Source organism: Electrophorus electricus, chromosome 3 (assembly GCF_013358815.1).
Source record: "Electrophorus electricus isolate fEleEle1 chromosome 3, fEleEle1.pri, whole genome shotgun sequence".
Taxonomy (NCBI): Eukaryota; Metazoa; Chordata; class Actinopteri; order Gymnotiformes; family Gymnotidae; genus Electrophorus; species Electrophorus electricus.
The window spans coordinates 13802327-13872660 of NC_049537.1; the positions used below are offsets into that span (position 1 = coordinate 13802327).

Genomic DNA, 70334 nt, shown 5'->3' on the forward strand with positions numbered 1-70334 from the left:
TAAATAACTGCATTACTTTATGTATTTTTACAAGTGCTTCTAGAGTTCTAAAACATGCTGTCCCATAGAGTTGTAATATGCAAAATGATTGACCACAAATAGAATCTTGCATACGGTCTTTGTTGTGAATGATCTGGAAGTTTTTGACGGAGGCCTGCGTGACTCTGCCATTGAAGTTGAGCACATGGGACGATGTCTCCTCATTCCACACCGGCGTCTTGTTGCGCAGTTCAATCAAGTTCTCCATGTTCCTGTTCTGGCATCGGATCAGGAGGCCATCATTATCCTGCCGGAAGTGAAACAGCTGTTATACCTTTGGTCGTTGCAGCTAGGCCACATTTTCAAGGAACACAGGTTTGTAGTTTCCAGAGATGTCCCTTACTTTTTAAAAATGTGTCTGGATAAAATATGCATAACTTGTCATGACAAAGACAAATTCACTCTCACCTTACATACAGGAAAAACATTAAAAAGGCTTTGGCTTACATCCAAAGGCCATCATAACTTTGGTTATAGAGTGAGCGTCACACCTTTTTCTTGAGAAGCCATTTTTCATTGTTCAGTTCCACCTGATCTGTGGTTGGTTGAAGCTCTGTTTTTCCTTTGTCTAAAATTTGCAGTTCAGCAGCACCATGGATAGTAGAATATACTATGTATTTGCTTGTTGAGGCAGGTTTTTTTGTTTGTTTGTTTCTTTCTTTTAGTGGTCATGCTGGTTGCAGACAACAGGGGGCAGTAAATAATGAAAGCATAGTGGGAAATATTGCTCAAGCCAGTGTGTGAGGAATGGGGGTCTTTGTTTTGCTTACACTGCGTGGTCGTATGGGGACTCGCTCTCCGTCCTTGTTCATTCCAGGGATAATAACCGTCATTCGTCTCGGACCCTTCATTCCCAGAACATTGGTCTCCTGGATGTTATCCAAGAAGAAGATAAATGCAACGTCCAGCCTTAGCACACGAAAAGAATTATGCAGTACCTCAAGCTTCAGCGTTCATTAGCATTCGGAACCAAGGCCGACTAAGCCATCTAATAACTGGGGCCACTGAAGTAAATGCCTTACGTAGATAATGGCTGCGAGTTCCTGTCTGGCATTCGACATGTCAGGGAGGGCTCGGTTGGGATGCAGTGCATTATTGAACACGGTAAATTTAGTGCCCATCAGATTGGACCTGAAAGAACAGTCATCCAGGGTGAAGCACAGCTAATTAGCTGACCTGCAAGCCCAGTACTGTGGACCTGAGGCAAAGTTTGTAATACCAGCTAACTACACAGCACTAAAAGCAGTTTACCTCACTTTCCCCACATAGTTCTCACCCCCTCTGGAAAGGTCAGTGGGGTCAACTGAGATTAAGTAGTTGGAGGTTGTGCTCTTCTTGCGTTTTCTCCCCGCCAGCAAAAATACCTGTTTGTAAAAATTAACAGAGAGGAACTGCTTCCTTGAAATTTAATTCTGCCCTGAATCATTTGGCAAAAGCAAGTCCAGCCTAATCAAACATCTCTGTCATGAACGTTTTTTTACAGGGTGCTAAACCTCTCCTCCCCCAAAATACTACAGCATGATATATCGGCTCTAGTGGTACTGATTATAACACCATAACTGGGTTGGCTAACCTTCTTCTCATTGTCCAAGTGGAGGTAGTAGGTGGGGTAAAGGCCCCGGTCCACTCCCCTCTTGTCCCGGGTCACCTTGCATTTCACTGTGACGCCTTGCTGGGCTGGCTGAAGCACGAACCCCTCCAGGTCGTCAAACTCAATGACTGGAGAAGGTACTCGCTCTTCCTTGAAAGTTTCAGAAAGAGTAATTCTCATATCACCCTGCACGGAACAACTGGAAGAACTGGAAAAATACTGGCTGTCCATTTCCATGCAATAGGATGCATTTTCTTTTGATTGCATTAAGTTCCTTCTCTTACTGGTTAATATGTGGTGTCTCAGCCAGCATGTCTACATAGTCTCATAACAAGGTTGGGAACTTGTTCCTTTAAAGACTCTCCAAGCTTATGTGCTTCTTAAGATCATGTGTTTTATGTTATTTATGTATAATCAATCAGTTATAATGTCAGGACTGACAGGCCTGTCTGTACTGGAGCCCTGTCAGAACACAGTGAGTTCAGGAGGTAAGACTAAGACCATGAGCCTGCTGCAGGCCTCAATCATTAACCCCCCTCCCCCCATCCCTTGTCTGCCCCTCCCCTTCCTCCCACTCTCAACTGTTAGGACAGTTTTACACTGCTGACTGAACACAGTTCATTGATATGACAAGAAACCCATGAAAATAAGCAAATCATAAAATTCTCAACAATTTTATATAAAGGTAAATTAGAAATGAGAAAGATTGATTAGGGATAGGCAGTTTTCTCTTTATTAAGGTAATGGTGGGAGATGTGCAGTTTACCAGTGGTCCAAACCTATTCTACCTTTTTCCTCTTTTTGCCTTTTCCCTTTGTCTTTTTCTGTGCCGCCTCTGAGTCGGGCTCATCACTCCCTTCCGCTTTGGCAGAGCCTGCAGGAAGACACAATGCTTTTTATCATTGATTCACACTGTTATGTTTTTCAGCCACTAGTGGACTAGGGTGGTTGGCATGAAACCCCCATCTATATGATCATGAGCTAAATGACTATGGCTAGTAATTGGGGTGTCACCCCACAACTCACTTTTGCACTTTTTGGACTTCTTGTCCTTGTCTTTCTCAGTCTGGAACATGGAGGCACTCTTCTTCTTGCCTTTGCTGCTTTTGCTCTCTGCTTCACTGTCCTGCTCACTCTCCAATTTAGCGGCTGGGGTGCGTCATGCATAATGTGGCCATTACACATGTGTAGATGCACGCAGACACACACACACACATACACACACATACACACATACACACATACACACATACACACATACACACATACACACACACACACACATACACACACACACCATGACATATTAGAAGGATATCTCAAGAATAAAAAAAATGAAAATAAATTTTATATATATATATACATACATACATACATACATACATACATACATACATATATATATATATATATATATATATATAGCTTCTGAACATATGAAGGGCATGTATAACTGAACATATGAATATATGAACATATGAAGGGCATTTATAAATGGACATATGAACACATGAAGGGCATGTATAACTGTTATTACGATACATTTATAAGATGTGGTAAATGGCTGTAGCTGTAGAAACAAGGTGACATCACTGACCTTTCTTTTTATTTTTGGTCTCAGGTTTGTCTCCATTTATCTGGAACATGGAGGCCGTCTCTTTCTTTTTGGTTTTAGACTTTACTTTACCGTCTTTGTCTTCTTTGTCCTCTAAGCGTGCATGGTAACATGGTAAAAAAGGGAGCTCCTTGGCTTTATTACAGGGAATTGTAGTACATTTCTGAAGATACCAGGAGCTTAACTGAAGCTATACAGGGCAGACATCTGTGTTATAGATAATGAGCAGTTTTGAGGGGAAAAAAAACAAAGCCTAATGGAGTGACAAGGCTAGTCAAGACAATACAGCTTTACAATCAGAAAATTTCCTGCCACATTCTTAGCTACCAGCTTTCCTGAGTTCTTTAATGCTGATATTGTAATCTGTTATAATTTCACCCTGGAATAGAGTAGGGGTAAAGTGCTGATAGGTGACATTCATAACCCAGTGTACAAAATAGCATAACTGGCAACAGCAAATCGCACCTCTGCACATCACCGTCTTCATGTGCTATAAGAACATCCTCCTGCCCATAGATATTAGAGCTGATTCTAGATCAGTGGTATGGCATGTCCAGAAATCCAAGCCTAATCTAACCCTCTTTCATTACCAAAAGCCAGTTTACTTTACAACATACATCTTTCCCCTCCTAGAGTAAAAGAGAAGAGTAGTAAAATCCAACTGTCATCGTGGACATGATTAAACCCAGAAATGTATTATGGGAACACTGAAACCAGTGTTAAAAGACAACATAGGCAGAATAAAAAAGCCTTTATATAACTTCAGTGCAGTGAAGATGGAGCTCACCTTTAGATTTAGATTTCTTGCCTTTTTCCTTTACATCAGAACTATCTTTTGTGGGCTTTTCTTTCTTCTTTTTCTCAACATTACCCTCTGTTTCTTCATCAACATTTTCATCATCATCCTCGGTTGAAGCTGAAGCACATTAAACATAAAAACAAATCACAAACTCTAATACAGACACAGAAGTATTACACGTTACTATTTCACAAGAATATCTGTTTTGTTTTTTAAATTATTAATTTAATGATATTATAAGTGAGATATTTAGTGAACCCACACTTTTTCTTCTTTGGGACACTTCTGGCTTTTTTGGGGGGTTCAGGCTTTTCCTTGTGTGGAGATTGCTTTTCTTTCTCTTTCTTTTTCTTCAATTTCTCACCTTCTGTTTGAATAATTTTGTATCATGTTTAGTATTTTATACTTCTGAATATTGACAAAATTACTGACTAAGTACAGAGCAAGCCTTAGACTGTGCAAATCCACTGTGTCATAGCTTCTTTCTCACTCTGAGTGGCAGGGCTGCTCTCTGCTGACAGGTCTCCATTTTTCTTACTCTTGGTCTTTTTGAGTTTAGCTTCAGTTCCATTCACCTCTGCAGAAACAGACTCTTCTTTCTTCTTTTTGAGTTTCTATGCTGAGGAATAAAATCATGGCAGTTGGTCAATGAATGAAATAATGACTGACTGAATTAATGACACATGGAGCATTCTATTAAAATGGCACAATGCATAAAAGTGTAAGCTGAGAACATTATGCTTGGAACTTACCATTTAAATGAAAAATAAAGGCATCAAGGGAAGGCAAACAAGAATATGTGAAATATTAAGTTCCTGTGATATCAGTATTGCCTGACATTTTAACAATGATGACCAATACTCAAAAGTCTATAATTTTCAAATATAGATGAATACAATGAAGCAGCTACGCATGGATAAAATTTCTCATTGATATACCGTATAGTGTCTGAAGATCATCCTGAATAAATCAATGAATAATGATAAATTGTGACAGTGAAGATGTCTCTATAGTGAAAATATATTTAGAATCAATAATTGTGACTATCTGTGATAAATAATACTCAACGTCATACTAAGGCCAGAAATAATTTAATCCAAAAGGTAAACAAAGACTCTCATATCACATTGCAGGGGGATCCAAAACTGTTGGTGGCAATGATCCTAACCACTGTTTGTTTCATTTTAGTGATTATATGAGGAAGCCATTATTTTTCATAGTCATGCTTCAGTTTGTGGGGCTCAGCTGAAGCGCTCATAGTCCTCAGCTGAAGTGCTCACAGGGCTCAGTTGAAAGCATTCACAGGACTCAGCTGAAGCACTCATGGTGTCTGTGTGTTACTTCCTCACACAGCCTGCCCTGTTTTGACATTAAGTAATTAGTCAGTTGAGTCTGCCACACATGGAAAAAAACATGCACCACTACCACACTTGATGCTGTAACCAGCATAGATATTATTTCTTTACAGCAAATTTTATTGTGAAATATATAATATTTAAACCAGGAGATTCTTAATTTAAAATGTTTCTTATAATAACCAGTTCTTTTAGGGTTAATAGTGGTTAATCTCCTATTGTTTGTATTTATGTTCTTATAAATATATTTTTCTCTCTATCAGAGGGAAATCACCATAAGCCTGGTTTCCTATGAGATTGTGTACGTGTGTGTGTGTATGTGTGTGTGTGTGTGTGTGTGTGTGTGTAATCCACTTATGACACCATTAAAGCAGTACTAATAATATCTTCACCTCTCACAATCCCCTGTGTGCGACAGACTACTGAGGCACACAAACCATTATTCCATCAAGCTGTCATGACACATCACAACACCACACTATTCCTATCACACTAATAAGTTTAATTTTTATATAGAATATTACATGTTGTCTGTTGCTGATCAAACTAATAGGCAGACTACATTGACATTAATTTCCATCATTGTGAACACTCTGAAACATATGGAAATCTGTTCCACAGTACTTAGTTATGAAAAGAATATATTGTATATCTGTGAAGGTCAGTTCATAATACAACTACATTATATACAAATGTATTGCCTTTTACACAACTATCTTGGCCTACTATTTTCTATGTGTTACATAAGGCAGTAGGAATAGCTTCTGCTAATTATTATATCTCACCACCTAAAAAGGCTGAAAGGTTACTTCTGTTGTTACAATACTTGTAAAATTTCACTTTTTAAAATAAATTTTCCCAATGAACATATTAAATCATTAGTCATTAGATGTAATTAGTTTATCATTAGTAAGCAATGTCAGTCCAGGTTTAACATATTCTTAAACAGCAAATGCCTGAATATAAAATATCTACATAAATAATATTTTTAAAAGGAGAGAGGAAAATATTTCAGTAATATATAAAAAAAAATCAACAATTCTGTTCACATTGTCTCAGAGAGCCGATTCAAGAACCCCTTATCACACTCTATTCGCCTACCTAGACTGAGACTCAGAGCAGTCCAACCACGAGTTGGACATGTGAAAAGCTCACCTTATCAGTAGACATGTCCGAGTCTATAATTTCAGCTACTCCAGATACAGTTCTACTAGCCCTGTGGCTAGATGTGAGGCATCTAGTTGTGCAATGAAATGGAGTGGAATCTCTGCTCGATGGATCAGAAGGTGGAGAATTGTGCTCAGCGAGTCACCATCAGCAGAAAGTTGCTAAGAGGATTTTCATGCTGCCCATCTGCTGCAACTACACCAAGCGAGCCCAGCCTATGGCAACCCAGCAAGATGGAACAGGAGGGGAGGAGGTCCAGGGTGTTACGAGACCTATGAGACCTCAGCCACAGGTTGGGATTTTTCTTGTTTGTTCGTTTGTTTTGTTGTTGTTTTTGTTGTTGTTTTTTATTACCTATGGGATAGTTATAAGAGACAAGTTGAGATTTTCCAGGCATATCAATATTAATTTACAACACAGTTGATTCAAGTATGAGAGTTACAAAAATATTGCATTATTGCATATTATAGCAAGTTTTGAATCTAAATTTAAAGTCAGATATGAAGTTTGACTTGAGGCCAGGGTTGAGCATCGAGTGAGAGAGTTAAAGGACCTTTCACTGGTCTTAAAAAAATAAAAATACTCTGATATTCAGTGCTCCCATCATTCACTTAAAAGAGCCTAGTCAAAGAACAACATATCACTAGTATATATAGCCATGATGGTCAGACACACCCCTCTGTACAACAGCAGGGTAGCAGGGTGGGGGTCCAGTATAAGATGTCTAGGCTTGAGGCAGCCATCAGGTTATGGACCTAATCAATCTGCCCAAAGGCAAACATTTTACCCAATCTATCATGCGTTAAGAAAGCAGCAGGGTCGTGTATATAAAAAGTAATAGAACATGTGGCATCTATTTTATAGTCAACATGCAGTTTGATTATAGTCTTCAAACTGAAATGTTCTTAAAATCTGTCAAATTATATATTTCACAGATTCATTGTAACCAGTTAATATATAATTTACTGATAATGTGTGCAGGGCACATTAACATTTGAGAATCCTGACCTATATCCTGCAGTGGTCTACAATTGTACAATTGTAACATTTATGCTAAATATTATTCAGTTTAATTGATTCACAGATTTTACATGGTTACTCTTTAAAAAAACTGATCAATGTATTACTATCGATTAATCTGACATCACTGAATTACTGTTCCATGCTTTGCATAAATGTTACTTCCATTGTATCAAAATACACCAAGTGCAAAACTGTAATTTTGGTTTAACCTGCCTATGAATATCTGACAGCAGAATGAAAGCTGGACAGTAACAATACCTAACATACCTATTGGATTTAGTTTGAGCCCAAAGACCACACTTACAAAACATCTTATGACACTGTAATAACCCCCACTATTAGTCTCTGTTAAGACAAACCTGTATCTCCGAAGCCCTGATTTTGTGTACAGAGCTATACAATGTACTCTCTGCCGGCAAACCTCTCCGTAATGTTCTGACGTAATCGGCATGTTCCCCTCCTTGCCACGAGGTCGTGCTATAACTAGTACCGGATTGCAGAAAAAGCATCATATTGAAAAAAGACTGTACTTCCGTGCGCTGAAGTGAGATGGCGATATTGTCCACTTGATCGTGACTAAAATCCCGGTTATGCTTCTGCAAGACCTTACAATCCCACAACACTTGGCAGAGCGACTACATAAGGCCAGCGAACCCTGGGGAGTCCAGGGGACGTTGACAAATTCTTAAAGAGACAGAGCAACCACAGAGCAAGATATCGGCGATGTCATACACAACATAATTGTATATAGTAATATAAATATAGTTATATAATCATATAACTACGTAAAGCTAGAGTTGACTGTTTCTGCTGAGGAAAAGGAAAGATTTCATAAAATATCTTCTATGACAGCTATTTTGAGATTCACAAAGACATATTCTGAAATGTAAGATTTAAAAAAGCGTCTTTGTTCAATTGAACATGCTCATGTTTATATATATTCAAACTTAAAATTTAAAATAAAAAACATAATTTACTGAAAAAAAAAACTAGCCACCAAATTAATAAAAAACAATTATACTTTTTACTTGAACTCCTGAGCACAAATCAACAATGTAAAAGCATGTCACCTGAGAGGTAAAATTGCACAAGCACATGTTCTTGCACGTGTACAGCCCACACATAGACCCACACGTTACGTGGCTAGATGCTGAAATCCAGAGCATAGAGCAAAAACTATGAGAAGCGGAAGAGTCTCATGTTTGCTTGACCTGTAGGTGCTGAAGCAGCCTGACTGTGAGGACATGAACTCAGTCCATTGGGTGAATCACTCACCTCACAGCCAGACAGACACACACACACAGGCACACGTGCACACACACACACACACACTCTCTCTCTCTCTCTCTCTCTCTCTCCCCCCCCCCCCTCTCTCTCTCGTCTCAGGAAACACAAACAATGAGGACAACCCAGGGAGATGTGGGTCAAATAATCACACAAATGGTCCTAAGGCAAGCAGTGATAGCTTTGTGTGTGTGTGTGTGTGTGTGTGTGTGTGTGTTTGTGTGTGTCAGTGCTTCTGCTTTCTGCATGACTCCAACAACACAGACACTGACAGAAGGTTTAAGCCTCACTGTAAAACAAACCCAGCAAGTCAAGTATGACTAGGGAAGCCCACAGGATAACAGAACATAGAGTACATGCCTGCCCTGTCTCCCCCAGGGTCTCTTGAGTACAAGCACCCGCACGCACTCCCATATTTTAGCCAGATAGCAGGACAACAACAGACCTATTCCTTAACTGCTGTCAACAGGGTATGGGGGACCACAGAGGCCTGATTAAAGGGACTTAAGTGATCTTATTCTCTGACTGTGCATGTGTGTGTATGTATGTGTGTGTATATGCCGGGGTGGCATATGCCACTCTGGCACGCTGTAGGGGTGATTACGTTGGAGGCAGCTGGGCTCTCAGGAAGAGCTGCCAGAGCTCAGTGGAGCAGAGCGAGGGAACCGGAGCCAGCTAGTTTGCTCTCCCACTGGGCCACACCCCTTTGCCCTGAGATGCCCTCACAACTGAGCCCTGCCCTACTCCCCCAAGAGAGCCTCTGCACTAAAACCACAGCGCGTGCTAGCGGCCCGGAGTCAGGATCGCGTTTCACCCGCCTTGCATCAACCCAAAACAGAACCGAAAAGAAGTGCACCACTTCCAGCATGCAGCACCAGGCTCAGCTTTGTTATGAACACACCTCTCAGGGCAGCGCTACAAAAGCAACGCACAATGGAGAACATCTAGACGGCTGTCATACCAGAATGCTGACAGGGGGAGAAGGACGATCATTGACTGTAGGTGCAGTTATTGACAGTGGAAGCAGGAATAGTCACTATTGATGACATCCCACAGGAACAGGCACTTACCTGACTGATGTTTAATTTAGCACTTAAGTGACTGAAAAAAAAGAGAAATACTGAAAGTGGCATTATCCTTCATCTTAACAACTTCAGAACTTTCTCTAATGTAAAAGGAAGCATCCAAATAAACCTCAAACTCAGTATGACCTCCGTTTACATCCAGTGCCATCAGTGTGCAGTCATTCTGCATTCTGACATATGAAAGGTTATCACGGTAAAGATGTGGAAATTAAAGGTTATCTCAACCGGTTATGTCAGTTACTCCTCACCTCAAATAACACTACTAAAGATCATGTGTTAGTGCCCTAGGGGATGTGCTAACATGATGATCCTGTTATTGAAAAATTAAGACTGTGCATTTGATTATTTGATTTGGCAAATCCCATATGGAGATTAAATCCCGAATGGAGGTAAAATCCTGAATGGAGATTTCCAACTATTTCCACTGCAGCACATTATCAATATTATGTTCATTACAAAGGAGCACAAATAGGAAGAGATGCATCTCCCAAGCTCACAAACAAACACTACTGTGCTTTGAAGGAAAGCACAACACACATATCCACATGCTTTTAAAACTTCAGCACCCTGCCATAACATGTGTGTTAATGCAGTGGGATAACCATATAGTTTTAGTTAATGGGGTCTTAAAAATCACCCTAGATGTCAGTTTATTAGAGCGCCTTTTAAGAAAAAAAACTGAAAAGAGTAAGTAAAGGGAAAGGCAAGCATGGGGGGAATGGCACTAAATGTTAGAATGTTAACATGTTAGCAACAGGTCATCTCTCTAGTTGTGGTTTGGTAAGTAGCCCAACTGACTCCTTGAAGTCGCATAGTCATATAATAGCATAAAGACCGATCTTTAGTTTCTGTAACTGGTTTTTGTTTAAAGACAGTCAGCCTTAAGTTACTGGTAATATGCAACACATTGTTCACATTTCCTGAACAACGTTTCCCAGTTGGAAGCTCATAATTATGGTTATTCCATAATGACTGCTGCATTACACTTCTCCCGTGAGCAGACTAAGGCATTCCACACTGCTGTGCATGCAGCATTTGGAAAAGACAGAGGAAGATGTAAGCAGTAATACTTTGCCCTACACCACAAAACTTTGGCAAAGCTGGAACTCCAAGTGTTATGTAGAACTAGAATACTTGAAGTCAGCACTGGCATTCAGGCTTATTTCTATATACTCAAGTTAGCTGGGGCCATTCAAATGTCATTCCATTCCATTCTAGTGCGTGCATGCAGCAGACCCAGGAATCACTGACATCAAAGTGGCAACACCACAGAGCCTGAGAAAATAACATCTGAAGGCCGATGCCCACGGGACCTCCTACAAAGTCCTGCTGTCTCCTAAGCCAAGAAGGGATTTCGGCCTACCGTGGCTCGTGCCTATGCGTGTGTCTGTAAAAATAAGAGTGTGTGTGTGTATGTGTGGGTGTGTATTTGTTGTGTGTGATGGTACTTGTGGTGGTCGGGTCTCTAGTTGCAAAGGGAGGGGCCACGTTTCCAGGTTGTTCCCCTTACCCTCCAGTAACCCTCCACCAATCAGTCATTAGAAGTAATTAGGATAGCAGGGCTGATTTGGTGAGGCGTAACAGCAGCAGGCAGGATTATCAGTCCATCAGGGCCAACTTACAGTCTACATGTCTGCTTAGATGAGGTCATACGCCAAGTGGGCAGACTGTGCTAAAGCCCTCTTTAAGGTCCTGCGAGTTCAACTCGTAGTCGTAGAAACACAAAGCATGACTCGCATGTCTTTCAGTTCAATGTTACAAGCAATTCATAAGTGAAAGATTAAATGAGACAAACTGCACTCTCTAGCTGGGGTTTTATGAGAGGTACTAAGTAAGCTTATCAGGTTTCCCTGATATTAACTGTGTCACAATAGCAAAGGGATGAAATGATCAGCTGTGGTTAGCTTCGAAAGGCTGATGAAATCCAAGCTGTGCCCAAAGTCTTTTGTAGGTTCTTGTCAAACACAGCAGCCCCTGTCTCTAGTAGTTCTATATATGAAAGTGTGTTTGATATGGGAGAGTCTCGTTTGACTAGAAAGGCACTCCTGGAATGAGTCAAATGCTCTCTTTCACTCACCATAAGATAAACATCACCTAAGCAGCAACCTTTCTATATGCTGCAAACTGTATGTGTGTGTGTGTGTGCTTGTGTGACTCAGGGGAAGTGGGGGAGGGGGTTGTGTGCATGTGCGTGTGTCAGGGGAAAGGAGAAGGGGGTGTGTTAGGCTTTGGGCTTTCTCAGAAGTGGTATGACATCTGTGCCATACTCAGCAGCTGAGGGAATAAGTGTGCCTATGTATGTGGCTGTGGAGGTATGTGGGTGAGGGGTGAAGGGTGTGGTGTTTGAGTGGGATGGGGGTGAGGGCTGTGTGTTTTGGGGGGGAGCAATGCTCCCTAGGATGGCAGTAGTACGGTGTCCTAAGTGACACCTGTCAGCCACCTGGCTGTGCAAACAAGCAGCAGGTGGCCTAACCTGCAGCAAGCAGTTGATAGTCAGATAGCGTTTCAGCAGATAATATAACTGTACTGTATTTACTTGCTTGTCTTTGAATTGCACACGTTTTAAAAAACAATTTAAAGTATAGAATCACACAAAAATAAATGAAGACAAATATAGGTTGCATGCAAATTCAGTGATGTGTAACAGTGTGCAGTATTACATGCAAAGCAAATATTCTGATACCAAACCTTCAGGGTATCTTTCAAACTTTCGAACCTCGCACTGTAACTATGAGACAGCTTGGTACTAGCACAACTAGCCTGTGCCAAGGGAAGGACCATGTGTCAGATAGCTCTTACTTCTCTGTTCTCCTCTCTAGTTCATGGACCCTATGTGACCCCCAGACCAGCCGTAGCTGGCACGCATAGCCCCCAGCTCCACCCCCCATTCAGCTTTCTGACCAGTCTGTCACCTCACGGACACCGAAGTCTGTCCATGAGCACCTCTGTGCCCCCGCCCCCTGGCTCTCCCCCTCTCAGACGATCCTCGGGCGCCTTAGAAACAGCCAGCTCTCTTCTTGAACTGCTGCCAGCGGAGGCTGGCCTTAAGCTGCTGCAGCTGAAAGTTTTACAAGCTCCCTGCTCGCGAGAGGCAGGAAGGCACAGACACAGAGAAAGATTTGTGAAGGCAGCTTCTCTCTCTCTCTCTCTGTTTCCCTCTCCCTCATCCTGCTGCTGCTTCTGTTGTCCACTGTTATTTTTTTTTACCACCTTTACAGACTGTCAGAGTGGACTACTGTCAGCTTTTTTCTTTTTTGTTGGGGGGGGGGGTATGTCGGGGGGGTATTGGTATTGGATGAGTATGTGTGTAGGCTGAAGAGAGGAGGAGCTGAGGAGTACAGTGGCGAGAGAGAAATAAATGAACAAACAACAAAAGAGAAAAAAGGGGGCCATGACATCACAGCGTGAGCTGCCCTGGACAATGCCTGAGAAAAGGATGAGAAGAGACGACTGCAGAACTTGTCCGTGAGACTCTGCCTTTCTCTTTCTCTTACTCGCCTCTCTTTCTCACTGCCTTTTGCCGTCTTTGCCCTGGGAGGAGGGCGAAGCACACTTTTTGGCAGAGCGACACTGGACTATTTCTGTGACTTTCCTCTCTGTTGGCCAGCTGGCTGCCTGGATTCTAAGCCCCTTTTCTATCTACAGCAGAACAGGATTCATCATAGCACCGCCACCAACAACTCCTACAAGTCACTGGCTTTTTTTTGTCATTTTTTTCTCTTTGGGTGTTTAATTTAATCCTCAGTTTTAACTGTCTCACAGCTCAGCTCACAGTTGCTGCAGCCACACAGAGGCAGGAGGAATGACAGAAAAATAGATGTGATATGACAGTGAGGAAAACCAAGGTTCTCTTTTGGACCATGAATTTGCGCATTTTCTTTCACCTGCCGCACTGGGTTGAAAAAGTGACATGGATGGATTGTTACATAACTTTCCTTAAGTTTCTGAAGGTTTTTTTCTTTTTTTCTTTGCGAGTGAAGAAGAAAACTTTCACCCTTGCCAGAGTCTCTGTGGTAGTGTGGTCGCTGACCAGAAAAAAAATTTACCCTTGTGTTTTAAGGAGGGTGAAAATAAGGGGAAATCTGCACAGAAGGTACAGGCAGCACAAGGGCAGCTAAAGACGATGCAATGACTTCTGTAGAAGGGGAACGGAGAGGCATGTACTACCTGGGATGGATGCCAAATGCTGACAAAAGACTTCAATGCACTCCCTCCCTCTCTGGGAGAAGCCCAGTTCTTTATTCTAAGATGTGTCTTAATTCCATGGCATTGTTTAATGAATCTAGCCTGACTCCTAGAAGAGATGCCAAAGACTGTGTAAGTACATCTATCTGATTTTCTCCATGGTTTGTTTGCACAACAATCGCTTGCTCCTTTTCTCTCTCCTCTTTCTTGCTTTTGCTTAGCCAAAGTGTTAGTGGTTGCTTGACGTGCTGCTTTTGGAAGGAATCTATTCTCCCTGTGTCTCATAGCCCCGCCAGGCAGCACCGTGTACCATTTTGGGCAAGGACTTTGGGGCAATTCAGGAAGGAGATAAAATAGGGGTGACAACAACTCAGCCCGAAGACTTTTGCGGCGACCACAACTTCGGGTGCGCTCCAAGAGAGCCTGGCCCTGCCCGTTTTCTCTTCCCTTCTCGCGCAGCTGTGACCTCACGCTTGCCCACTCTCCCGCCCGCTTTTGGCAGCGTGGATGAAGTGGGCAGGGAGAGAGGAGGGCATGGCTGAGGGGCCTCGCCACTGGCTGGGGCCCAGGCCCCAGCCCCTGCATGAACAGGGTGGTTCGCCATCACGCCTCTCCCTCTCTCTCTCTCTCTGCCTGCTTTTTCCTTCGCCTCACCCCACCAGCCAACGATTGAGACGTGGAGCCTCTCCTCTCCCTCTCCCTTCCTTGCCTGTCCATGCGACTGCCGCCGCCCCCGCCTCCCCCTCGGCTGAGGGCGCCGCGCTCCCTCCGTGGACCTCTCACCCAGGTATTTCCCACATTCTCCTCTGTTCGGACAACGCCGTCACCGCCTGCGCCGTTTGCCTGACGTCCAGCTTTCTGCTTTTTCTAGAGTGCTTCTTATTCTTCGTTTTTTTTTTTTTTGGTTGTTCTTGATTTTCATCATCCTCATTTTCCTCTTGCACACGTGTCTGCCTCTGTCGCCATGCAAATGTCTCCGCCATTATGGTCCAATTTAAAATTGCGCTTCACTTTTTGCAAAAGAGGTCGAGTTTAAGAAAAAGTCAAATTGTATATCAGAAGATAGAACACTGCACCTTGTAATGCCAGCAGTGATTTTGCTTGATTTTGTTTGTGTTTGTGTTCACGTACACAAGGCAAAGCTCGGGGCTTTCCCTTGAGGACGGTTGTAGCCCACTAGGTTAAACCGTTTTATACGACAACCTGTTTGTGCCACTCTGGTCAACAAAATACTCCTCAAATGAAAGAGGAATTAATGTAGTTTACTCTAGAGCAACACTGTCATCTTTTTAATTTGACTGGTAGTGGTAAAATAAATGAACAAAAACAAATGAACATCGGCTTTCAACCTAGTGCATACTGCTGGACTGCGGGATAAAGGTAAAGATAATATAGTGTCTTTGTCTTGGCCCTGAGAGTAGTAAAGTCGTTCTTCATTCTGCAACTGACACTTAACTGGTATTGCAGGTCTGAATTTGTAAAGGGAGAAATTATCCTTGCATGCTATAGCCGTGTTAGATGTAGTGGGAAAATTACACTACTGATGACATTGTTACGAACCATGAAAAAAGGAAAAATACCATTGAAAGGATGAAAATGACGGGGTAAAAAATAAGGATTAAAAAAGGCTTATTTAGTCCACAGGGAAAACACAGCTATGACAATTGTAGCAGGATGTCTCAAACATTTCATGGTTATAAGGTCCTCAAAGAGTAGTTAATCTCATTCAGCATGTATGATCACTCCCCCCCCCCGATTCAGTAATTTGAAGCATATACATAAAAAATAGACAATATGGCTTTTGATTTGATTTGCGCTTTAGGCTCCGAAAAAACAATTTGGACAGTGCATATTTGAATTGTTTTGGTGCATATATTGCGCCTGAGCACGTATTTGCCTGCTTCCTGGTTGCAATGTTCTGTACAGCTGATAAAAGTCATACTTACTTCATTTTGTTTTTTAATAGTTTTAAAAAGGTCCGTTTTCACTTTCCAACCATAATAATGTTACAGCTAAAATGCTACGATCACAAAGTGCGCTAAAATGTTCTTTAAAAAAGAATATAGCAGGAGTGATGAAGGACGGGGAAGCAGAATACTTTCTCCTCCCCTCGTTTTCTATCCTCAGATGAACTCGCCATGTTACTTGAAGATATTTTCTTTGTGGCCCGCCATCTCTACTTCCTGCTACCCCCCCACCCCCACCATATCGGTGTAGTAACCAGGAACCAAGTCACTTCCTTTATCTGGAAGCAAATTTCAGCTATAGAGTGTGATTACAAGACTGATATCATTGCGTTAATCGACAAATGCCATTCTGAACAGCATTAGACATGTAACTACATGGACACAACATAATGATAATGTTACAAAGACAAGTCCATGGACAGGGGAAAATATGAGGTTTAGTGTATCAGTGAGTTTGCCCTACGATCTGCACTTAACATCAAATACAAGATCGGGGCTGTCTTTTGACAGCAAAGGGAGAAATCAGTATTAAAAGCTGGTTTACTTTGCCGCTATCGGGGTGATAAGAGGTGAACTTGGAGAGACGTCCAAGTACACGGGACAGAGTCAAACCAGGTCAACGGCAGGCAGACTTCCTGTTTAGGGACGCTAGTTCTGTTTGCAGGGCGTTTTCCCCCCAGTTCTCCAGAATGACAGAATGACTCTAAAATTTAGCCCGAAACCTTTTAGCCAGCAACAGGCTAATGTTATCCTGTCGATTACGTGAACTGTGGAAAAAATAGTAGAATCTGACCTGGAAATCAACAGCACCGAAGAACATGAAAATGCGGTTAAGTCTGGTTAACGCATTTTTTTGTGTTACACAAGATCGTGCTAAAATCTAAGCAGGTAGGTTAATGCCTTTTTAAAAAATAATTAGGCACTACTCTAAGAGTATTCGGCAGCATCCATATTTACCTTGTTTAACGTTCCGAAAGTGTCTGTCACAAAAAAGTAAGAACTTGTTACTTTACCATGCTATCTGTTGGTTAATCGACCTACCGAGGTGTCGGGAGTTCAAAGGGAGAGGCACTTGATTTGTTTACTGAATATGAGCAGAAGAGGTTATCATGTTGTCAGTGCAAAAAAAGGTGGGGGTGGGGGTGGGGGGCAGGGGGCAGGGCTTTTTCACTGCTCTTGGTCACTGATAAGAAAGAACTAATAAAGATTTTAGTGCCTTGAAGGTAGTCTCTGTCAGTGCTGCTATAAAAGCCCTCTTGAAAATAACTGCTTATCACTTGTTATTTCCCTAATCAAGGTCACTTGAAATGCTTGGATAGAACAGAGTCGACAAACTGTTCCAAAAGTCTCTAAAACAGTGCTGGGAAAAAACGAAATAATTGAAATGGTTTGAATGAAACAATCTCTTAGTAAAACACTTAAGCAGTTGTAGTTTTTTAATTAAAATACTCCCAAGTTTTTTATTTTATTTTATTTTTTGAGTGTTTTTCTTCAATTGTAACCTAATATGTTACATACAAAATACCAGGGACCAAGGACATGATATAAGTACAATATGGTATCAGTTCCAAGGAAATGAGGGTATGTCAGATCATGCTCTCATATTGTTTGAGTAGTGAGGCATATTGTATTTACCATATATTGTCTATCATGAAGCCCAATACTTATACACAGGCATTACTGTGTGAATTGGCCCATAAACTTCAGCAAGACATGGACCATATTAGGATTCAACAACAAATATTTATTTTCAAACAAAAAATAAAAAATTGGAGAAAGTCCTTTTAGCATAGTTTACAAAAGATGGTTACTGCTTAAAAATTATAATACTGTTAGATCATGCCAAGATCCTCAAAGTTATATTTGTGCTACAACTTTAAATGATGTGTACATGAGAAGTTAACTTGCACATAATTGCATAAAGACCTAAAACTGCTAAAATATCCTTTGTACATACTCTGTATGAAACAGTGAATGCTTATGTAGAAAATACCATTTTCTCAACTATTCAGTCTTTCTGCTAGTCCGTAGTTATTTCAGGACTGCTCCTTGTCCCAGCTTTGTTAGCCATTTTCTTTATCAGGAAAGTTCAATCAATTTCCAATATGGACTGATTTTGATCTTTGCATCTTAGCCTGTTACAGATCTGATACTATTCGCCATGTAATTGATTCAACGTTGAATCAACGTCTCAATTAAGAGACTTCTGTTTCCCCTGTCCTTTCTGTCTCATGGAGTGAAGGCTGCCTTCTTCTCGGCCTACTGCCATGCCAAAACATTTCAATCACTGTCGCCATTAATTAGACCAAAGAGGAATTCTGAATGTTAATGAGCTACCATGGTGCTTTTCACCGTCTCTGGTTCACATGCTAATTTATGCAAAGCAACAGGGCAATTGCCCCCACCCCCCTCCCTTGCATGGCAGTCGATTGTTTGGCCTGCCCTCGTGACCCCTCTGTGCTAGCCTCTCAGGCACGGCTTCATGCCAGGGCCAGGCATTGTGCATCTGCTTCAGCTGCCACAGCAGACATAGCTAACACAATGATGTCTGGTTTTTGTTTTAAGTAATTATCAGTGAATTTTCAGATCTGCCATTTGCGAGATCCCATCAATGTTTGTGATTTCAGTCATGAGTGGATCCCATTACAAAACTATACACAGAAATGTACATTTAATTTAGCATTTTCATTTCAGTTATGGTAACGACAAATCTGTGTAGGCTATTGTAATATTAGTTTGGGCATGATTAACTTATTACAGAGCATATATTTTTCCATACTGTATAATGTTTTCTTTCAGATCTTTAAAATGGATTGTACAGACACTTGAGTGGGCTTGCGAGTTCTCTCCTCTCACAGATGTATTTTACATGCAAGAGTCAATCCCTGTTACCTAAAATGGCAGGAGGGAGGCCATTTTGTTTGGGTCCTTTTCTTTCCATATCCATGCATTGCTAACTGTCTATACAAACCACTCTGTTGAGGCTTGAGGGGCTTGGGGCAGCCGAGCAAACCGTGTTTAAATTCAACTATTTTCCTCTGCTTGTTAAACAGCAAGCTTACACAGGCTTCTCTGCGATGCAAAGAGCCAAGTTTTTGCAAAAAACGGGCACTATTTCCTGGCGCTGATTACCTCTAATATACGCCAACCACACTGGATGCCAGTGAGCTGTGCATACGGCTCGCACATATTAGAACACTTCCTATTGCGATTACGTTATGACCATCAATTGTTTTGTCTTTTTTTTTTGTTAAACAAACAAAAAATGAATCAACCAGCCAACCAAACAAACAAAAACAACCCAAAAGCACAAACAAGCTGGGTGCAGTTATACATCACATTCAAGTCTTTGCATTACCTGTGACTGATTTTGGGAATTGAAATTAATGCTGTGAACCAAAAACTGATGTCTTAAGCACTGTCACATTTTGAAGCGAGTATGAATGAGCTTTAAGCCAGGAGTGCCTGGTTTGAACCTATGTTTTAACCAAGCCAAAAGATCAGAGAGGAAATTGCTCCCTCAAGGTAATTCCCTGTAAAACTGCTACCAGACGCCTTCCCAAGAATCCACATTTGGAAGTATGGGTGCGGACATGACCTGCCATTAGGCCAAAGATTGCTATGTGTATTTTCTCACCTTAACCAACCTAAGTCACATTTCCCTTTCTCTTATCTTCATGTTTGCAGTTTAACTCAATTTCTTAAAATAGTAATAAAACCCTATAAGTTGCAGCAGTCTATTAATCCATGTAGTATTTATAGGGAAGGCTTATCAGTTATGACGACAAAGTTCTAAAGTTACTGTTTTCAATGTTTAAACGCCACAATTTATAACACCTGCAAGCAAATATGTTGAACAAAATAATTGTCATATAATTAACAAGTTGACCTTCTCTCCTTTTACCTTTACCAGATTCTTAATGTGAGAATACAGCCTTGGTGCATTAGATACTGTCCTTGAGGCTGAGGTAGTAGATTGAATAGTTGTGGGGTATTAGTCCTCCCTCTGAGATAACTATACAATCTACTGTCTTTCCTAAGGAGACAGTCTGATCAACTATCTACTCATGTGTGACTGGACATCATGCTGACCCAACATGGACTCCTATCAAACACCCACACCTGGAGATTTGATTTAAAATGCAGTTGGGTGATTTGTTATTCTGACAGTTAGTTGCCTTGTCACATGTTTGTTCAATATGAACAGTGTGTTTTAGGCTACAATGCAGTGAAATAGCTGGAGATCTCTCCATCTGGAACAGTGTTTCCACAGGGTGAGGTAGTAGGTTGTATAGTTTGTGGGAGGAATCACATCCTATTGAGGTGATAACTATACAGTCTATTGCCTTCCTTGTGTGACACAATAACGTAGAGAAAGAACAAGAGTTTCTGTCAAATAGCTAAGAACATTAAATATTAATATAACATGGTTGTGTTTGTGTTTTGTGTTTGACAGAGGCAATTTGTTTTATTTCAGAAGCTGTGATCTTAGGCATGTCCTGTTTTTGTCTGCTGATGAATTCAATATGAAATTCAAATAAACAGGAAAAATCTCACAGTGACTTTAATTGACTCAAAGGTCCAAGCAATATATATGTTGTATATAGACATGGGAATTCTTCAACATCTCCAACCATGACGAATGTTTGGACAGTTTAAGGTAGTTTATAAAGAGATCCGTGTTCATACTGCTGACTGTTTCATAGCTTTGTGCCTTTGCCATTACACAGTGAAATCACTATGGTGTTCGGGGGCCCCCTGGTGGCAAAAGACTGTAACTGCGTCTCCTCATCAAGATCAATAAATTGCTAAATAAATAAGCGGAACACAGGGGAAGCTTTGAGAAAAGCAGAAAAGTTCAAAGAAGGAAAAACTGAACAAATGCCGACTGTGAACAAAAAGCATACATGGTGTGCATTTGCTTAAAAATAGCACATAATGCTAAGTCATACCTAATATGAATAGGATAACAAAAGTGTTAAAGATATCTATTGAAGAGTGCATTTGAAAAGAAGGATGTTAACCTACAGGTTTTAATGTTATAGTATGGTATAAAACCCAACAGTAATCATAACATTTCAATCTTAAATAATTTTTCTGCACATGACTACATATGAACTTAGTTTATTTAGAAAATTAACATTTGTTTACATTATTGTGTTGCATTTTTTCCTTGTTAATTTATGCACATATGGTAGTGTTGGTCTTTTAATGTTAATATACAAACACTGATGTAATTAATTTAATATGAACAGTAAAGATGTTGCTGATCATTTCATATTTATTTCAATTGTAGTTGATTTTGAGAGGCTCAATAAAAAGTCTATTAGTCTACCTGTATAATTTTTTTTAATTTTATTTGTGATTTTCAAACATTTGAGTATAATTTAACAATAGTATGATAATGCCGAAAACTATAATAATTGTAGTTACTGATGCATGGAAATTTTTATAGTGTCCCACGTGCATTTGTGAATTTGGTTTTCTCAGTCAAGCATAAGGCATTATTGTCCATTGGTAAAGATTCATTAGAATATTTATTTTTTAGAATATTGTTCAGGTATTAATGCCTTAATCAGAAATCAGTGTTACTGATCGAGCAGATGATAACACTGCAATGTCACAGGCTTACGACCAGCAAGACTATAGCAAAGCACAAATTTATGTTTGATATAATTAATAATATACAGATTTGCTAGTTTATTAGGCACACCTTGTCTTTGATGAATTACCCTTAAAAAAAAGGGCAAATGATGTCTTGAAAATGTGTATGAACATTTTGTAAATGCATATATAACAGTTCATGTTGTATTAATTTGCATGAACACTTTTTACATGTTTAAAGTATGTATGTATATTTAATCGATGCTTAATTAAACACTTAGTTAAATGCTTAATTAAAACCAGGACACTCATGCAAGAACCAAATAAAGATTCAGGGTATTTCATAGTATAATAGTGGTTCCAGAAGAACTAATAGGTTGTAAAATATGGCAGGTCTGTTAGGTCAAATAGCTAAGAACATTAAATATTAATATAACATGGTTGTGTTTGTGTTTTGTGTTTGACAGAGGCAATTTGTTTTATTTCAGAAGCTGTGATCTTAGGCATGTCCTGTTTTTGTCTGCTGATGAATTCAATATGAAATTCAAATAAACAGGAAAAATCTCACAGTGACTTTAATTGACTCAAAGGTCCAAGCAATATATATGTTGTATATAGACATGGGAATTCTTCAACATCTCCAACCATGACGAATGTTTGGACAGTTTAAGGTAGTTTATAAAGAGATCCGTGTTCATACTGCTGACTGTTTCATAGCTTTGTGCCTTTGCCATTACACAGTGAAATCACTATGGTGTTCGGGGGCCCCCTGGTGGCAAAAGACTGTAACTGCGTCTCCTCATCAAGATCAATAAATTGCTAAATAAATAAGCGGAACACAGGGGAAGCTTTGAGAAAAGCAGAAAAGTTCAAAGAAGGAAAAACTGAACAAATGCCGACTGTGAACAAAAAGCATACATGGTGTGCATTTGCTTAAAAATAGCACATAATGCTAAGTCATACCTAATATGAATAGGATAACAAAAGTGTTAAAGATATCTATTGAAGAGTGCATTTGAAAAGAAGGATGTTAACCTACAGGTTTTAATGTTATAGTATGGTATAAAACCCAACAGTAATCATAACATTTCAATCTTAAATAATTTTTCTGCACATGACTACATATGAACTTAGTTTATTTAGAAAATTAACATTTGTTTACATTATTGTGTTGCATTTTTTCCTTGTTAATTTATGCACATATGGTAGTGTTGGTCTTTTAATGTTAATATACAAACACTGATGTAATTAATTTAATATGAACAGTAAAGATGTTGGTGATCATTTCATATTTATTTCAATTGTAGTTGATTTTGAGAGGCTCAATAAAGTCTATTAGTCTACCTGTATAATTTTTTTTAATTTTATTTGTGATTTTCAAACATTTGAGTATAATTTAACAATAGTATGATAATGCCGAAAACTATAATAATTGTAGTTACTGATGCATGGAAATTTTTATAGTGTCCCACGTGCATTTGTGAATTTGGTTTTCTCAGTCAAGCATAAGGCATTATTGTCCATTGGTAAAGATTCATTAGAATATTTATTTTTTAGAATATTGTTCAGGTATTAATGCCTTAATCAGAAATCAGTGTTACTGATCGAGCAGATGATAACACTGCAATGTCACAGGCTTACGACCAGCAAGACTATAGCAAAGCACAAATTTATGTTTGATATAATTAATAATATACAGATTTGCTAGTTTATTAGGCACACCTTGTCTTTGATGAATTACCCTTAAAAAAAAGGGCAAATGATGTCTTGAAAATGTGTATGAACATTTTGTAAATGCATATATAACAGTTCATGTTGTATTAATTTGCATGAACACTTTTTACATGTTTAAAGTATGTATGTATATTTAATCGATGCTTAATTAAACACTTAGTTAAATGCTTAATTAAAACCAGGACACTCATGCAAGAACCAAATAAAGATTCAGGGTATTTCATAGTATAATAGTGGTTCCAGAAGAACTAATAGGTTGTAAAATATGGCAGGTCTGTTAGGTATACCTATAATAGGCTGTATAACAATAATATACAGTTAGGTAACAATAATATAGGTATAGGAATACTATAATAGGCTGTATAACAATAATATGCAGTTAGGTAACAATAATATAGGTATAGGAATAGCTATAAAAGGCTGTATAACAATAATATGCAGTTAGGTAACAATAATATAGGTATAGGAATAGCTATAATAGGCTATAATAATGTATTACTCTATTCTATTCAGCCTGCTGCTGTTTTCTTCCACAAGAAAGGCTCATCCACAACTTCTTATATGCCTTTTTTATCTTTGGGATCTTGAACGCATATACTATGGGGTTAACTACTGAATTAGCATGAGACAGTAGCACACCTATGTTAACTATCTTATCAGACACTATAGGCTTCGGACTATAGAAATTTACAGTGTGCATAAGGTATAGAGGGAGCCAACAAACAGCAAAGAGAACTAAGACCAGAGCCAGTGAGGCAGCCAGTTTGCTTTCCTTTTGATAAAAAGTGCTGGACTCAGTAGATATACCTACATTTGCTCTTAACTGCTTTTTAGCGACCAGAAAGATATGAAAATAAAGGCCAATCATGACAGCCAAAGGAGGTAGTAAAGTTCCAAAGAAAATTAGGTTGACTAAAAATGACATGGGCATAGCCGTTAAGAAACTGCACTCCATTAGAGAGTTTGTTGTACCATCCAAAGAGTTGTGCCAGCCAAACATGGGGATACAACCAAGCACAGTCGAAACGATCCAGCATAGTGCCACCACCATCCAAGAGCGTTTTCGAGTGACAGTGCACTTATATCTGGGAGAGAACAGAAAATGGTTTGCTTGCTCTGGTGATTGAGACATTTTAAGGGATTAAGTCATTTTGGTTTACTTATTGCAATAATTACAAAAAAACACCAAGGAATGTCATGTCACTTATCAAAGTTGTGTGCCTTACTGTTGTGGTACTGTGGCAGAAATATTTCTCAGTATGAAAAAGTGGCCATGGCCGCTTCCAATATAAGGATGGAGGACAACTCACCTGAGGGGGATACAAACACGGAGACATCTGTCCACAGCGATGGCCAGCAGGAAGGCCACCGAAGCCACCTGCAGCACTATCACCATACAACACATGAACAGGCAGCTGTAGAAGGAGGTCTTCACATGGATGTCCACCAGCATGGACACAGGGACGGTCACGACCCCCACCAAGAAGTCCGCCACGGCCAGGGACACGATGAAACAGAAGGTGGCATGCTTAAGTGCCCCGCACATCCACACGGCCCAGATCACCAGCGCGTTACCCGCGCAGCAACCCACAGCTATCAACACTTCCAGTATCATGTAGATCACATCTCCACTGCTAGCCATGATAATAAAAGGAGGATGAAGACTGTAGAGGAACTACTTCACTTATGAGTGTTGTGGTAAATGAAGGAAGCTCTCTGAGAGTAAATCTCATTTGTTCATTTGCACACGGAAGTATGAGAAATATAAGTGAGTGGACACATGATTTCCTGTGTCAAAAGCCATGGTGAAAGGAATTTTTAAAACAATTTATGCATGTGTCTAGTTTTTGTATATTTGATTTATCTGATTCAGTAGTCATAGCATTCAGTTATTGTATCTTATAATGAATAATTTATTTATTTTATTTTTACATGTTCATTATTTTGAATGTCGTTTCTAATTACTGAAATTGTTTTGATTTCTTTTATTAATGACTTTAAAATGTTTATCAAATTATTAGCAGGTTTTGTGATATTGACATGTTTGTGCAGTCACAGTAACAACAAATGAATATTTTGATATACCAGAGCAACTTTTACAAATTTACAAAGGTCAAATTTTGTTGATGATTCAGTGGTTCTGAATCTGGCCTAAATGATCATCAGTATTAAAATGAAAGCCAATATAAAGAGAGAGCACAATAAGGGCCTAAAACTGAACCCTGAGGGAGAGTAGCATGCCATGCTTGTGAGCCCTTCCGTGTGTATAGACTCATACACTGCTGGTAGCCATGACAGGAAAATGAGCAGATAGGAGAGAATGTGGTAATAAAGTGGACTAATTCTGCTGTGTCAACACTTCCTTATAAGCAGCGCTAGCCACTTGTAGAAGAGTTGTTATATTCACGCCTCTGCATGGTTTACTCTGTAGAAAGAAGAATATCGTTAAAAGTGTCCTATTGCATCATCCTAAGTGTCTTAAGTGTCCTAAGAGATCATAACAAGCAAAGTAAATCAAGTACCTGGGTTCATGGTAAAAGTCTGACTTGAAGTTGTGGAAGCCACATGTAGCCTCTAGGTTGCTGACATGTATTACATATTTGAATGCATTCCACAGTTCAGTGCAGAGAAATTTGGTTGCATTTGTTGCACTAGGTAAATTCAATAAACATTGTTGACTAAGAGTCTTTGTTAACTGTGTAGCAGATACACTGTGAAAATGTTCCATTTATTTGTTATAATAAGGGCAGTATTTGCCTTCATTCTCTACATCTGGGTGAGTAAATGCAACTTCCATTTTCGCATTCAAGGCAAGGCAAGGCAAAGCAAGTTTATTTATATAGCAGAATGCTTCATATAAGAATAGAAAAATACAATGAAACATATGTAGGAGAAAAAAACAGAATATGATTAAAATGAATAGAAATTAAAAAATAATCCAAACAAAGAAAAATAAAAGCATTAAAACACTAAATAAAAACAAGCAACATTAGTTTAAGATTCAATCCCTGAAACAATCCTATCAATACAGTCGTGTCTCAATCCTTGAGAGGATGCCAGTCTTCTCTCAGTCCAAGAAAGGATAACACAAAAATTAAAAAATGGAATAAAAAATTGTGATGCTTAAAAGTTAAAAGTGCAGTGCCACAGGACTGAGCCAAAAGTCTGGCCAAATATGGATGTTTTTAATTTTGATTTAAAGACATCTAGTGTTGGAGCTCTTCTAATATCCTTCAACAGCTGGTTCTGTTTAGAAATGGCATAGTAGCTAAAAGCTATCTTTCCATGCTTAGTTTTTACTTTAAGCAGGACTAACTGATTAGTTCCTAATGACCTAAGGGTGCAGTCCAGCTCACTCTCCAGCATATCAGACAGATACATTGGTCCTTCACCATAAGTGATTTATAGACCAGTAATAATACCTTAAAATCTTAAACTCTGTAGTACACTGGTAGCCAGTGTAAGGAATGGGCATAATATGTTCTCTTCTTTTGCTCCTAGTGAGAACTCTAGCAGGTGCATGTTGAATCAACTGATTTTGTTTGTCTTTTTTGGGAGTCCTCATGAGACAGATAGAATCTTCCCCAGTGATGTTCTGCCAAGACTGTAAAGAAACTGTTTTCCATTCCTGCTTGTCTCATAAAGCAGGTTCTTGCTTTAATCTTTTCTTAAGTAAATGAAATGCATACTTGACTACATACCTCAAAAACAAAACCACACAGTTCGATTTAACCCGGACACCTCTCATTAACCAACTACACTTAACATGATGATGATGATGATGATGATGATGATGATGATGATGATGATGATGATGATAATGATGATGAAAATCACATGTTAATCTTGTGGTCTTGCTGTGATCATGATTCTTCCCTGTTTGTGTTTAGAATTATTTGTTTGTGTTTGCTAATCAGCAGTATGTAAGATGGCTGATGTGTGCACATGTTTGCTACATCAACAAGAATCGTGAAGAGTTGCTTACTCATGTTTTATTTCTTTGATAAGCATGACTCAGCTGACTATATCTAGCAACCAACACTGATGAGTAGAAAACAAAAACAGGGTTATGGCAACTATTTAAATTACATTTTTTTGTCATTGCTCAGTACAAGCACAAGGTAACAAAATGTAGTCCCAGCATCTCCCCACATATGTTTTGGAAGCTAGGGTCAGAGCACAGGGTCAGCCATTGCATGGCACTCCTGGAGCTTCATTTAAACAGAAAAAAGGAGTCTCCAGCTACCCAACAGGTCCACTCACTAGCCTTAACCAACATCTCCACTCTAATCAGCTACAAATATGATGTGAGAAACATTTTAAATCCAGATGTAACTTGCACAGGGCACCGCCCAGGGCACGCCACCCAGGTGCGGGCTGGCGAACACGGGCAGCTAGCAGGGAAGCACTATTGTCAAATATGGACACTCCCCCGCCTGAGGCAAGGAGCTCTAGAGCGTATGCGCCTATGCCGAAGCCTCGTACAGGCAAAAACGCAGCTACACCAGTACCAGGACCGAGACAGTCGCCGCTACCTAGGCTGGCGAGAGACACTTCCCGCCAGGAAGGTCAGTCTTTGACCCAACCGATGACTGGGGGACTGGCTGGAGTTCCTTCCCCCCTCCCCGGACTATTGAATGTGTGTGGTGTCGTTCATGTGCCTGTCCTGGTCTCGATTTAAATACATGTACCAGTCGCTTTGTTCCCCTTTGTGTATGTGCCCATGCCCGTGCCCGTTAGTGTGTGCGTCCCTGCGTCTGACATCGTCTTGGTCCCTGTCCTTCCCCCCACTACCCTGTTTGCACTGGACCGTGGCGGGTTGTCTGGTCCTTCAACATCACCTTTTGGCATGGGTCTCGGGGCCGCAGCCCGGTAGGTTGGCGCACTGGGAGTCGCGCCCTTGAGGGGGGGACTCTGTCACAGTATGGCCCCTCCCCCCTCAAGTCTGCATGCATGTACGTGTGCATGTCTGTGCATGCGTGTCTGTGTGTGTTCGTATTGCCACGCCCTCTTGTGTTGTACACAGGGAGATAAATATGATTTAAGCCACTTAAAATAAAACACTGCTTCAGGTCCTCCATGTACTAACACCACTCTATACAATAAATTGGCCACGCTCTCCAGTACTCTATAAGGGCATTAAAAGCTTCTGAAGTTTAGGGGACACTCCTCTTCACCAAATTTATTCTGAACCCACACCAACTCTCCTTCAAAATAATACTGACAATCTGACATGCAAATTTCAAATAGTCAAATTGACTGCTGTGGCTATTCTAATAGTTCTGTAATGCTGAGCTTGCAAGTTTTAAAATGAAACCTCAACTTCCAGGATTCCAACTTCCAGGCTTTTCACTGCTGAAACTACAGTAAAGAAGGTTTCAACCAACTGAATGACATTCATTAACAGACTTCTCACCTTTACCCAACCTAAGCATTATGTCAACAGATAGCACGATTTCCCTCCTAAAAACAGCCTTATAAGGAATAAACCCCATTCTTGCATGCACACTATTATGGTATGCCCTCAACACATACAGCAGCAACGAGTCCCAATCAGCCTGGTTATCATCTCCAGACAAGGATAGCATTGCAAGGCATTATCAATTAAAATATTCCACCAAACCATCTGAATGTGTTTTATGGATCTGACCTCCTTATACAACTAAGTTTCAAAATTCCAACACTAGTCTCACTATAGTGAGTTCCGATCTGGCAGACTCATTCTACCACCAAGATCTAAACTAAAGTAATAACTTCATAATTAGGAAAGCACAATGCCTCTACCCATTTTGAAACATAGTCACTGACCCCCAAAGGATACTTATAGTTGTCCCTCACCTTTTGCAAAGGACCCAAAATACCTAATGCCATATGGCTATGACACAATGGCAGGTTGAAGGTGAGCACATGGTAATATACCTTGAGTCTTACTAGATCAACTATCTTCACAGTCCCTTACCTGCCTATTGTCTTGGACTGCTCAGATAACCAGCTCCCCTACAGACAAGGCCTTCCCAGTACTCTATGTGTCACGGTACGGCCCCTCCCCCCTCAAGTCTGCGTACATGTGTGTGTGCGTGTCTGTGCATGCGTGTCTGTATGTGTTCGTATTGCCACGCCCTCTTGTGTTGTACACCTGATCCTTGTTGTGTGTAATTGTCATGAGTGTATATAAGTCTCGTTTCGTATCGTCAAAGTTGTCGGTGTTTGATCTAAGTAGTCTGTGTTAAGACGTGTATGTTTCATGTGTGAATAAAATGTATGTTTATGTTCGACGTGCCTCGTCCCCACATCCTGCTTAACCCTCGTCCGTCACAACTATGACCTGAAAGGAGAGACATACCCAGGAAGTATGGACAAGGCATCTGCATTAGCATGGAATTTCCCTGGCCAATCAACAATATGATATTGAAAATTGGTTGGCTTCTCACACATCTAGCTTCCTGCCTCTCTAAATCCTGGAAATTATGCAACCACCACAATTTATTTGCCCAAATGGTGATATTTAAAGTACTTGGTAATTGTTAGCACACTAAGCAACTCCTTTGTAGATGCTTTGTCAGTCCCTACTGTCATAGATACTACTCTGACCCTGGATTTCCCTGTGATAACACCATTAAATCAAGTGGATATCAAAGATACCATTAACCACTAAAATTCCCATTTGACATGCTTCAGACCTTTGCAACTTCCTACTCTTCTCAGTAAGCTAGTTCAAGGGAGATATTATCTCAGCAAAGTCCTTAACAAAATGGCTATAATTCATACAAAACTGCAACTTCTTAATGAACAAAATATAATAAAGTAACAAATCACATTTACAGTGGAATTATTACACATGACAAGTCCGTTACATATTAAAAAACAAATTTTGAAACAGCATTCATTGCTTTCAACATATTTTCTCAAAATTGCCTCTCTGCACAAAAAGACTTTAAAAGTTAACCAGCTTGCTGAAAGAAAAAACTAAAACCTGAAAATATGCTCTGCAAATGTAAGGGTTGGCACCAGGCTGAGGCCCCCTCTGACCACCAGGTCACCCACACTACTAATCAGGCTTGATGCCCAACAGCTGGGCTAGATCTATAAAAGCCCAGTGACCTAGTCATTCAGTGCTGGGTATTCACTAAAGTTTTGAGCCATACTCCTAGCTGGTAACTTCAGGTATTGAGGTCTGTGAGCCCTTGTGTTACAACTCATTTCTTCCCTGCGCCGGTGTTGGTGTATTTACACGTCCACTCCCCTCTCCAGTTTTCCCCTCTCGAGTCTGTCTCTCTCCTGAGGCTTCCCTTAGCCATTCAAGTTTCTCCCCATTTTCTGATTTTGTTTGGAAAGTTTTAGTTTGGTTTTCCCCAGTGCATCGGAGTTGCCATTCTTCCCATGGCGTCCTTTGTTCTCCCTTTTTCCACACTCGGCGTGGTGTTTAGTTTTTCCTTTTGTTTTACCTGATCCAAGATCTAACTGTTCTGCACATGGGCCCACCATCATTAGAGTGTGGTTGCTCATGCAGTAGGCTGTTGGTGTCATCACCTAGCTGACCTGGATTCAAGCCCACTTTACAGAAAGACCCAGCCATGGACCCAGCTGAACAGTTAGATCTGGAACAGGTAAAGGTGGCTCTGACTAATCAGGGGGTGATTGCTGGTTGACATGAGCAGACCCTGCAACAGATCACCTCTCAGTTACAGGTCCTGACAGACCTCCTGACATGAACACCAATGCCTCCAGCTGCTCCTAGTCAGGAGACAGCTGGAGCTGCGGCAGCAGCAGAGCCAGCCGAAATCCTGCCCACCTTACATTCAGAGCTGTTGCTCCCTGCCCCTGAGTGCTATGCGGGTGCGGCAGGAAGTTGTAGGGGTTCAATGATCACTGGCTTTCGAGCAGCAGCCATCTTGGTTCCCCATAGAGCGAGATGTACATCATCTCCATTCTGACTGGGTGGGCTCTGGCATGGGCCACCCCAGTCTGGGGGCACCAAACTGACATATGTTCCACTGCCCTTAAGCGGACTTTCGACCATCCATTCACTATATTAATCTCCTTAATATATGTCAAGGGAGAAGAGTGGTGGCTGATTACACCATTGAATTCCACGCTGTGGTGGCTGAGAGTGGATGGAACCCCACAGCGCTGATGGCTGCTTTCTATGAGGACCTCAGCAAGGAGCTTAAAGATGAACTGGTCCACCGTGATACTCCCACCTCTCTCGACAACCTGATTGATCTGGTATTGCATATTGACAATTGCATACGGCAGAGGCACAGAACACAGGGACCAGAGATCAGTTGAGGCTTTCACCGCGCACCCTTAGCCCTGTTCATGTGCCTGACAAGTAGGGGGAGTCTGGATCCCAGCCAATGCAGCTCGGACACACCCACGACGCAACCCCGACGGACTGGACCTGTCTCAAGTCCACCAGGAATACTGGGACCTTAGGAAGGCCTTTAGCAGACAGAAGGCCCAACTATTGCACCCCCCCCCCCCCCCCCCCCACCGGACATGGTTTATGACATGGTTTATAGACATGGTCATAAACCTCCTCCTGGGCTCCAGTCCCCCTAGAGGCTGCTTGTTCTCTCTTTCGGGGCCCAAACGTCAGGCAATGGAAGAATATATCCAGGAAGCCTTAGCCCTAGGATTCATCCGGCCATATGTTTCCCTGGTTGGCGCGCGCAGGGTACATCAACAAGGTCTAAATGGAGGCTGTTGACAGATACGTGTTCGTCTACTTAGATGTCATCCTAATATACAGCCAAACAGTAGACGAACATGTCACCCATGTTAGGCGGGTCCTTCAGCTTCTGCTAGAGAACCACCTCTTCGTCAAGCTGGAGAAGTCAGTGTTCAATGCCCGTACCATCTCCTTTTGGGATTTGTCGTCTCCCACAATGAGTTGTGCATGGACCCCGCCAAGGTGCAGTAAGTAGAGAACTGGCCTAGACCCACCTCGGTGCGTCTTGTCCAATGCTTCCTGGGCTTCACGAATTTTTATCACAGGTTCATTAGGAACTTTAGTGCAGTTGCAGCCCCACTGATCGTGTTGACCAGGAAGATGTCGGGTCGGTTCTGCTGGTCCACCGAAGCCCAGCAGGCGTTTGAAGAACTGAAACGCTGTCTGATCAAGGCTCCTATTCTTAAGATACCTGATGCCGAGCTTCCATTTGTCATTGAAGTGGATGCATCTGAGGTGGGCATTGGTGCATTTCTGTCCCAATGGTCTGGAGAGGACAAAAAACTGCATCCCTGTGCCTTCTCTCAACGTTTGTCCCCAGCAGAACAGAGCTAATGACGTGGGCAACCGCGAATTACTGGTGGTCAAGCTTGTGCTCGAGGAGTGGAGACACTGGCTGGAGGGGGCAAAACACCCCTTCCTGGTCTGGACGGACCACAAAAACTTGGCCTACATACAGCAGGCCAAGCGACTTAATCCATGTCAGGCCAGATGGGGACTGTTCTTTGCCCGGTTTGATTTTACCTTATCATACCGGGCAGGCACTAAGAACATTAAACCTGTTGCCCTCTCCCGCCAGTGGGAATCCTCGTTGCCTTCTGCTCCACCCTCGAGCACTGACCACCCTCCCAAGGGCCTGCATCATAGCACCAATCCAGTGGTGGATTGAGAAGGCAGTACCTCAGGCTCTCCTTGCTGAACCAGACCTGGGTGGAGCCCTGCCGGGATGGCTGTATATACATAAGGTGGATAGAGCTCAGGTCCTCGAGTGGGGACATGCATCCCCTTTTTCAGCACACCCAGGAGTCACATGGACGCTTGAGTTTCTCCGTCGGTGGTTTTGGTGACCACACATGGAACCCGACATCTGAGCGTTTGTGAACTCCCGTCGCATCTGTGCTCAGTGCAAGAACCCCAGGACAAGGTCCACTGGTCTGTTGCACCCACTGGCTACCCCTTTGTGCCCTTGGTCTCACCTATCACTTGATTTTATCAAGGGGCAACACTGTGATTTTGGTGGTCGTCGACAGGTTCTCCAAGGCCGGCCACTTCGTTGCACTGCCAAAACTGCCATCTGCAAAAGAGACAGCTAAACTATTATTTACCCAGGTTGTCTGTCTTCATGGGCTGCCTCTATTCACTAGCTGGTTCTGGGGGGCCTTTGGTCAGTTGTTCAGGGCAGAAGCCATCTTGTCCTCCCCAATCCAACGGCCAGACCGAGAGAGTTAATCAGGACTTGGAGCGCACCCTCCATTGTCTGGCCTCTCCCTTCCCATCCTCTTGGTCTGAGTACCTATTATGGGTGGAGTTTGCCCACAACACCCTGTGGCACTCCTCTTTAGGCATGTCACCATTCGAGTGCCAATTCAGGAATGCTCCACCTATGTTTCCCGACCAAGAGGCTGACATGGGTGTACAGTGTGCTGAGCAAACAGTCAGGCACTGCCGACTAGCCGGTTGAAGGGCACGCAGGGCTCTCTTATCCACTGCTGCTGCTCAAAAGCATTACACCGACAAGAGACAGCCAGGACAGCAGGTTTGGCTATCAGCCAAGGACCTGCCTCTGCATGGGTGTCCTCGCAATCTTGCTCCTCGCTACATAGGGCCGTTCAAGGTTCTTCGCTGCATAAACCCTGTTTCCTATTGCCTTGCCCTTCCCCCGTCATTGCGGGTCCACCCCACCTTGCACATGTCTCACCTTAGGCCTATATTGTGCTCAGTGGGCCCCTCCGACCCGCAGGGCCCACGCATGGTGGAAGGTGCACCGGCGTACATGGTCAAGCATCTCTTGGACCTCTGGTGGGTTCGTGATGGAGTCCAGTATTTGGTGGACTTGGAGGGATACGGGCCTAAGCTCGTAATTGGCCTAAGCTCTTCTTAATACATAACTGTTTTGCTAAAAAGTCAATAGACCAAGACAAGCTACCTTCTTTTTGCTCTCTACCTGCCTTCTATTCCCAATACTCCAAAATCAAAACCAAGATAAACCTCTTGCAATGGGATATCATCTACCAATAATTATTTTCAAATAATTATTTTTGCCAAATTGGCAAACTGTCTGAAATTGCTCTATAATTCCCATACTACCCCCATTATCTGCAGAAACAGCTCCCTTATACTCACTAAGTTTAGGGCATCTCCCCATAAGGGGACTAATCCTCTGCGCTTGTACCACTAAAAGCAATCACATCCTAACAACCACCCCGAACCCCTTACTTCAAAGTACAACTAGGATAGACTGACACTACCTCTCACTGTCCTATACTTTTTTGACACCTTGAATGAGGTAGAATTAGCCTGCAAGCCCTGTGCCACACCCTTTTTTACTTCTTCACAGTTCTTTTAAAACCCCAGCCAAAACCTCAATACAATATTTTGGCATTATGCAGTGCAATGTCTTTCACTTACTTCTCCAGAAATTACCTGAGCAGATCTTTCAACAACTCCATCTTCACAGCCAAACTATTAGCAGAATTCAGAGTATTGGTTTTCACACTATGAATACTAATATGAAAATACCCAGTTGTGAAATGGGTTATGAAATGGTCTATAGCTAACAAATATCAATTATGCTCACCCACTTTTGAATAGGCTTTGCCACTGTTTCAAAGCATTACAAAATTCATAGGTTGTTTTATTAGGATGTCAGCTCCTACCTACCTGGCCCTACCATCACAGGGCTCCAAGCACTGTGACAAAGCCACTTTTAATTAAGCATAATTACCCCTGAGAGACCATTATAAATCTCTTGAGCATGGCCTACCAGTAATAGGGACATACATTTAAGCTTAACAGACTTATCCCAATGATTAACATCTGCAGCTAGCTCCAACTGTTCAACCTAGTCTAACCAATGGCATCCCATTCTTAAATATATTTATGGTATAGACACTGTACAGAAGATAGCTAGAGGCCTACTATTGCCTACCCCTTCCCAAATAACTTCAGCCCGGGGCTAAGGGTGGTTGATTTCTGCCTCTGACATCATAACCAGTTTTGTAAATAAAAGTACAGTATTTCGCCACTGGTACCAGTGGAATAAACCTAGATTTTACATAGGTATCATAATGTTCAGTAATCTGGCATGGTTCAGTTTAGAGACAAGAGTAACCCCCCCCCCCCCCCAACACACTCACACACACACACACACACACACACACACACACACACACACACACACACAGTAATTAATCAGTTCACCTTTGTTAAATCCGTAAATTCTAATATGGATTCAGGCAAGTAGCTGATATACTCACAAATGTCCAGTCATTGGTTAGCAAAAAGGATGAACCTAATGTTTGGATTAAGTTTCAATGTGACATCAGGAACTGCTGTGTTTTGGCCTTTACTGGACACTACAGTTCCAAACAATTAACTCATACTGTCTGGTTTCACCTTTCACCTCCAGTACAAACAAACAGACTCATCTAAGCGCAGAGGCAGTGGTATCTGTGTTTTACTGAAGTCTCACTGGGGAATGCATATTTCAATGTTGATAAACACTGCTCTCCTAATTTCTGATTACAGCACAGCTCAAATATCATTTTGAAGTTTGCTGATGACACTACCATCCCGGGCCTCATCACAGATGGTGATGAAAGAGCCTATAGAGTTCAGTGATGCAACAGAAGCAACCTTGGTCTCATCATCAGCAAAGATGATTACAAGATGCTGCAAAGGGATAGTCACACACCCTTATACATCATTTAGGCTGCTGTGGAAAGGGTCAGCACTATCAAGGACCTTGGAGTGCACCTCACCGATGACCTGATCTGGTCCCTTCAAAAAAATACACTGGTGAAATCTGCTCATCAGCACCTCTTTTTCCTATGAAGGTTTAGGATGTTTCTACCCCCCCTCCCCCCTCCGCCAACATCCTGTTCAACTTCTACAAATGCACGAAAGAGAGCATCTTGATTGGGTACATCAAGTCTGGTTTGTCAGCTGTGCTCATTCCGCAACCATAAAGCCTTCCAGAGAGTCATGAGAGCAGCTGAATTTATCATTGCCAGCAAATTCCTAGATTTACAGGACATCTTACATAAAAGTGTCTAAGGAATACTCTAAAAAGTCACCACAGACTGCACTCACCCAGCACATGAACTACTTACTAAATGGCCATCAGGAAGTTAGTATCTCAGTACCTAAATTTGAACCCAAGACCCTACATTTACATTTACATTTACATTTACGGCATTTAGCAGATGCTCTTATCCAGAGCGACTTACAAAAGTGCTTTGTCATTTACTCATAAAATATATCCAAGTACAGTATAGTAGGTTAGAATTAAACATACCAATGAACTAGAATACTGTAGAATACAGGGATGAATGCTGATACCTAGAAGTGCAAAATACATAAGGTCTATCTTAAAAAATAAGTGCTATAAACAATAAGTGCTAGTGTTTGTTAAAAAACATAAACAGTGCCCTACAATAAGTATTAAATTAGTCAGTCAATAAGGAAGCAGTGTCAGTTGTCCTTTAAATATTCTGCAAATAGATGGGTCTTCAGTCTGCGTTTGAAGACTGCAAGGGACTCTGCTGTCTGGACAGCATGTGGGAGTTAATTCCACCATCTTGGAGCCAGGACAGAAAATAGTCTCGATGCTTGTCGTCCATGAGACCTGAAGCAAGGTATTTCAAGCCGAGCCGTACTTGAGGTTCGAGGTACTCGAGGTACGGATTGGGCTTTGACCATTGACCTCATGTATGAAGGAGCTGGTCCATTTTTGACTTTGTAGGGCTTACCAGGTTTTGATGAAACATGACACACCATTATCAATTTGCTACAATAGTATAAATGGATATTTTTGAAAACATAAAGATGTTCCTCAAGGTTCTGTTTTAGGCCATTAGGCTGTTCTCTCTACATATATAACCCCATGGGCATCTAATTCAAAAACATGTTGGATTTCATTTTAAAACTGATTATACCTATCAGATTCAGTAACACAGCTGTGCATAATGGAAGACAGTTAAAGACAAAAAGCTTAAATAACCAGAAACACCTTCTTACAACCTCTAATGTAACAAAAGTACTGATGTTATAGTTGTTGATTATCATCAACCTTGATTGTTATTTTGTAAAACTAAAAGCTATAGTTAAGGGCCTTAATGTAACCCTTAATGCAGTCCTATCATTTAAAGCTCTATATTATATTTGAAAAAACATACAAACATTCTGACATACATGATGCTGACTAATACATATAAACTTTCAGTTTAGAGTCCTGAAATGTGCTGCTAACTGTGTCTTAAGCTTCAGTTAGTTTAGAGCACAGCAGCCCACATTTGTATCTGGTGAAAAGAAAGTCAGAGCATATACTCATCCTCTTAGTTTGCTGTGCCTGCCTATGACATTTCACACTGACTAAAAAGTCTTGCAAAAACATTTAAAGCCCTCAATGGCTCCAACTTGTTTTGCTGATCTCCTGTGTTCTAGTCCATCTCAAGCACTTTACTCAGTCGAGGCGGGCCTAAACTAAATTTTTAGGATCACCCAGTCCTCATGATACAAAGCTGGGTTGAGAGGCACTGGAGGGTTGCACTTTTACCCATAGGAAATTTTAAAAAGTGGCTTTAAAGATATGATAAGATTAGGCACTACCAAAGAGGGTACTTATGAAGCTGATAATGATGTTTTTATGTGTAATAGTGGTCATACACATAAAGCAGCACCCATTCAATTTTTTGCTGCTCCAAATTAAGCAATTTGACCTCGATTGACAAAAAAATCATAAACCTACTATGGCATATCAAAGCATTCTTGGATTTTGCTTTGAAAGCCTAAACATGATAAGTCACAAAACCTGTTCATCATTTGATGCAGATTTTAAAATCATTAATTAAAAAAGAATAAGAAACATATTTTTAATAAATTAAAATTGCATTGAAAACCATGGACATGTAAAAATAAAATAGGTAATTGATCATTATAAGTTACAATAACTGAATGCAGTAAATGCTGAATCACTTCATACAAATACACAAAAATATGTTCTTTATGCACAAAATGCATAAAGATTTTTTTTCCAAAATTCCCCTTCACCATGGCTACTGACACATGAAACCACACATGTTGTCTGTGGCAGGTAGAGGAAATCTACTGCTTCCGTGTGCGAATGAGCAAGTAAGTTTCACTCTCAGATGTCTTCCTACATTAACCACAGGAGCTCCAGCAAGCTAGTCCCTCTGAAGATTATTTTCAACCTCTTTTCATCCTCCTTTCATCATCATGGCCGATTATGGAGAGGTGATATACACAGCACTGGAAACTTTGATCGCTGTGGCATGCTGCGTGGGCAACATGTTGGTGATCTGGGCCGTGTGGATGTGCGGAGCACTTAAGCATGCTACCTACTGCCTCATCTTGTCCCTGGCAGTGGCAGACATCCTGGTAGGGGCCATGGCCATACCCCTGGCTATATTGGTGAATGGACGCGCTGAGACGTCGTTTGATGGTTGCCTTTTCATCAGCTGTGTGGTCATCGTACTGACCCAGGCCTCAGTCCTCTCCTTGCTGACCATTGCCATAGACCGCTACCTACGTGTTTCCATACCTCTGCAGTAAGAATCTCTTCACATGCACAACATGCTTAATGTTAGCCCAGACTTATTGAAGTTAAAGTAGCATCAGTTAATTTACATATCTGTAGCTGTGTTTACACATATATATGTGTGTGTGTGTGTGTGTGTGTGTGTTGTGTGTGTGTGTGTGTGTGTATATATATATATATATATATATATATATATATATATATATACACACACACACACACACACACACATATTTGGTTATAAGTAAAAATGAATTAAACTAAAACTTTATACTGTGTACTCAAGAAGGACACACATAAGGCAAATGCACAGAACATTATCCACTTGTTTTCAAGCCTCATGGAAATGATCATAACCACACTGCAAAAACATTTTACATTGCCAAACAAAATTACCCACAGAACAACAGAACAGTACAAAGAATATAAGAAGAGTATATCACAGTACAAGATGCAAGTGTTTAAAAAATACTTAGTTTATCTGAGAGTTCTGTCCTTCCCTTGAATGAAGCATACCGTATGTCAGCTTGAGCGTCATGAATTTTATTGGGTACCAAGTTAATGCATTTAAATGATGGCAACAAGTTTTCCTAATGTTGACTTTTCAAAATCACTTTTACGGTTAAGGTAAGCCATCTTTTTATTTCTGGATAAAGCATCCAGACATCTCCAGGCTGCATGCAAACTTGCAATTGAAGAAGTTTGCAGCAGAATATATAAATACTTCTCTTTTTTTTTTTTGCTGTGCAAGGTTTTTTTCTCTAGTATCACACCTTCTCACTTTAGGATGTCATTAAATCTTCACAAATATATATAAGCAACAACTACTCCATTACTCACAACTGCCTAATGTGTATGCATGATTTTAGTGTAATATACTATTTTTACATAATGCTTAGATCTAAAAGTGCATGATGTTTTTATTACTGCTTTATATCCTCTAAGGAAACTGGTCAGCATTTTTTGAGAAAATAGGATCCTTAAATCAAATAAGGCATGAAATGATTTCTGATCTGTTGTTTCAAGTGTTCCTAGCTATAGTGAGTCATTTTTAAACTCCATTCTATAAAAAGAGAGTTATGCGCCTACAGTCATGCATCTCTATGGGCAATATGCTGCTTAGTTCCTGTTCTAAGACAATGACAGTCTAATAAGGGTGAAAATGGTAGAACTTGTATATCTTGCATCATTCTATGACTCTCGGAAACCCTTTTATGACTCTCGGAAACAGAACACTTTGAATACACCTAGTGGAAATTTAAGGATGCTATTGTTTTTAAAATCTGCTTTTAAGGTACAAAAGGAAAGTCAAAGTGATACATTCATGGACAGCAGTGGCCATATGCTGGGTAACCGCTACTCTGCTGGGGTTTATTCCCATGTTTGGATGGAGCAACCGTGACTCTGCAGCACATTTCAACACCACCATCAAGTGCCATTTCTTGACTGTCATACCCATGTCTTATATGGTTAATTTCTGCTTCCTCAGCTGCCTTTTTCCTGCGATGATTATCATGACTGTCCTTTATTGCTACATCTTCTGCACAATATCTCAGCAACTGAAGAGAGGCTCTGGCTGGACTGTCAATTCCCGTGCATATTACATTAAAGAGCAGAAGCTGGCCCGTTTGCTGGCCCTGATTCTGACTCTGTTTGCAGTCTGTTGGCTGCCTCTACACATCATGAATATCCTTAATTTTTATAGCCACTGTGTTTCCCACAATGCTTTCTATGTCGGCATCCTCCTCTCACACTTAAATTCAGCAGTGAACCCTATTGTGTATGCTTTCAAAGCACCAAGAATAAAAGAGCCATTCAGGAAGGCCTGGAGGAAGCTTTGCCTCGGTCAGGCAAAACAGCTGAGGGTCCAGGGGGGCCAGAAAGCAGAGGATAATGCTAACAGCACCACAACCAGCACTGCGAAATCAACCTGACCACAATACCACATTTATTTCCATGTTACACAGCAAGGGATGTCCCACCATGGTTCCCTTTTCTGGTTTACTTGCTTTGATCAGAATTGCAAATCATAAAGGGCACAGTCAACTTTGCCTTTATGTAAACACAGTGTGATGATTGTTTCAAGTAACTTACGGTGGCTAGCACCTTGACAACTTTACAATACTGCAAAATATGTTCATTTAAGCCTCTTTTCTGAATTGGTTTTACCAACCATGATTAATGGATTGACTTCCTATTACTGTGTCTTAATTTAATGACCTTTGAATAGTAATCATGTATTACTGGACTACAAAACAAGATCTGCAATGTCCTTCTGATTCAGAAATGAGTACCATATGGGCTATGTAATGTTTATCATTTTTATCAGCAAATTCATCTTCACAGAATGAATGTATAATCTCACAATCTTAATTTCCTTTTGTAATTTCTGCTTTCAATAGGTCTATTACCCAGGTCTATTACATCTGAAACAGAACCTCGTTATTTATGTACAATTCTGCAGGGCATTCTTGTTTTAAAAAGTAGAGTTACAGACTCATACACTATTTTTCAATCAGGATCGATTACAAAAAACAGACTATCATTCATTCAGAATCAATGAGACACACAGACTCTTTCATTCAGGATCAATTACAGACATATAGACTATTATTCATTCAAGATCTTTTTTTTCCCAACAACACTGATAACATCATTCAGGATCATTATTTTCTAAAATACTATTGTACTTTTCATGTAAAATGTCTTTCAAATCTAAGCAATGTTTTGCATTTTTATTACCAATTCTATGTTCGTTCCTCTTGAAATTCCAAATGACAGATACTGTATCTCAAGGATACAAAGCCAAGAAGATAACTTAAAGGATATGATTTTGGACAGGAACAGTACACTCTCCCAAGTGCCAGGATTATCAATAGAAACAAATAATCAAAAAACAAAACAAACAAACAAACAAACAAAAAAGACACAAAATTAAAAATATATTAACCACTGTTTTCAAAATTTGTAGGGCTTGGCCATAATTTGGCCAATAAAAATTACTTTAGCTGCTTGCTTTGACAGTTCCTTAGCAATGGGCTACTTAATTGATTTTCTGGCACAGGGCCACATGGAGGTGAGCCAGCACATAAAACATCTGGGGAATGTTAATGTGGACTCAGGAGAAAGGAGTGTGTGGGCTATCTGTGCACGATTAGCTTCTCTCATTACAGGCCTATTGGTTATTTCACACACAGTGTGGGGCCCCTTGAGATCTGTTGCACCAGTCACTCTGTTCTGCCACTGCAGAGAGAATTTATAATGGTTATTTTGTTCTTTTGCATATTTACTGTGTTTGAAAAAAATATCTGTTCATATAAACCTGCCAGCTGAGGATTTGTATAGTTGCACAGTTGCAAGCACACCTTTGTCATACAATAGTCGAAGCTACAAGGATATTTATAACAGTCAGTTATAGTGTGACAGTATGCAATTAAATTTCACAAAAAAAATGATTATGGTGGTAGAAACAAACCACTATAACCTTTTAACTCCTGTTAACAAACTATTAAAATCATAGGACCTGCTAGCCAGTTCAGAATCTCATTGCTCTTTAACCTACATACCTTTTGTATTAATTTCAATGACATTACCAAATAATTCACAGTTGTTACTAAATAATATGCCATAGAGTGTTCATTAGAGAATCAGGGAGTTTGAAAGGTTAAACATTTTTTAAAAGTGCAGTATAATAAAATACCTGGGCACAGAACCAAATCTATTAGCACCATTATGATACCTTGATTCAATGATAACTTGAAATTTTACATGAAAGTGAGAATATGGCAACTGTTTGCATATACAGTGTTTAAGGCCACAGAAGGCAGTAAAACCTGTCTCATTATGACTCATCATGACATTTTATTTGTTAGAACACTGGCAGGTATTTGAGACATGCTTCTCTTCCCCAATTGGATCTACTCTAATCAGGTGATTATTTTGTGTTTTTTGTAACATCTTTTCTGTATTTTTAAATTTTTAAATTTTTTTGCAAATATTATAATTTTGCACTTTCATTATATCAGAATCTGCTTGTTCAGTTCGCATAAAGCTATTTTTATTGTTGTACTGAAAAAAGACAACTCTGAGTTTCAAGTTGTGGGCAAATATAGCTGACATAAGATTACACTGTTCTGACCATCTCATCTATTATTCAGAATGTCTACTCTTAAACTCACAACTTAAAATGTTCATGGAAGATGGGACAGGGAGTCTTGACATGTACAAACACAGCCATCTGTGCTCTTGCACTAGTTTTGCATTTTGTAAAGGTACATAAGAATTATATCTGCTGACTTTATCAGTTGAACCTTGCTGGTTAATGTCAATAAAGCAATACTTCTCTATACATCATTGCAATGGTTTTGTTTGTCCAGAGATAGCTATTTTCACTACAACTAGCACAACATAAATTGCAATACTACCATCACACTGTTTTTGGTTTGGTATGGGAATTAGTTTTGCTACCTGTATGCCGCAGTTTTTGATACTTAACAATACTTAAATATCTGAAGGATAACATACTGCTATGTTATAATAAATCAAATATGGAAGCAAACATTTGTTTATTAGTACAGACAAACATACATACACATTGTCCTGAGCCATAACCTTGTGACACTTTAGATGTATATGTCTAAAACATACTACAAACTATAACTTCCCTTATAAATTATTCCATAGCCCTTAGGTACAGAGGGCTGCTTGTTAGCCTGTATAGCTTAGGGTCTCTTGGTTTAAACTAGGCAATTGTAACTGTGAAAGTTAAAACCTTGCAATTTGTGCTTATCCCTATTAGACATTTCTCAGTGTCCTGAAACTGTTAGTGTTTACTGCAGTTGGTGGGTGGATAGGTAGGTAGATATGTCAGGAAAAAAGACATGTAAACAGAAAATGCTCCAAGTAAATAGTAAATATAAATAGAAATGTCCCTGCTCTTTCTACTGCAGTGTAGACAACACTGTCAGTTAGGATACTGGTGATGTCTCGTTTAATTGCACCCGGTGATTAGAGCAGTTTTCCATTTACTCCTATTAGCTGCTGCTCACATCATCACCAAGCCCAGTATGCCTATAATCAAATTCATTTTTGCTGTTGGTGCGCTGCTGGCATCCCTGGGGTATGACTGAATGCATGGTGTGCTCTAGGCAACAAGTAGAGTCATGTTACAAAGTAGTGAAGTATAGCTCAAGGTGCTGTGGGTTTTTGTATTAATATTGACGTAGAAATTAGTTCCTTGATGGAATTGGTGCAAAAGGCAGTGTGATAAGATTTGTCTTATTTATTCCAGCTATTATTCTTACAAATGGCACACTTATACTGAAGCATAAAAAGAACCATGAAATCAATGAGGAAACACATGCAGATGCAAAAAGTATGATCAACTTGCATACAATTTGCAAGCCACAGTGCATGCCAAGTGGTGGAAAGTGAATTATTGTTGTAATGCTGGGAGAATTACACTCTCCTTTCCAACTGTGACAAACTAGCACACCAAACCCATAGTTTCTCCTCATCTTCTTTGTATTTTTAAGGCCTAGAGATTCTCATTGTGAATATCCTTAAAACAGTCAAAATGCTCAAACATATTTATGAACAGACACTTAGAAATATTAATGGTTTCACCCTTATCAATGAAATAATTTTATTAATGTATTATTTGAAAGAGCACTGAGTCTAATTGGAAAAATCTATATTTCCCAATTATAGAACAGCAGTGGAATTTGTCATTTGTAATGGAGTTGTAGCCATTTCAGCATTCTGGCTTTTTAAAATACTCTGCATTTATTCATAATTTTCAGGGTCATATTTCACCTACATGGAGCATAATAAATTAATAAAGTAATTGGAAATACAATATGCTGTATATTGGTTTATGATTCATGGTAGTATTACCTATAAATTCTTGTAAGATTTTACTTTCTTGATTTCTGTATAGTGAGTTTTTATTATTTAAGTCTGTAATTATTTGTAAAGTGGCTATTTTTGATGAGACTTGAAAGAACGAGAGCCGACCCTTTCAGCATATAATAATTATAGACTGCACTGTATGATAAAATATGTACTCTGCAATTGGTTTAAAGGTTCTTTCTTTAAACATAGCAATGTTAAAAGCTCACTGTATAAGAAACAAGTAAGCATACCTATAGTTATAGGTAATACTTGCATATGTATTTCCAATTACTCTTTTGAAAACATCTAGATAACATGTTGTAAGAACATATTTGTATATGTAAAGATTTGTAGAGGCTATACTCACTGGCCATTTTATAAGGAACAGACACTGTCAACTTTCACAGCTTTCAAAGGTACACTTATAGGTAGATTTGACACCACACCTCCAAATGTGGTGGGGTGAAATTCATGTTATTGAAATCTGTTATCATGTTTCAGAGGTAGTTTGAAACAGTTAGGCTCTTAAGACATATTTAAGAGTAAATGCTATACAAAACTCTATAAAAGCTGCAAAATAGGCTAACATATCTGCCCAGATCACCAGAATAGGCTGGTCTATCATTTTCTAGTTCTCTGATTGACAAAAGAATTTAACGCTATAGTACTAACTAAAACGTAATTTTAGCACATATCCTATATTGCTATATGCCCTAACTTGAGACTCACTGACAAACCATTACAAACCATCAAAGCCTGCTGTATATACATTTTTCGAGCCATATTTCTAAAATCTCAATGTACACATATTAACCAGCAAGTTACAATCGATTTTCAGTGACAAAGGCTTCACTTAAGCTGAAAGAATATTTTTTTTCTTATTTATAATGTGTGCTGCTCTTATTGGTGCTATAGCTAAATAAATAAACTTTGGCCTGTACTGGCACAAAGTGGCATTAGCAATCTAAAATAATGGCTAAATGGCTAACGCTAGCTGCCTGTCAAGAACATCAGGGGAGAGTCTTCATTGTCTCTTTATTCTTTTCCTTCAGATTGACAAAAAATAACTGACCAAGTGTATATCAGTAAAATTATTTTTCGGTAGAAACTAAAAAACTAATTTAAATCTAAATTAAACAACAACAACAAAAAAAAACTATTTACAGTTAAAAAACATTTTTTACCTGTCACGTGAGTTGCGGGAGTCCACAGACTTCATCAATCCCCTTTTTTCATTTAGGGGAATGTCCCACCTGTCAGTCTGTGTGTATTGTTCAGTGCGCCAGTGGATTAAGGAGAGTTGGTATTTTTTCTTTTACAAATGAAACCAGCTTCAGCTTATTCTAAACATGGTGGGGCATCACCCCAGTACTTTGAAAAGTGGTGGGTCAAATGCCTGCTCACTCTGGTGGCCTTGCTTATGGATGAATTATATCACAACTACAGTCTGTAATTGATCAGTTGTCATGTAGTATTTGTCGGCTTCCCTCAACCCCAGTCACAACTGATTAGACTTTGACCACAGGACCACCTCTGAATGGACACCCTCTGTAGAGCAGACCACTATCAACACACCAGGAACTCTGCATTGGTAGCGACAAGATAGTGGGTGGTGTGCTGGTATTATTATGTCAGGAACAGTACGGTTGCAGTAATTTTAGCTGATATTGGTTTGCAAATCCAAAAAAATATCAGGTCCAAAGTAGTCCTGTGGCCATGGATAAAGAGCTAGAGGATGGCGAAAACAAACTGAAGGGTAGAAATCTACACATTTTTGAATGGCAGTTATCGTTTGCAAGTTGCACAAAATGAGTGATTTCCTACTTATTTAATAAAAAAATACCAATACAACCCTAGCTATAGCAGACACATGAGATTTAAGATTGAGATTTTAATTCCTACATTAACAAAAATTGTCCCACTGGCCAGATTTTGGATAGATTATTCTACATCATCACTATGCTACATAGAAAAAGTAGTATACACAGAGTGCTGTCAATGAGACAGAGAATGTTGACGAGTCTTCAAGAATTGCCTACAATAGGTCTCATTCACCAAGATTTTGCTGTTTTTTTCTTACATTTTTTCTTAAGGAAGGTCCTCAAAAAAAGTCTGAGGAGCGCAGAAAAAAATGCAGAATTAACACAGAATTGTTTGCATCATTATTCCTTTAATGATGAATCTTATTATCTTAAAATCCCATGAAATTGAAAGCGTTTGCCAGTTGTTCCTAAGTAAATATCCCATGCCAATCCCCATAAAAGGGCATGAGGGAGTTTGCTTAAATGTGACTTTATTTCTTGCAATTCAAACTTTATTTCTCGCAATTTTTTCTTAGTTAGTGCACAGAAAAGACAGATGCAACCTTTACTTTAATTACATCACTGATTATTCGATAGTGTGTCTTAAATAATATAATTGATGTGAATTGAAGCATTAGTGGAATGTTTAATTATTTTAAAAGAACACAATGCATAATGAAAATAATTATTTAATAATATTATGAATGCTAAAACAATTATGTTCATTTAAATCTTATAATATTTGGCAACTCTAGAATTGAAGAAAATGCAACAAAATTATTTTTCACAAACCTTTTAGTGTGAAAATATGTATAAGTATGCTCTTGAGTGTGGGTAGATTCGGTTCTTACCTAAAAACACGTCAAATAAGAAAACATTGGTGAATGTCAGTATATTCGTGACAACTGTGTAATTGGCTTTTAAGAAGAGATTACTTCTTAAGAATGGATGGTGAATGAGGCCTATTGAGTGAGAGAGAAAAAGAGGGAGAGAGAGGGAGAGGGACAGAGTCTCTCAGAGATAAGCCCTGGTGGGAGGAGAAGGATGGTGCAGCACCGAGCTGCTCACCCCTCCCATCCAAACCAGTGAGAACCTCTGCAACAGAGAAAAGAGAGGAATAAAGATGCTCCAATATGGGCTAGAAAGTAGCAACCTGACTAGTTTGTCCTGATCCTCACGTGGCTCCCCCACAGCGCATCTTGGCTAGAGAAGCCAGCTGAATGGATACTGAAGCCAGGAGAACAGGAGCGTGACTGGGGATGTCCATGAAGCTGTGAAAACTGTGAGACAGGGCTAGAGCAAGAAGGGTTTCTGTTCCTAAGACCAAGAGATCCAGTGCCTCTGAGACACAGCTAACTAGGGAAGACATGGTGGAGGTAACGTCCTCCCCAGGGATGGAGCAGTGGGAGCATGTTGACATGATGTACATCTCCATCGAGTCCACCATCGCCCTGGCTTCGGTGCTAGGGAACGTGCTAGTAATTCTGGTGGTAAGCCTTAACCGGGCACTCAGGGACCCTACGTTCTGCTTCATAGTGTCTCTGGCGCTGGCTGACATCGCCGTGGGCACCCTGGTCATCCCACTGGCCGTGGTCATCAGTCTGGGGCTGAAGACTTCTTTTTACACTTGCCTCTTCCTCTCTTGCCTGCTTCTCATCATCACTCAGAGCTCCATACTGTCCCTCATGGCCATCGCTATTGACCGTTACCTGCGGATCAGAATCCCCACCCGGTGAGTGCTAAAGAAAGCCCTTTCACTTGCCACTTACTGTATACTGCTTCATGATGTGAATGGCTACCAAACTAACACAGTTAAAGAAAAGTTCCAATGTTGTCTCTAAAAACGTTTTCTGAATGCTTTGCAGTATTTTAAAAATATTCTAGGGGAAGGCAGGATTGTTTTATTTGTTGTTTGTTTGTTTGTTTGTTGGTTGGTTTGGAGGGGGGGGGGGTGTTTGGAAGGTTGTACTTTATAAACAGCAACCTGCATAGAAATGTCCCATAAAATGGCAAGACAGTTAAATGGCATTTAGAAACTATGGAAAATATATAACTAAGACAACAGTACAGTATTCTCCAACACTCCAATATGCTGATAATAATGCACATAGTGCATGTAATCTAATGACTCATCTGAGAGTGTATACTGTTCTGAATCTGTAGTAATGTTGTGGGTGTGATTCATTATAGATCTTCCGTTATCAGTTCCCAAAAGTCATAGGGATAGGAAAAGATAGCATATCCAGAATACTAGTTATCATGCTAATAGGTAAACAATGCTTGTTAATTAATTGAATATATTCAACAATAGATTAATTGTTGAATATATTCAAAAAATAGATTCAAAATTCATTACTAATTAAATCAATAAAATGTGAATGTGACTGTTACTTCCAGTTATGCAAGACTATTCTCAACCCAAAATTAGACACAGTTCAATGCCCCGTGAAAGCCCTTTCACTTGCCATTTACTGTATACTGCTTCATGATGTGAATGGTTACCAAACTAACACAGTTAAAGAAAAGTTCCAATGTTGACTCACAGTTCAATGCCCTGTGAAAGCATAAGGCAGATGTTTCCTTACTTTAGAGGCACAAAAACCACTTTTTGAAACATGCCAAATAAGTGTTTTTTGTTTGTTTGCTTGCTTGCTTCTGAGAAAAGACTTGGAATTTTAACTAGTCATTTATTTTGCATAGCTGGCTACCCCCTTAGAAAGAATGAATGAATCCATGCCTTTTGATAGAATCGAATTAAACTGTCCATGTGAGTCAGTCAGTAAGATGCATGTTGGCTTTCGCTGACTCCTGGACATTAGCTAAAGAGAACACTGCCTGACCAGCACAGCAATAAGTCATCAGATGATTTGTTGATAAAGGGCAATAAAAGATAATTGTGAACCAGTCTGTCCAATTTGTTTATATATAAAGGCATACTATCAGGACATTTATGACCTCCACATGAACACTATTTCATATCATAAGACTGGTATTAGTGTATCACTGGTGCCTTTAATTTTTTTCTTCCTGAGATTACAGAAAAACAGTATATTTTGGCCTAGTGAAATGCAAATCAATGGGCTGGATATGCAAGGCTTTTAACAAAATTAAATTGCTCTTGCCTGTCACAGAGAATGATGCTTGCTGCTGTTGTTTGCATTTTGGCAACCATTCTAACCACTATTTTTGCTTGTTGTGTCAAAGAGGAACAATGTCCACAGAGTGAAAACTAGAAGCAAGAAAAGGATGAGCAATTCTCTGAAAGTTAGTTTTGTGTGGGTTGCAGTTCTGAGTAAATGAAACATTTCTGTAGAATGCTAATAAAACACATAAAATAAATATAAAATATAAAAATGAAATATCTTAGTTCTTATGGAACTACAATACTCTCAAGGCAAAGTAATAAGCATAATCCTTCATAAGATATTGTATAGAATATATTGCTCTAAAGGCAAGACTAAAATTCAATTCAATGACATTTGCATGACTTAGTGCTATTAGTTTGCAAATGTGACAGCTGTCCTTTGAATTTTGCTGAACAACCATTTAACAATGTCCAACATTGTTTCTATGCTGCGTTCACAGGTACAGCATCGTTGTTACGCAACAGCGAGCATGGGTGGCTGTAGGTCTGTGCTGGCTCCTCTCTGTCCTCGCTGGATTGGTGCCCATGCTGGGCTGGCACCAAGCCCTGAGTAGTAACAGCAGCACATCGCCCATCGAGTGCCAGTTCATGGCTGTCATACGCATGGACTACATGGTTTATTTCAACTTCTTTGGCTGGGTGGTAGGGCCCCTCACCATCATGACTGGGCTGTACGCTGAGATCTTCCGCGTGATCCGGTGCCAGCTGAACCGGCGTGCTGAGGCAGTTGCAGACACCAGCAAGTACTACCACAAGGAGCTGAAGCTGGCCAAGTCCCTGGCGCTGGTGCTCTTCCTGTTCACCCTTTGCTGGCTGCCTTTGCACATAATGAACTGCATTACATACTTCTGCCCCCATTGTCAGGTGCCAAAGAGCGCGCTTTATGTGGGCATTTTCATGTCGCATGGTAACTCTGCCCTCAATCCACTTGTGTACGCATTCCGGATCCAGCGTTTCCGCACGACGCTGATTCACATTGCCCAGCGCTGTGTGCTCTGCAAAGCTCACGAGTCAGGTCCATATCCATCTGGCCCTCTGCCCATCAATGAGAAAACCTGAAACAACTTGTATCAGTACCAGTTAATCCTAATGCTAATCCTAATTGCAGCAGAAAGATGCTTGTTGACAGTGCTGCACTATGGACACATACAAAGCCAAAGCCCAAAAATGTCCATTTATGCAAACTTTTGTTGTTTAAACAAGAAGTTAAAAAAAATCTATGCACTGTGAAACTAAGCTTTTTAAAAATGTGATCTGTGTTTATAAAATTTCAACATTTTCAAGGCTTCACTGACTTTAGAAAAAATTCTGTCTTTATTGTAAAGAGCATAAAAAAAGAAGAATATCAGTGTGGCCTGTGATTTCTATCTTTGTTTGCTTTCTGTTGTCTGCAATTGTGGCTTTCAGATGTTACAATGAAATAAAAAGTACAATAAGCAGAGTAGAGAGCCACATCGAGCCACTTCAGATGCTGATAAACATGTTTTGCAGTGGCGATTGTTTCTTTGGAGCTGACATGAGCAGTAAAGGGAATTAAGACATTGCTTTTGGCCATTTGTTTTGCATTTCTTTTGACTTTCAAAAATGCCTAATCAGATGTTAGAGCAAAAACAATTTCTATGCCATTCAGTCGAAATATCTCAATATTCCCAAATTTCCTTATGAGCTTTGATTTTAAAATGGAGAAGACAGAAAACAAACATCATTCCAAAACCACAAAATGTGTTTCCAAAAGTAACACATAAGGTGGTGTTTTGTATGTCTCATAATTAATCTTTTTATCTGTACTTCAAACTAACTAACTAGCATATAATTGTGATCTAAACTGTTTGACTTCACTATCTGAATATTTATATGCTGCAGTGTCTAATTTTAAAATTGACTGCAAAGTTTTCCATAAACCCTAACCTATAAATTGCTAATCTAAAAATGGTCTCAATTACTGTAAGTGCATTCTAATTCTTTTAGACTGAGTAATTTTCCAGGATAATGCCTAACCTTTTTTCGGTTATATTTTTCAGATATTATAGACATTATTGCTACATTTTATTTGTGAAATGTATTTTGTGTGAAGTAAATCATACAACCCTAAGTATGTGATGTAATGGCATGATCACTAATACCTTTGATTAAATAGTGCCAAAATAATTATTTAAAAAAACAAAAAACAAAACAACAACACTACAGTACAATTTCCATGTAATTTCCATGCATAGACAATGACTCCACTTACCAGTGAGTGGTGTAATTAAATACAGAACTGGTAATACCTTTTTAAAAACATTTTGTAATTACGGATTTATTTCAGTATCCCAACCGTCTAATTTGGCAAGTTAACAAATTATGCCATCAATACATTGTCCACTAATATTAATGCATGAAGCATTGTGCAATAATACATCAATTTAATACATTGTTATAGTTGCAGAAAATTTGCATAGTTCATTCTGAAATGTCAGTTAACACAGAAGAAATGTATATTAACACAGGATAACACAGTTAAAAGAACTGAGATTGCTTCATTCTGGACTAATGTCCATTTCCTCTTACTGATGCCTATACCTATTTTTTGCCTTCCTTCCAAATATAGAACTGTCATGATTTTAATTCATTGCAGAAAAGGCTTTGGCTCAACTGACAACAAAGCATGTAAACAGGCTCAACTCCTGATATTCTTTGCATCACTGATTTGTCTTGCAGTTAAAATCATAAAATAAATTTTAACTGAAAAAAAGGCTAGGCATTATCCCAGAAAACTACCCAGTCTGAAAGAATTACAATGCACTTACAATAATTTAAAAAATAATGTTGCAGATTTACAATTTTTTCTTGTTCCGGCAGCAATACTGAGTTCCAGTGGTGGGGAGTGTAGGAGTTGAAATTGCTATTCTTCTGCTGGCACACAGCCCTAAGTTATTTTACTTATAAGAATCACACTGAATTCTGTTAACTGCATGGAGAGACTGAAACAATATAACTTACTAAAACAAACAGATTTTTTAAAGAGCTGTTTACATAAAATCTATCCAAAATACTTTCAAGTACCAGATATGACATATGAATTCCAAAGAGTAAATAACCCCATCCATCTATGTACATTACACTAGACGCATATAATAGGCACATTTAACCTTATGGTGTTGATGTCTGGAGGACTGATATCGATTTATATTTACCTGATGCTTTTTATCCAAAGCAACTTACAATTATGATTGAATACAATTTGAGCAATTGAGGATTAAGGGCCTTACTCAGGGGCCCAACAGTGGCAACTCAGCAGCTGTCGCGCTTGAACTGGCAACCTTCTGATTACTAGTCAATTAGATTAACCATTGAGCAACCACTACATCAATGAATAGTTAACTTTTTTCCCTATTAATTCTAACCAATCAATATATACTACTTCTTTTGACACTGAGCTTTGACCAGGAACAGTAAGAGCAAAATCCATCACTGTCGTATTGCTACACTGCGCAAGATACAGCTTCAGTATCTGAGGGGAAATTATACACACTGTGGAAGTCATGTACTATGACCCTCATGCTTGACACTCTGCTACTGCTGTAAGACACTTTTAATATGACTAGGCTTAAGGGTTAGAGACAGTCATTCCAAGATACTGCTACAATCTTTTTGAAGTAGTAATGCCCTAAAAAGTTTTTTTTTTAAGAATCTTTGTCCTAAAGGAAGAACCAATAAAGTCTTTGGGTTATGGTTCTACAAATGCAGTCTTAGAGAGCCACTGTGCCACAGAATTTAGTTCCAAGCTTAATCTATCTTGAAATGTCTTTAAAAACAGCGCGCTCTTCTACCACTAGTGTCTGAAACATATAGTTGCAGTCTATGGTCTGAAAAGTCAACGACAATCGTTATATGCATCTACTTCACAACATTTGAATTAAGTATTGATAAATAGTAAAATACTAAACTAGCCTGTTTAATTTTATGAACTTTCATGAAGTATCTGCTCTGTATACTGCTAAACTATATTTCACAGGGCTTTGACAAATTAGCTCGCACATTTATGTGAATACCATAACTACAGTCAGCTTCGTCGCTTCTGCGTCTTCAGTCTGTAAAGCAGCCAACAGCAGCAGAATGGTAGACTGGGACGTTCATTCATTCATTCATTCATTCATTCATTCATTCATTTATTTATGTATTTATTACCAGCTGTGCAACTCATATTCCCTAACACGCCGAGGGTCCGATAAATTGGCGAATCAGCTTTTTCCGAAGACCTGCGTTAGTTTTGTTTTTGTTTTTTTAAGTGGCCGAAAGTTTTGTATCCGGTGTATAAGGTAGTGTTGACATCATCCCCGCATTTCTTGAGCATTTTCATTAACTAGCCGATCAGAAAGGGCAGTTACGTACTGGAATTCAGGATATCAGACACATTAGGCAGTGGTAACGTTACTTCAGATCAGATGTACACGAAACTGCAAGTACGTAATGATGTCTGTAACTTTGTAGGTAGACACATAGCTACAGTTTGCTAACGTGGCTAGTCAGTTAGCTATTTAGCGCTTTAGGCAAACGATAGCTAGCTAGCTAGTATAACGTTAGCTATCCTAACCGCGAGCTAACTAACTAACCTAGGTGCCTTGTCTGCAATCTTTTAAAATAAGTCAAAACAAATGACGCCGGTTAAATAAACCGCCTAAGATAATAAGATAGTTGGCTAGATAACGATTAAACCCCACTGTCTTCTTGTAATGATGGCTAATTAAACAGCTAGAGATACCTGGCTAGCTATCCTATTTAGGGTAATGTTAGCTTATAATAACGGAATACTGACTATCTAGCTAACTCTAGCTAGCTAGCTAAAAGTCTTACTGGTGCGATCTGAGTCTTTTCAGCTTGATAACTTGGTTCATTTATCACAATCATTAGCTAGCTAAATAGTCTCCATCTGTCTGCCTCTGTTTTATAGCAGTGCCCAGTTTGGGCTACAGAGTGAAACCATAAATCTAGGCTGCTTGTGGTCTTGCTTGTGTTAGCTCGGGAATCGAATGTCCCTTTGTGTAGCTCAGGGATGGCAAGTCATTTCCGCAGCTACATCTGGGATCCAGTCCTCATCGTCTCCCAAATTATCCTGATGCAATGCATCTACTACAGTTTCTTGGGCCTCTGGTTGGCAGGTGTAGATGGACTTGTGCAGACCAACAGATCCCTTGACCAGATATTCAGTTATGAGGTAGGTTTCTCAGGCCCAGAAGGTATAGTAATTGCTTCTGTAGTCACAAATCTATAAAGGTCAGTATGTATTGTGTAAAATGATGTATCATGTTTTATACATCAGAATTATGGTTCTTAGGAACATATGTTTCAAGAGGAAAGAAAATGTTTTCACCAAGAAGTCACTACAAACTTTATTTAGACATTTCTGACAGTATATTTTAACTAAAAAAGTCATTTCTGGCAGAGCATAGTAACTAAATAGATCCACAGTCAGGTTTTAACCACATTTAAGCATATGTTTTAAAAGATTTTTCTATGACATGATTTTAAACAAGGATTTTTTTCCCCCTAAATTTAAGGTTCTCGGTTTTTCAACAACACATGGACGGCTCTCAATGATGGCATATATTCTGAACTCTTTAACATGGTAAGTGTTTCCCCATTTCAAGTGCCAAATTTGTATGGTATGACTGGATACATTACAAAACGCATAGGTTTATTCAAACACAGCAGCACAAATTTAAGTTCACAGATGCTTTAGAAACATCACTGATAAAGCAACTACTTTATCCAGTTCTCTGTGTCTCTCTCAGCGCACTGGGCTTGTGGTTCTTCATTCGCCGGGGTAAGCAGTGCTTGGACTTCACTGTCACAGTGCATTTCTTCCACATGATTGGCTGCTGGATATATAATTCTCACCTTCCAGCCGCCCTGTCATGGTGGCTGGTTAATGTGGCATGCATAGCCTTGATGGCAGTCATCGGTGAGTACCTCTGTATGCGGACAGAGCTCAGGGCCATCCCAGTGAACAGTGGACCCAAGTCAAACCTCTGAGAGCTCATCTATAAACAGACACTTTGCTCAGACCAGCCTTGGGCTGTGGATAAACTGATAGATGTGATGTCATGTCCTGAAGCAGTGTTAACTTTTTGCTTCTGTGGGGAAATGTGGACTCAAAATACTTCCTTTTTGATATTTAGAATTTGTCACTGTATTTCATTCATAATCATGAAAAAGTAATGGGGGCTAATTGGACATTTTAAGGGCTCTTTAAACACGGGGTCTTAATGTAGGTATTGAAATTAGTAGCTTCAGAATGACACTGATGCAGAACTGAATCCTGCACGCCACTATGTGGCAGCACTTTTTAGTTTCAATGGACTGCTTTAAACATTTAGAGTTGGATATAAAAGCCTGAAGAACAGCCAGATCTCAAATTAGAACTTTGTGTTTGTCCTACTGAATAATTATAAGTTGATTAAAATAAATAATCTGCTTATCTGCCTTCTGGTCAATATGAAATTCTATTTCATAAATGAAGAATTGTTTTTATTTACTAAGTAAATCTTATAGTCTCCATTCCCGGAGGAAGGGGCGCTGATCCTACTTACTCCTAAGTTACATCTGTTCTCTCATGATGTATTTGGAGCCAGACACCACAGAGACTTTAAAATGACAAGATGCTGTCATATTTACAGATCAGTAATGCAGATTCTCCCCTCACAGACCCAAGAAAGACATTTCTAACATTAAGCTGCTGAGTTGCTGCACAGGGCTGCAGTTCATTTGAATTCTGCTGTATACATGAGTGATATTCATGCACATTATTTCCTTATGTATAAAGTTTCACCTTGTAAAGACTGTCAGGAATGTGGAAAAAAAAAAGGGAGAGCCAAATAGTCCTGATTTTTCATACTTTAGAGATTAATACATTTTTTGCTAGTATTTAGTGTTTTGTGAGATATTACAGGCAATGAAGTCTTTTGTCTGAGATTATATTTCCTCTGGCATGACTTGAGTCTGAATAATTAAGGTCAAAACATAAATGAGATTTAACAATGTGAGATACAATTTTAAAGTTGTCCAAGTCAATGTAATAGAAGTGTCTTCACAGAAATGGCTCTAGAGAGCCATTAAGCTGCTAAATGGCTCTAGAGAGCCATTTAGGTTACTTTTACACTTAATTTTGTGGTACAAGATTTTCTGATCTCTAACCACACACAGTTGTATAAGTGTAAATAAAGTCATGTAAATGCAGCAACTGTTATGTTTATATCTGAATGAATGTGCTTCTTAACCACATGGCCACATGGCATCTTATTTTAGGTTGGATTGTCCAGTTGCAGGATTATAACTATAACATGACATTAATATTATTTACTCAGTGATTGTTCTATAGTATTTCTGTGGTGCATTTTTAATATTTTTAAGTGGTAGTACTTTTCCTTGTATACAATTTGAATCAGATACTTCAGTTTTTACATCACTCAGTTTTGCACTTAGATATGTTTCATAGGTATCAGCATTCTCTTATCACTACACCATTACAAATTTTCCAGAATCAGATTTGCAATTAAGAACACGTTGTAAATCTATTAATAAGTAAAGAAATAACCACATTTCCAAATAATGTTAGTTTAATAACAAAGCTAGCCTATAACGTAAAAGCATAATTTTACATCATTTATTGTTTAGCTTCCTTATGCATTTACTTGGTGGCTTCTTGAAAAATACCCGAAGGTGACTGTCATTGACATACTTGAACGGCCCTACTTGCCAGTACTACAGGCTCTCGTCTAGGTTTATTCCGCGCATTTGCACCACTTCACATGATGGCGCTACCGTTCACTTTATGTAGCTGGCTTTGACACCGAGGAACAAGTAAAGGCTCGTGTAGTTAACTAGAAGATCCGGTTGGCGCATAGCACTGTTTTCCCGTGAAGATGCCCAAGTAAGTTTGTTTAGCGTTAACGTTGTTTTCTTTAAACACAAAATACACAGAAGTATAGGTTTTGAACAATAATACTATCGTTCTACCTTGCTTAACCAAACCGGAAAGTTTATATCTAGCTAATAGATATTGCTTGCAAAGTAGTCTTGCTATTTAGCTATCTAACTAGCTAGCCAACATTCGGCTTTACAGTTAGTTAGCTAGCTAGCCTTCAACTTAACCATTTCCCATTGTTAGCTGTGTTAGCTAGCTGTGTTGCATGCATGCGTTTGTTTTTGGTGAAGTTTAACCCTCCGTGTAACTAATCGACGTTATTCATTCTTACAGACTTGCTAGCATTGGAGGGGGTTCCAATGTTCTTTAGGTTACGTTAGCTGCCAGCTATGTTGCTGTTCCAGTTTCCATGTATTCAACACAATACTAGCTAGCTACAAATGTTATGTTCCTATGTTTCAGGTTTTACTGTGACTACTGTGATACGTACTTGACGCACGATTCGGTAGGTGTGGATATTTACGATGTGGTAGTTATCTAACGCTAGATAATTAAAATGTAAGAAAGGACTTTGAGAGATCGGTCTATAATATCGTGCTTTTGCAGCCATCTGTAAGGAAGACTCATTGCAGTGGACGCAAACATAAAGAAAATGTTAAAGACTATTACCAGAAATGGATGGAGGAGCAGGCCCAAAGTCTTATAGACAAAACAAGTGAGTACTTCGCTGCTGTTTCGTAAGTTAAACCTATTCGTTGTAGGCTCAGCACGTTACATGTTAACAAAATTGATGTTTATCTAAAACTACCCGTCAGTCTTTGCACACCTTTGTGCTACGAAGGACATTTTTCTTTTTCCTAATTGTGCAATCTGAAAAGCATCACCCCATGACTTGTTATATAGTTTAATGTTTGACATTCAACATTCCAGCTGCTGCTTTCCAGCAAGGGAAGATCCCGCCCACGCCGTTCCCTGGTGCCCCACCCCCCAGCGGATCCCTTCTCCCTCATCCAAACATCAGTAAGTGTGTGCCATGTCAATTTTGTGAATGAGAAATTTTATAAATTATTTATTTAAAATAGTATTGTCCTGCAACATATCCATTATTTTATCTTTGTATTTTAAGAAATAAAACTTTGCTTAGGGTATTTATTTTTTGGTAAATATAATTGGGGCAAGAAATAAAGAAATTTAAAGAACCATTGGTCATCTACTGACACACAATTTTTCCATTTAAAGGTGGACCCCCTAGGCCAGGAATGTTACCAGCCCCTCCAATGGGTGGTCCACCTATGATGCCCATGATGGGTCCTCCTCCACATGGCATGATGCCTGGTGGTCCAGGTAGACACTTATTATTAATTTATTTATTTGTAAGTTTAACCAAAAAGGGACTATGTTCACAGTTACCAGAACTAGAGTGACTGGTGCTTTTTTACAGGCCCAGGTATGCGACCACCTATGGGTGGGCATATGCAAATGATGCCCGGCCCCCCAATGATGCGTCCTCCATCTCGACCAATGATGCTATCTGTTAGACCTGGTATGGCTCGCCCAGATCGATAAAAGGAGCTGCCGTGCTACATTTGGCACCCTCTGAGAATACATCACCAAATAAGTACATTGGTTTTACATTTGGTTTAAATGGTTTCCCCCTTAGTGTCAAGGATTCACATTTATGGCTGCAGCCATTGTATTTTATTTAATTTTTTTTACTTGGATATATGTCCATTTATTAATTTGGATACAGAACACAATGTGGAGTAACATGTTAGGTTGTATGTTGATAATTCTTTTTATGACAATAAATTTACAAATAATCTGCTGTTTAATGCTGTGCTGATTTTAATTTAAAACAGACATTAGTGTTTCCATCACTCTTTACAGCTAACTCTCCAGTTAAAATCTATAATGTCTCCACTCGATGAAGTGTGAAATATAAATGGCTAAATAGGCAAAAAGGAAAGTTTTATTTTGTCATGGACATTTATGTAGATGTGACTTAAGTGACTGAAATAATTGTTACATAAAATAAGGAGTTTGGGAAAGAAAGCATAACTTGGACCATTTTAACATAGCCTCCAGTTACTTTGACTTCCATGTTTTTAGTTTTAATCAAGTCTCAATCTTGGCATCATACCCAAATATTCAGTGTAAACAAAATAATGTCTCAGAAAGGAATTGAGGAATTTTGTTCTAACGTAATCATAACTGATATGTAAAAAATTATAAAGGAGCATGATGCCTTTTTTTCTTGTAGTCATATGCTCCCATTGCAGTGTAAATAACCGCTAACTTGCTAATGTAAAAGCTATAAATGTGCTGCTTTTATGCTGTTTCACAGTGTGATTATTCAGTCAAAATTGATTTACTTCAGGTAAAGTCTATTCCACTGGTGATTCCATTGGTGATATAGTCACTCTACATAGGAGACACTGTGACACTCTGGAACATGTATGCTTTCTGTCCACTCAGAATTTATGATGGTTGTGGCCTTTGGGTCACACAAGCCTTCCAAGCAATGCTAAAAGCAGTCCTTTAATGAAGAAAGCACTCCATTGTAGAACTGAGTCAACACAACATTCAGTGTGTGTAGCCCAGATTAATATTTTACCATGTTCAGTCTTCATATCCCTCATGTCTGGGTGTTCACTAGAGCTAAGTAATCCCCCAAGTTACATAAAGAAAATGTCCACACAGTGCTCAGTACTCTGATGCTACTCCAGTTTTCCACAGCTTCCATAAAATTCCCACAAGTTGCTGGCCTCTTTCAGACAGTCTTTTTTGTAGTTTAATAATCAAGTAAACTGTAATTTCTTTATATAAAACACTAGCATGCTGTGGCTCTGTAATAGTTCGTGTTCAATACACAGACCCACCTCACAAGCAAATCCTCTTTTGTGATATCTAAGCCCATAATAAGAGTAATCCCACAGTACTGGATCATTCTCATGGCAAAATTTAATGCCACTGAGCGGATGGCATCTCTCGTTTTCTCACTCACATGTAAACGTTTCACCTGATTCCCCTTCTATTCACACCTTGGTGTCCGGAAACTTGAAAGGCGGAGTCAGCTACACGGGAAGAAATATATTTGATTTAAGTAAGTGGAAATTTATGTTTAGGCATTCTATTCAAACCATTTCCCCCCTTTTAAAGATTACTAGCAGAACGGTAACTTTGTACAAGATCGAAACATTAGCTATACTGTTCATGTGAACACAGTCAAGCAATACATACAAAGCTGACATAATACAATGTGATGTCATGACAGATGGACTGTTGATCAATGAGGGGTAAACAAACAAGTGCAAACCAGTAATGGTAAACAAACAACTGGATGCGACGGCATGGCTGTGATAGGCGAAGATGTGCAATGTGGTCACGGAGGAACCAGGACAACGTTAACAGTCGAAGTGGGGCCTGGGGACAAGACGAGGCAGAGAAAAGCAGCACAACACCGGCTTGTGCAACAGCCCAACGCACACAGCACATTCACAGCAGGCGACACAACAAATGAACCGAAACCTGACGTGTATGTACCACTACTTATTTAGAAGGTTTGAGATAAACCACTGCAGTGTGTCTTTGCAAAGAAGAACTCAAAATTGACTGAAGGTGTGTGTGTGTGTGTGTGTGTGTGTGTGTGTGTGTGTGTTGGGGAGTCTAGTAGTGCATCATTTCAGGAATTACTCTAGTAAATCTGAGCTGATTCATATTCCGTTCACATAAAGGCAAGGCCCATTTAGCAATTGTAATATGCTGGTAAGGGCTCCTTTATTGTGTTTTGAATGTCCTTTCTCCGATTCCCTTACTTTGTCGCTCCAGTGTTCTTTCCTCTTGTAGAAGATAATTGAGTTTGTGGTTGGCTCCTTTTAAGGTGAAAATAGATATAGGAATTTACTATTTAAATTTGAATATGTTTTGTCTCATATAAATGTCTCAGTTTGTCGACAGCTCTGATTGAGGAAAGCGGGTCATATATACAAAACAAATCAATCAAAAAGCTTGAACAGATATACACAAATGCTGTATTTACTACGTGAGGCTACAATGTAAGAATACAGACTGCTCACAATTTTCACTTGAAACTCTTCAAGAAATAAACTCCAGTAAGTCAAATCCATGCTGAAATTGATCACACTTAGTCATAGCCCTGGTGGTGCTACATATATGCTAAAGTAAGGAAGAAAAATGATTATCAATGTAACCAACAATGTTAACACGAGTTGCAGTAAGATAACCAAGGAGAATGTGGCCTCGGAACACTTTAGCGCTCACTTTAGCTCAGCTCAATTTAGGTCTCTGCCCTCTTCAGGTATTATTGCGTGTCAAATCCCAAACTATGGTTTGCACAGACACTGGAACAGATGCTCTTCGTAAATCCTTACAACTGCAGATGCCTGGTCAGACAGAGGAAGCACTGTGTGGATTGGGAATACAGAGTAGCTCACTGGTGAAGAAATAAGGGCTAAGGAAATATGGGTCGAACTGAAAATAATTGATGGGTGGGAAGAGCTGATATAGTACTTGGGGGCAGAGTGTAAGAGTGTAAGAAATTTGTTCTACATTGCATCTCTGATGGCGATGAATGGTAGTATATTCAACACTGGTAATGACAGTATTGCTGTTCTGATGAGGAAAAGTTGCTGTCAAAGGTCTGTGCATGTCAGCCAGAATGAGGGCATATATAAATGCTACAGCTATCTGAACTACATGATGAGATTTAATAAACAGCTATGCTTATGTTTGTGCTCAGAGGCAAAACCCACTGATATGAGAGGTTGGTCTGTAAACATTCAGCATTGTGGCTAAAAAAGAAAGTCAGGCTGAACAATTCAGAGGCGATTGCGTGTGCCGTCAGACCAAGACGGAAGAATTCAAGGAGTGTGTCTTGAGGGCAGAGGACACCTGGAGGGCAGAGTGTATGCCTTGAAGGCAGAGTCCAGTGAATTCAGACAGCCCAGTCAACGTGTTGAAGTGGGCGGTGGGACTGGGTCTCTCCAAGAAGACTACACAGGCGAGAAGGAGCGAGGGGGGGGGGGGGACGGACAGTGAGGTGCAAGAAGCAGATCTGCCCTGAGGGAGGGTACAAATCACAGTGAAAAGGCACAGGGCACTAGAGTTTTCTCAGGGGGGAGAAGGTTAAGTTATTAGGAGGGGAATGGGCAGCCAGGGCCAGGGTTGGGGCTCAGCCTCCCTTCCCCCTGCTGCTGCACTTCAGAATATGGTGGTCTCGTACTTGGTGCTGCTGGATGGCCTTGAGGAGTCGCGGGGTTCGAAGAGCCAGCTGGTGCTGCCCAAGGACTGCACGTCTGTGTCCTGCTCTGCAGGGTCCATCTGCCGGGGAGGGAGGAGGAGGGGAAGGGGGGATGCATGAGACTGCAGGAGGGTACGGCAGCCAATGTTCGTCCACATCAAGCTCCACAGAGTGGACACATCGTAGAGAAGGTGCTGCGAGCATTTACAGCAACACCGGGGCCTGCTTCTCACACTAGTTCGTATGTTGCTTTGAAACTAAGCAACTGAAAGCACTTGCTCTTTTCTTTACTTTGATCATGATTTGCACTGAGAACATTTACTGCTGTGCCACCTGCAAATTTAACTTGGTACTACCGAATATTTTCATTTGTGCATTTGTGTAGTGTATTTTAAAATGACATTCTCTGGGGTCTTTAAGACCTAAATATTAAAACTGTTAAAAGTGCACAAAAGCCAGCAAGGAAAAAAGACAGCAGTTAACGTGATCTCAGTTGCATACTTCTAGATGACTGTGATATTGTTTATTCAGTGTTAGCCATCTTAGCATATCAAACCATTCCTTCAAACTAATGTATTATTCAGATCGTGTACTTTTTTCACTAGTAAATCAGCAAGTTTCAAAAGTTACAACATACTTTCCAAACTTGATATGATACACATTTAAATTAGGACCTTCAGATGACACTTATATGCTAAATTTAGATGCTGTAACATCTCCTTAGAGGACAGGCTGAAGCATCACAATGGCGACTGAAGGCATCACTGCATTTCAATGCAATTTCTTGAAAATAACTCTCATGAATCACTTTTTACTTTGCCATATGGATCACAACCCACATGATATTGTTTCTTATATGCTGCTGTAGGCCTTCTAAGGATTATATACCACATGATGAATAAATGCTGACACATTCCCTTAAGCACCACCATTACTGAAAAAACCTAAAGTTGTCAAGATAAGACCACTGAGCCAACACATGTCAACCTGATGCAATTTTTGAAGTGTATATAAGCCCATTCACAAAGTTCCCCACTGAACAAACACTGCATCACTCTCACTGGAGTGTCTGGCAAAACAAACACTGAAGCACTTTCACAGGAGTGCCTGACCAAACAAACACTGCAGATCCCCTACAGGAATGCCTTACCAAACAAACACTGCAACACCATGCAGGTGTGCTTGACCAAGAAAGCACTGCAACACTCACAGGAGTCCCTGTCCAAATAAACACTGTAGCACCTTCACAGGTGTGCCTGACCGAACAAGGATTGGATCATCCTCACCTGAGCACCTGACTGCAACATCCTTACAGGAGTGCCTGAGTGAACAAACACTGTAACAACCTCACAGGAGTGCCTCAGTGAACAAACACTGCAGCACGCTCACAGGAGTGCCTGACTGAACAAACACTGCAGCACCCTCACAGGAGTGCCTGACCAAACAAACACTGCAGCACCCTCACAGGAGTGCCTGACCAAACAAACACTGCAGCACCCTCACAGGAGTGCCTGACCTACATCCTGAGCTGTAAAACCGATGGCCTGACAACCAAAACGTGAATGGTAATAAAAGACAAGCCAAAATAAGGAAAAGTGGCAAGAAAATTAGTTAGAGGGTGGAAAATGTTTGGAGGTGAGAAAGGGAGGATGTGAGGGAGAGCAAAAAGAAGGAGACAGGTAGAAAGAAAGTCTGAATAACATGCAGAACCTGGACTCCAGGGCTGACAGAGGGCAGCGGGAGGTAGGAGGGGCGGTGAGCAGAGCAGGTGTGACAGTAGCAACAGCGGCATTCTAGCACAGGTGCACCCTAAGCAGAAGGAGGTGGAGGAGGAGGAGGAGGAGGAGGAGGAGAGATAATCGTGTTACAGGCCTAGGGCAACAAGTCAGGGACAGTAGAAGACACAAGTCAGAAATCATTTAGGACAGGGAAGCTTTTCTATTATGTCTAGAATATACATAAATGGTTACAACATGGGACACCTTATACCAAAAGAGACCAGTACAAACATTGTCAAAAACAGCTAAAAAAAATCAAGCTGTGTCAGTCAGAGTTTATTTTGTACTGTTACTTACCATTGCTCGACGAGTGCTGTTGCGAGACTGAGAAGTCGGTCTGCTGCTCCTAGTCTCTATGATCTCTGAGGCCAGACCATAGGAACTGTGACGTCGGGCCTTCTGTGCCTGAAGAGCAACCTGATAGGCCACCTCAAACGCCTGTCCCAGAGTCAGAATGATCTCATAGGTTTGTGTCTGTGTCAGGAAAGACCACATGTGAGTACAATATGAAAGACATGAGAAAAATCTGACTAAAAGCAATTTAATGTGCAGTCTTACTAACTCCAATACAATTTAGTGATCAATTCAATTACTTTTGTCAGTTACTTTTGATACTTCCTACTTTTGTTATAATTAATTTAGCTTTTGTTTCACATTCAGTGTTTTATACAGGTGTATTGGATGCTTTTGCTGTTTGTTTTTTTGTTTTGTTTTGGTTTTTTTTACACATTTTCACAATTTATAATGACTTTGTGAGCATAACAGTCTACCAAGCCACCTGTCACAAAAATGTATGATCAATTTATATATAAAGTAGATCTGTAACTTGAATAGCTTGTTTCTGGAAAAAGATTTGTTGTCTGAAACTGTTCTCACTCAGGCCACACACAAGACCACATTAAAACCTAATTTTGATTTAATTTCTATCTCATCGCTCTCGCATTTCATGTATCGGCATCTTCCTGGCTCAAGTGCACTCCTGCAGTCACTCTGCGTGTGCAGATAGTTCAAGTGATCTGAAGGGTTAGAGTTTCACCACTTCTACTGTAGTGAAGACATGGCAGAAGTGATGTCCAGACTTCAGGTCTTTCGTGATGTAGGCAAAGGTGCGGAGGTCGTCGGGGTCCTGGGCCGCACAAGAGATGTTCTGGATCTCGTGCTCTGCCACTATAGCCTGCATGAGCATGTGTGTGTGCACATTTGATGATATTATAAGATTGAGGACATTTTGCCATCTGAATGACTAAATGTTAATGATGGTCTGATGAAGGACATGGTCTGTGTACATGTGATTTTTGCAAAAATGGAATTAACTGATTTTGGCCTCTAGCTCACCTTAGTTGCTGCATCGATGAACCTGACTCCTCTGTAAGTGATGGACAGGATTATGACGGGGCCTTTCCGATGGTCCTTTGATTTCTGATTATGGATTGCAGAGGGAAGGGAAGGGTTGTAAGTCTGGTATACTGATGAGTCAGCATTATTTGTGCCCTAGTGCCCTATTAGCTAATTGAATAATGTTTTAAAAAATTTTGCCCGAGCTAAAGGAGACATGATAATAATAGCTGACAGATTGTTGGAGTGAAAAACCAGAGCCTCCAGGACACTGCAGTTCAGTTAAATATAATGAGAGGTGAAACTCCTGTTATTACCCTGATTCAAGTTCAACGAGAGGTGTGAAAACCCTGTTGTCTTTACCCTGATTCTGGCACAGGCCTCCTGGGTAGACTCAATGCCTCGCAGGTCTCTGATGATCACAGAGCCCAGATACTACAAAGAGAAGAGCTCAGTATTACAGTAGGGTGATCAAGCACAGGTTAAAGTTTCGATCTTTGCTTTATCAGGTCACTAATAAGATGGTCTGCACAGTTCTGACAGTGGAAATGATGCCACCTTTGAATTATTCTCTCCAAAGAGGTTTTAGAATGACAATGGCCCAATTACATACTTTTGTTCCAGTACTTTCTTAGAACTTTCATAATTATACGGGACCTTAATAGTTATATATAGCATATGTAACTTGAGAATGGCATCAGTGGTTAATAAACATGTATTTACTAATGAACACAATAACTGTAGCTAGTATAGACTGTATACTAGCTGCTGTGTAGCTAGCATAATGATTGTAATTAGTCTAGTGCAAATTACACTTAAATATAGCACAGTTTATCAACAAATCCTGAACTCTCTGTGAACTTACACTGTTAGACTCTTATACAATTCATTCAAATATATGCAAAATATATGCTGATGTGTATAAATATGCAGAGAGTTACAGAAATAACTTACACTAGCTTCATAGCAACAAGCCTCAGTGATGAGTTTCTCAGGATGGTGGTGCCAGGTGGAGACAGTTGTGTATGTAGCAGACTGGCTCGGAGGCCGCAGGCTGAAGCGGGACTCTCGCTGCCGATCTATGTGCCGGTCCTACAGAAGTGATGAAGACAAATTGATGACATAGCTGAATCGTGAATATTTGAAAGATGGAATTTTATTGAGTTCTGGAGCCAGGAAGTGGCACATTAGTAGCAAGTAAATTCATTAAGAATTCATTTCTTGAGATGATTCATCAAAGGCTTACTTCATTTTCAACCCATCTCAAGTATAGTGGCATCTGGTTTGGTTGCAGCAGTAAACTGGCCAAGAGCATAGGTGAATTTTTTAATCAACAGGAGCATTATTCTCTCTGATGAATGACGGCATTACCAGTGAGGGCCGCATGACAGATTCAAGACTCACATGCGAGCGTGGCCTCTCACTGTAGGAGCGGAGCGAGGCGCTGCACTCCTGATCCACGGCACGCCCCTTCCTCGCATATTCCCCCAGCGGCAGCAGGGTGTCCATGGAGCGACTAGTGGACGGGTCCATGTAACCGAGTGGTGCCGGATTCTGAGACAAAAGGTCCTGAATCTAAATCCCAGACATACACATGCAATTAATGTACATTATAAACATAACATAAACATTACTCATAACTTTAGATTAGAGTATTATGTCATGAGGTCAGGTGTCTGAATGGTGAAAAGGAACCTTTATGATATATTTTATGGTCAGGAATGTAATTTATGGTAGGCAGTGTGATGCCTGACACCTTGAGCTGGGAGAAACGGTTGGATTTGGAAGGCGCCTCCTCGTAGGGGCGTTCCGCTATTGAGGCAATAATCCTCTTCCTGTGGCCAAGCAGGCCAATTTTTAACACCTACAGGAGACAGGACAAGGTCCATAATCTGAACTGGACAAAAAATGCACCTCCCCAGGAGCTGACCGAGGAGGACTTCCAGTCAGGCACAATACATACATGCCAAGTGATTGTGGTCACGGGACAGTCATAATGACACATGGAAGATCTGATAAACAGCTTCCCACATTTGCGATGTAAAGAAACATATAATGCATGCATGTTCGCAGTGGGAAATGGGAAGTGTGGTTACATTGACAATCTCCAACTCCCACAGGTTCTTCACGCACTCGAGGGTGCGGTAGCCGCTGGACAGGAAGTTGTGGAGATACTCCCCCAGACCTAGGTTTTCCAGCCAGGAGGCCAGAGAGGTACTGCCATCACAGCCCAAAGCTTTCACCTACAGGTGGTGGAGTGAAGCACAATTTACAAAATGCAAGAACTGCACAATTTACATCAAACCTCAAGACCTGCACAATTTACACTGAACCTCAAGATTTGTACAAATTACACTAATGAGGCTGAATAATTTGCAAACTGAAGAAAATATTCACTTTAGATCTTCATTTTGAGGGACACCTGTTTAGTGGTTATCCAGTTCATCATACATAATGTTAGACTTCATAGGTAAAACATTTCATAACCTAGTAGCAGATAAATATTACCTGTGTGTAATAGTACTATGTATTCTACCTTTGGTAGACTCTTTGCTGCATGGAGAATTTTCTTCCGATGGCCAGGGTCTGTGATGCCAATTTCTCTAAGGTCCTCATCTTCCATTACATTACTACCCTGGAGACATGCGTGCAAGTTTCTTCTTTATTAAATAAAATCCAATCATTTTGTGATCAGTGGAAATCATTCCAACAAATACACTGGAGTGGCATCAAAAGAATCATTCATTTCACTGAATAAATGTGTGTAGACAGTGAAATACATGGGAGTACTTAAAAGACAATACCTTGCACTGTCATAGACATTTATGTAGTTTCTTTCCAAAAGGATGTTATGTCCAAATGCATTTTATACAAAATTGCGACATATTCACAGACCATCCATAAAGTATTATTTGGGATCAATTCCAGTTGTAACCTATTTTACTTCTGGAGGGAAATTCAGAGGATATGAAATGAATGTTTAACAAGCATATTTGAGTCAGAGACTGTTTCAGTTCATACTGTTAACTGACCAAGCTATCACTTGAGCGCAAGGGATAAAACGACCCGAGGCGAACTCACCATGAAGCGCAGGTCATCAAAGCCACTGAGGAGCAGCTTGCTCTCATACTGGGGGAAGCCCACGTGCTCCAGCCACTCCCCCACTGACTGCCCCAGCACCCGGCTCCCCGCCGTGTCTGCCGACAAAGGGAGGCGTCTGAGCAGCGAGAAGCCATTCAGCCGATAGCATCGGCACTCCGAGGCCGAGATGTGACACTGCCACATCATCTTTGGCCAACAGAGCCAAGGGCAGCAGCAGCAAGGCAGGGTCCAGACTTGGGCGAAGGGCCGCCGGCAGCAGGGAGGCCCACGACTCGCAGACGAGAATGAGCAGGCCACCGGGAGCCTCCGCCGCTGGACAGCGGGGGTTTGAGGGTTTGGAGGTGGGGGTTGATGTGGGGGAGGGGCAGGATGGGCAGGTGGAAGTAGAGGTTGGCTGGCGGTCCTTTTTTAAGGGTGGCTTCAAGTAAGCGTGGCCAGTGAGGAAGGGCAATTTGGCATTGTCCTTCAAGAGGAGAGGAAGAGAGTGGGCCGGTGCACGCTTAATTGGCTCCCTTGGATCATCTTCAAACTGCTTGGACTTAAAAGGGGTCTGTGGTGTGATGGGAAGAACAGAAAGTTCTCAGGGAACTTCACCTCTACTGTTAGCAACAAACAAGAAACATATTCCCCAACATACACATTTCTGTTAGAAGCACACAGCCCTTCAGATTACAAAGCTCAAACAAATCTACTCAGTGGTACTCAGTGGAAAGCTTCTCAAAATCCCCCTGATTATTTATTTTTTTTATAAATGTATGAACCACGACAACCAATTGACTGTCACACAAAACTGATTCTTTTTACATCACTCTTTTGCATCATTACTGAGATGAAATTCATGTCACATTTACCAAGTCCACGCTCCCTCACTGCCCTACCGTTGATTCAGAGTTCCTCTATCCCAAAAAACCCATAAAAGAGTTGCATATATGGCCACTGCCAAATCAACTAGCGTCTGACGACGACTACTTTCTTCTCCCTGTAATCCAAGGACTACTGGTCCTTCTCGGCTTAAACGCACTCCGGTGGTCTAGCATGCCAGAGCAGAGTGTATCATCAACGCAGGTACAGCCAACCCTTGATCCAGCAGAAAGCAGGCAGGCTGAAACGGTGGACAGATAACTCCATTGGGAAGCCCTGCAGGTGGCTCCTTCTCC

The 70334-nt window shown here is 40.2% G+C and overlaps 7 protein-coding genes and 1 long non-coding RNA gene across 13 annotated transcripts in view; 5 read left to right on the forward strand and 3 right to left on the reverse strand.

Moving 5' to 3' along the window:
• The window catches only part of LOC113571606 (tubby-related protein 1-like), an 8369-nt gene extending 1133 nt beyond the window's left edge, over positions 1 to 7236 (reverse strand). Inside the window, exons 1-12 of one of the 2 annotated variants that reach the window (XM_027000643.2) lie at positions 6555 to 7236; positions 4583 to 4658; positions 4307 to 4411; positions 4033 to 4161; positions 3228 to 3338; positions 2657 to 2779; positions 2419 to 2504; positions 1613 to 1780; positions 1291 to 1403; positions 1062 to 1170; positions 810 to 908; positions 115 to 286 (exon numbers count right to left, since the gene is read on the reverse strand). In XM_027000643.2, the coding sequence (XP_026856444.2) occupies positions 115 to 286; positions 810 to 908; positions 1062 to 1170; positions 1291 to 1403; positions 1613 to 1780; positions 2419 to 2504; positions 2657 to 2779; positions 3228 to 3338; positions 4033 to 4161; positions 4307 to 4411; positions 4583 to 4658; positions 6555 to 6569 (1306 nt within the window). In that variant the 5' untranslated portion in view covers positions 6570 to 7236. Of the gene's footprint in view, positions 1 to 114; positions 287 to 809; positions 909 to 1061; positions 1171 to 1290; positions 1404 to 1612; positions 1781 to 2418; positions 2505 to 2656; positions 2780 to 3227; positions 3339 to 4032; positions 4162 to 4306; positions 4412 to 4534; positions 4659 to 6554 lie in introns of both variants that reach the window. The other variant, XM_027000642.2, reaches the window with a different exon arrangement.
• A 6057-nt stretch (positions 7237 to 13293) lies between these two features.
• LOC113571608 lies at positions 13294 to 20666 on the forward strand. Its single transcript, XR_004775796.1, has 3 exons — positions 13294 to 14275; positions 14431 to 14930; positions 20024 to 20666. It is a non-coding gene; the product is annotated as an uncharacterized LOC113571608 (long non-coding RNA).
• Positions 20667 to 22382: 1716 nt separating this feature from the next.
• LOC113571607 (adenosine receptor A1-like) lies at positions 22383 to 25169 on the reverse strand. The gene is made up of 2 exons (XM_027000644.2): positions 24759 to 25169; positions 22383 to 24533 (listed from the first exon to the last, which is right to left on the reverse strand). The coding sequence occupies exons 1-2, from the start codon at positions 25088 to 25090 to the stop codon at positions 23954 to 23956; spliced, it is 912 nt and encodes a 303-aa protein (XP_026856445.1). The 5' UTR covers positions 25091 to 25169; the 3' UTR covers positions 22383 to 23953.
• A 13413-nt stretch (positions 25170 to 38582) lies between these two features.
• Positions 38583 to 43250, forward strand: LOC113571655 (adenosine receptor A1). The gene is made up of 2 exons (XM_027000725.2): positions 38583 to 38967; positions 40252 to 43250. The coding sequence occupies exons 1-2, from the start codon at positions 38636 to 38638 to the stop codon at positions 40889 to 40891; spliced, it is 972 nt and encodes a 323-aa protein (XP_026856526.2). The 5' UTR covers positions 38583 to 38635; the 3' UTR covers positions 40892 to 43250.
• A 4566-nt stretch (positions 43251 to 47816) lies between these two features.
• On the forward strand, positions 47817 to 51320 carry LOC113571578 (adenosine receptor A1). The gene is made up of 2 exons (XM_027000597.2): positions 47817 to 48383; positions 50237 to 51320. Exons 1-2 carry the CDS (start codon positions 48019 to 48021, stop codon positions 50853 to 50855), a joined length of 984 nt encoding a protein of 327 aa, XP_026856398.2. The 5' UTR covers positions 47817 to 48018; the 3' UTR covers positions 50856 to 51320.
• A 2749-nt stretch (positions 51321 to 54069) lies between these two features.
• Positions 54070 to 57014, forward strand: sys1 (SYS1 golgi trafficking protein). Of its 2 annotated transcripts, none has more exons than XM_027000599.2 (4): positions 54070 to 54241; positions 54730 to 54993; positions 55337 to 55404; positions 55571 to 57014. In XM_027000599.2, the coding sequence occupies exons 2-4, from the start codon at positions 54832 to 54834 to the stop codon at positions 55809 to 55811; spliced, it is 471 nt and encodes a 156-aa protein (XP_026856400.1). In that variant the 5' UTR covers positions 54070 to 54241; positions 54730 to 54831; the 3' UTR covers positions 55812 to 57014. The 2 variants fall into 2 exon arrangements, with proteins under 2 accessions (XP_026856400.1, XP_026856401.1); XM_027000600.2 differs by having other exon boundaries at positions 54825 to 54993.
• A 411-nt stretch (positions 57015 to 57425) lies between these two features.
• On the forward strand, positions 57426 to 59534 carry snrpc (small nuclear ribonucleoprotein polypeptide C). The gene is made up of 6 exons (XM_027000598.2): positions 57426 to 57708; positions 58165 to 58207; positions 58309 to 58417; positions 58633 to 58722; positions 58942 to 59046; positions 59144 to 59534. The coding sequence occupies exons 1-6, from the start codon at positions 57701 to 57703 to the stop codon at positions 59266 to 59268; spliced, it is 480 nt and encodes a 159-aa protein (XP_026856399.1). The 5' UTR covers positions 57426 to 57700; the 3' UTR covers positions 59269 to 59534.
• A 115-nt stretch (positions 59535 to 59649) lies between these two features.
• Positions 59650 to 70334, reverse strand: part of anks1ab (ankyrin repeat and sterile alpha motif domain containing 1Ab) — a 19838-nt gene continuing 9153 nt past the window's right edge. The window contains exons 1-13 of one of the 4 annotated variants that reach the window (XM_035524046.1): positions 70029 to 70334; positions 69157 to 69727; positions 68612 to 68710; positions 68172 to 68318; positions 67832 to 67939; positions 67480 to 67650; positions 67030 to 67167; positions 66439 to 66510; positions 66076 to 66159; positions 65777 to 65914; positions 65038 to 65214; positions 64673 to 64771; positions 59650 to 63042 (exon numbers count right to left, since the gene is read on the reverse strand). The exon at positions 70029 to 70334 is cut by the window's right edge and continues 419 nt beyond it. In XM_035524046.1, the coding sequence (XP_035379939.1) occupies positions 62923 to 63042; positions 64673 to 64771; positions 65038 to 65214; positions 65777 to 65914; positions 66076 to 66159; positions 66439 to 66510; positions 67030 to 67167; positions 67480 to 67650; positions 67832 to 67939; positions 68172 to 68318; positions 68612 to 68710; positions 69157 to 69363 (1560 nt within the window). In that variant the 5' untranslated portion in view covers positions 69364 to 69727; positions 70029 to 70334 and the 3' untranslated portion in view covers positions 59650 to 62922. The remainder of the gene's footprint in view (positions 63043 to 64672; positions 64772 to 65037; positions 65215 to 65776; positions 65915 to 66075; positions 66160 to 66438; positions 66511 to 67029; positions 67168 to 67479; positions 67651 to 67831; positions 67940 to 68171; positions 68319 to 68611; positions 68711 to 69156; positions 69728 to 70028) is intronic. The other 3 variants (XM_027000596.2, XM_035524044.1, XM_035524045.1) reach the window with 3 other exon arrangements.

Bases quoted from the DNA above. Each gene is read 5' to 3' on its own strand.
- LOC113571655 (XM_027000725.2), top strand. From the start codon at position 38,636: ATGGCCGATTATGGAGAGGTGATATACACAGCACTGGAAACTTTGATC. The intron at 38,968-40,251 runs GTAAGAATCTCT...TCTGCTTTTAAG, and splicing joins CGTGTTTCCATACCTCTGCA to GTACAAAAGGAAAGTCAAAG.
- LOC113571578 (XM_027000597.2), top strand. From the start codon at position 48,019: ATGGTGGAGGTAACGTCCTCCCCAGGGATGGAGCAGTGGGAGCATGTT. The intron at 48,384-50,236 runs GTGAGTGCTAAA...CTGCGTTCACAG, and splicing joins CGGATCAGAATCCCCACCCG to GTACAGCATCGTTGTTACGC.
- snrpc (XM_027000598.2), top strand. The intron at 58,208-58,308 runs GTAGGTGTGGAT...GTGCTTTTGCAG, and splicing joins CGTACTTGACGCACGATTCG to CCATCTGTAAGGAAGACTCA. The intron at 58,723-58,941 runs GTAAGTGTGTGC...TTCCATTTAAAG, and splicing joins TCTCCCTCATCCAAACATCA to GTGGACCCCCTAGGCCAGGA.
- LOC113571607 (XM_027000644.2), bottom strand. From the start codon at position 25,090: ATGGCTAGCAGTGGAGATGTGATCTACATGATACTGGAAGTGTTGATA. The intron at 24,534-24,758 runs GTGAGTTGTCCT...GTTCTCTCCCAG, and splicing joins CGTGTTTGTATCCCCCTCAG to ATATAAGTGCACTGTCACTC.
- sys1 (XM_027000599.2), top strand. From the start codon at position 54,832: ATGGCAAGTCATTTCCGCAGCTACATCTGGGATCCAGTCCTCATCGTC. The intron at 54,994-55,336 runs GTAGGTTTCTCA...CCTAAATTTAAG, and splicing joins ACCAGATATTCAGTTATGAG to GTTCTCGGTTTTTCAACAAC. The intron at 55,405-55,570 runs GTAAGTGTTTCC...TGTCTCTCTCAG, and splicing joins ATTCTGAACTCTTTAACATG to CGCACTGGGCTTGTGGTTCT.